Source organism: Aegilops tauschii, chromosome 1 (assembly GCF_002575655.3).
Source record: "Aegilops tauschii subsp. strangulata cultivar AL8/78 chromosome 1, Aet v6.0, whole genome shotgun sequence".
NCBI classification, from domain to species: domain Eukaryota; kingdom Viridiplantae; phylum Streptophyta; class Magnoliopsida; order Poales; family Poaceae; genus Aegilops; species Aegilops tauschii.
This window is the reverse complement of record NC_053035.3, coordinates 429,665,189-429,737,277: the sequence shown is the minus strand read 5'-3', so window position 1 is coordinate 429,737,277 and position 72,089 is coordinate 429,665,189. Positions and strand designations below refer to the sequence as shown.

General features: G+C 44.2%; 4 protein-coding genes across 4 annotated transcripts; 3 read left to right on the top strand and 1 right to left on the bottom strand.

Moving 5' to 3' along the window:
- Nucleotides 1-20,535: 20,535 nt before the first annotated feature.
- Nucleotides 20,536-24,147, top strand: LOC109785952 (uncharacterized). Its single transcript, XM_020344540.1, has 2 exons — nt 20,536-20,707; nt 24,035-24,147. The coding sequence occupies exons 1-2, from the start codon at nt 20,536-20,538 to the stop codon at nt 24,145-24,147; spliced, it is 285 nt and encodes a 94-aa protein (XP_020200129.1).
- Nucleotides 24,148-28,248: 4,101 nt separating this feature from the next.
- Nucleotides 28,249-32,512, top strand: LOC109785949 (sulfite reductase [ferredoxin], chloroplastic). The gene is made up of 8 exons (XM_020344537.4): nt 28,249-28,608; nt 29,090-29,872; nt 29,973-30,269; nt 30,483-30,680; nt 31,010-31,144; nt 31,256-31,372; nt 31,502-31,660; nt 32,120-32,512. The coding sequence occupies exons 1-8, from the start codon at nt 28,447-28,449 to the stop codon at nt 32,177-32,179; spliced, it is 1,911 nt and encodes a 636-aa protein (XP_020200126.1). The 5' UTR covers nt 28,249-28,446; the 3' UTR covers nt 32,180-32,512.
- Nucleotides 32,513-33,939: 1,427 nt separating this feature from the next.
- LOC109785944 (uncharacterized) lies at nt 33,940-35,379 on the bottom strand. Its single transcript, XM_020344533.4, has one exon. The coding sequence runs from the start codon at nt 35,091-35,093 to the stop codon at nt 34,254-34,256; it is 840 nt and encodes a 279-aa protein (XP_020200122.1). The 5' UTR covers nt 35,094-35,379; the 3' UTR covers nt 33,940-34,253.
- Nucleotides 35,380-38,623: 3,244 nt separating this feature from the next.
- LOC109785950 (secretory carrier-associated membrane protein 3) lies at nt 38,624-47,876 on the top strand. The gene is made up of 12 exons (XM_020344538.4): nt 38,624-38,901; nt 40,433-40,531; nt 41,090-41,152; nt 42,354-42,387; nt 42,863-42,985; nt 45,206-45,268; nt 45,365-45,458; nt 45,560-45,605; nt 45,715-45,782; nt 46,559-46,607; nt 47,050-47,115; nt 47,488-47,876. The coding sequence occupies exons 1-12, from the start codon at nt 38,854-38,856 to the stop codon at nt 47,572-47,574; spliced, it is 840 nt and encodes a 279-aa protein (XP_020200127.1). The 5' UTR covers nt 38,624-38,853; the 3' UTR covers nt 47,575-47,876.
- Nucleotides 47,877-72,089: the final 24,213 nt, after the last annotated feature.

Below are 72,089 nucleotides of genomic sequence, written 5' to 3'. Positions count from 1 at the left end.
GCTCCATATCATCCTTTGGGATGTGGACGGCGATGAGCTCGAGGTGCTTCAGTCGTGGTAGAAAAAGAGCGAGCGCGTCATTAAGGGGGGATGGCAGTTCATGAACTTGGCGAGGCGCAGCGTGGGCGCGAAGCAGAGCGCGGACGTTGGCAGCAAGCTCATATGCCCATCATTATAACTTAGCTTCTCGAGCTGATCTATGGCGCGGGATCGGAACCACTTGTCAAGCTTGCCTCGCTCCCTGCCATTGGAACAGAACTTGCCCGCGATAAGGGCTTTGATTAGGCCATGGTGACTGCCGAAGATCTGGGAGAACGCATCCAAGCTTTGGCGATAGCCATGGCAGAGCTTGTGGGCGTGGAGGAGGTCGACAGGGGTGCGGAGCCATAGGCTGCGCCACCACCGGGAAACGGCGGTTGTCCTCGCCCGATTTCTGATTGGGAGGAGGGATATGATGACTATCAACATATCATCGGGGAGGTTGTTGATGAAGTCTAGGCCTGCTGGAGTCGCTTGCGGTTTTTTCTCGACCCGCCTCCGCTTGTTGGCAGCGTTGTTCTCCACCTCGTCGGCGGGGACGGGAACCTCTGTCTCCATATTCACGCCGTGCTCCGGTGCTTCAGTAGCCCCGGCGTCGCCACTCCCTCCGATGGGGCGCTTCGGCGGCATCCTCGTACACTGATGGCTTTGAGGACTCAGAGCGGCGTCGATGATGTGGGCGGAGAGAGGAATTGCGTGTGTGGCGAGGATGGGGGGTGCGGCCGCTCGGCGGCGCCATTAATATAGACTAGTGGGAGCAAGGCGGGCGGCGGTCCAAGGCTGTCTCGCTTCCCGGTGAGAATGACTGCTTAATCTCTAGTATGAATGAAATATATGCTAAATTACTGAATTTTAGTTGCAAAAAATAGATGGTGATATTGATTTTTAGCTGCATATTTTGACAAATCGCAGTGTCTCTTGGCTTAGCGCCGAAGTCTGGCTTTAATTTGCATACCGTAATCTGAACTGTTTGCGTTGAAGAGATGCACAGATCCTGCGTTGAACAGCTTGTACGCTTCCCGGTGAGCCTGTGCACCGGACTGCGGTCGCATGCCTCCCATTCAGTCAAGCAGCTGTCCACACGGCACCTCCTATAGCCATTAAAACCAAGACACGTGGCGTCACGTGAATGGTTAACCGAGCGCACACGGTTTGAATTATACAAACTTTTGAGATATTAAAGTGGCAGCTATTTTTTTCAAAATGCCTTTGTTGTCTGTCATTATTCGAGTGCGCCCTTTTTCAAACTGGACACGAAAAATACCACAACATGTCGGGTGCCCTCCACGATAGCATGCCAAGTTTCATGAATTTCAGACGAGTTTTGGATTTACTAGAATTTAAAAACCTGGCATCTCACTGTTTTATCGACAATCAACGGTGCCATGGTGTTTGAAATTCAATCCCATTTCTTGCATGGGACCTAAGCATGCACCCAAGGACAAAGATTTGATTGTCAACGAATTTATATGCACTGGAGCATTCGCATGTAGTTCAAATTTGAATTATGCACATAAATGCATTGAAAACTCACTTAATGCATAAAAATATCCAAACGAACCCCGAAAAATCACAAAAAATCACACAACACTCCTGTTGTTCTATGTTGACACGAGAAAAAAACTTGAAAGCAATAAGAGGCAATGCATATCGTTTCGTCCCCAAAGATGGGACGTTCCCTACCGAAAACCATCATGCTTGTTGTGAGAAGCTCCGGTTTGTGAGAAGCATATACCCAAACCTGCGTCAAATGGGACAAAATTTGTACCATGGCATGTTGATGCTGCTCCATGATAGCATGCCAAGTTTCATTAATTTTAGACGAGTTTTGGATTTACTAGAATTTAAAAACCAGGCATCTCACTGTTTTGCCGGCAATCAACGATGTCATGGTGTTTGAAGTTCATTCCCATTTCTTGCATGAGACCTTAGCATGCACCCAATGACAAAGATTTGATTTTTCAACGAATTTATATGCACTGGAGCATGTGCATGTAGTTCAAATTTGAATTATGCACATAAAATACATTGAAAACTCACTTAATGCATAAAAATGTCCAAACGAACCCTGAAAAATCACAAAAATTCACACAACACTCCTGTTGTTCTATGTTGACATGAGAAAAAAACTTGAAAGCAATAAGAGGCAATGGATATCGTTTCGTCCCCAAAGGTGGGACGTTCCCTACCGAAAACCATCATGCTTGTTGTGAGAAGCTCCGGTTTGTGAGAAGCATATACCCAAACCTGCCCCAAATGGGACAAAATTTGTACCACGACATGTTGATGCCGCTCCATGGTAGCATGCCAAGTTTCATGAATTTCAGACGAGTTTTGGATTTACTAGAATTTAAAAACCAGGCATCTCACTGTTTTGCCGGCAATCAACGGTGCCGTGGTGTTTGAAATTCATTCTCATTTCTTGCATGGGACCTAAGCATGCACCCAACGACAAATATTTGATTTTTCAAGGAATTTATATGCACTGGAGCATGTGCATGTAGTTCAAATTTAAATTATGCACATAAATGCATTGAAAACTCACTTGATGCATAAAAATGTCCAAACGAAACCTGGATAATTCCAATTCTTTTATGATCACTTCAGATAAAAGGTCTAGCAATTCAAACACCGTCCATGGCTGTTGTGACCCCATTACGTCCAAGACCAAAAATCAAGTAGATCCCACATAGTTTATTATAACCAACCGTGTGAGATGCAGCACAAAATATCTTTGGACCGTGTCTGAATAAGGGACCGTGTCTGATGACACTTTGCGCGCCAGTTTTTTGGCTGAAGCTATTCCAAATTTTTGGCTTCCACGGAAATATCTACCTCCCCGCCCCCTCCCCCTTACCAAAAGCCACATTTCCCCTCTTTCCGCCTTCCTTTCCAAGTTGAAACCTTCACTCCTTGCTTACAGCGCTGCCGCCTCCTCGCCGGCGACCCTCCTTCACGCTGCTCGGCCTCACCTATCCAGGCAGGTAATCCACACCCGACCCCCATCCTCCTCCTCCTTCCACATCCCACATGGCCCGACCGCCGGCGCGAGCGCGACACCTTCGACCCAAATCACCGACCCCTCCACCAAATAAGCGCCGGCCTAAGCCATGGTGCACACAGTATAGCCAGGACCTCAAGGAGCATTTGGCAGCGGAGAAGCAAATCGTGGCCGCACGCGCGGATGAGGTCGCGATGGCTGCCATTCGTGCCGACCCCCAGATCTTGGAGGAGCATCTCGCCGTCGAGGCCACCGTTGACGCCTCGCGTGCCGACGCCACGACGCGGTTGGCTGCTTTAAACGACAGTTCGTGGCGTTTTCTCGAGGCCACCGTCGGTGCCTTCGATGAAGACTAAGAGGTGTTTTCTCAGCGTGCACGTGCTTACCTCATCTCGAGAGCCAGCAGGTTGGTGCCTGAAGCGGCTCAGGCAACTCACCACTACAACGAGGGCACCCACGATGCGGAGGCCTCGCCCGCTTCCATGTCCAAGGAGCCAATCGTCATCGATATCTCCGACAATGAGGAGTAGCTTGTCTTATTAGCTCACTATAAGGACCCATGTTCAGTTTGCTAGCTACTGCCTTTTCTTAACAAATTCTAGTGAATTGTGCTGTCTACTTTTACCATGCAATCTTCTACTATAGTGTATATGTTCTATATGTCGTGCAATGTGATGTTCAATTAACTGCTTGGTTCAATTCTGCAAATGTGATATTCAATTCTTCAGGGTGCAATATTTCCAAGTTGTTAAGCATGCTTGGTTTGGTTAACTGTCTGATCTTCCATTAGGAGTATGTTATATTGTTCAATTGGTGTTTACTTAACTGCTTGGTTCAATTCTGTAATGCGATGTTCAATTGTTGTGGCTGCATTCTGTTATTGTATACCATAATGTGAGGAATAAATCGAATTTGGCTGTACTAAATACATGAGAAACAAATACAATTTCTATATTTCCAAGTTGTTAAGCATGCTTGGTTTGGTTAACTGTCTGATCTTCTATTAGGAGTATGTTATATTATGCAATGTGGTGCTCAGTTAACATTTTGGTTCATTTGTTGTGGTGTTTAGTTAACCGCTTGGTTCAATTCTGCAATGCGATGTTCAATTGATGTGGCTGCATTCTGTTATTGTATACCATGTGAGGAATAAGTCGAATTTGGCTGCACTTAATACATGAGAAACATATACAAGTGCTATATTTCCTAGTTCTTAATCATGCTTGGTTTGGATAAATGGGTTTTCCATGTGGCTTGAATTAATCTGATGAATCTGCAATGTGCTTATTTATCATCAACATATTTTACTGATAGCATGCGAACCCTTACTTAACCTGATGACTAACTACCTTATATGTGTTGCAGGGAAACAATGGGAAGCACTGAGGTTTACAAGATGGTACTAACTATTATACCTTGCCTTTTTGTATTCCTTTGCCTCATTTCCAATATAGAGAAGATATTTATGCACATCCTTGTTTTCAGGCTTCACTGATGATTACCTCTCAAACCACCTCTGTGGTCATGAGGCGAGGAAAGTTTTCATGCAACACCCACGGTTCAATATTGAAGTGTTCCTGAAGAGGTCGAAGGATGGCGATCAATAATCCACAGGCACTGGCCTAAAGTTGCAAAGACCTTCAACATGAATGAAGGCTCAATATTCGCCTTCCGCTTCAGCAGTTTTCCAGATGAGATGCATCTCTCTATGTACCGTCTAAGATGCTAATTTCGAAAGGTTCTAGATGTTGCATGTGAAACTTGCTGCTGGTGCAGTTGTGTAATGGGGTAGCTGAGTGCTGAAGCTATATCATGTTGTACTCTGATGTATTTCAATTATGAAATCCTGCTTCCTTAATATGGAAATAGAATATATTATGTGCTTAATATGAATGTCAATTAGATTAGTAAATGGATTATTAATAATAGGGCAATTAGCCCGCTAATTGGCCAATTAGCTTGCTAATTGGGTTTTCCTATTGCAAACGGTTAATGAGAAACCACCGTGGGTGATGACCTCAGGCAACGCACACAGTTTCTAGGAATAAACCGTGTTGGATCAATGAACAATCACACACGACATTCTCTTCAAAACTGTTTGCGTTACGCCATCTTGCGCAAACGTTTTCCTTGGAGCGACTGTGTGGGATGTACATACGAACCGAAACGTTTAGCGGGGACTGACTGTGTGGGATGTACTTGCGACTGGAAACAATTTCGCCGTATAATTGTATTTTTTAGATATACTGTATGTATTTCCGTATTTGCGCGCTCGCCGGTCGCACACGACCTCATTTTGCCGAACGTGTGTGCGAGGAGGGCATATCCCCGACGGTTTCTGGGTCGTGTCGGAAGGACCCCCCCTATCGCCCACACTCACTTGGCGACGGTTCCAGATGCCGTCGCGGAAAGGGGTTAAAAACCGTTTGTTTAGAACCGACGCGCACCAGTGTTACTTCATAACAAAGATAGGAGGCTTATCCAACCAACTAAAAAAAGACTTATTACAACAACTATAGTTTGCTAGCACATGAGCCGTCTGATTAGCCGAACAAAAACTATTCTTAAATTTGACACCCAATCATTGTAGTGGCATCCATGCACTCTATGAAAATCGTCGATGCCGTATCCCACCATCTGGTTTGCCCAATGCAAAAATTAAGCACTTGAAGAGACTTAGATTCTGCTTCAATCTGGTTGAAGCCAAGATAGTTAGCAAGTTTCAGAACATCTCTTATAGCCATTGCTTCTGTGGTAATAACGTCGGCAACATACATGATAAATTTGCATTGAGCAGCCAAGAAATTACCTCTATCATCTCGTAAGGTAGCAGCTGTTGCACCCACTGCTTCATCCAAAAAGAATGCAGCATCCACATTTAGATTATTTATGAAATACTACCTCCATCTCAAAATAACGTCTTTTATTTGAGGCGGAGGTAGTATATGTTTGTACTATGTGTATTTTGTGTCTTACTATATTTTTTATAGAGTTGGTCAAACTGAAATAAGTTTACTTAGGACAACCCTAGAGCTTCAATATTTTGAAACGGAGGGAGCACTACATACACATCATACACAACCCTGGGAGTATTTGCAACCCTGGGCATGTACAAATGAAAGAATGTGATCTGTAAATTGCTAGAAGATCTTTTTTTTCAAACCATACAAGAGAGTTGCATGTACTATATTAAAGACAGGGGAAAGTTCATACTGTAGGGGAACGCAGCAGAAAACAAAAAAATTCCGACCTACGCACCAGCCCAGGACCACTATGGAGACTGCATACATGGTTTGATCTTTTTCGTTACCGACTCGTAGCGCAGCGGGAAGTAGAGTCGATGACGATCGGCGGTGCAGATCCCCGCAGCTAGGATTTACAACCTCCCAACCGCGAGGATGTATACCCTCATCTGCTCCTCAGACAGCCCTCCGGGAGGCGGTCGAACAGCCCCCCGGACGGTGTCGCGGACAGCCCTTCGGGAGGACCTTCGAAACTCGAACGGTCACTCGGACAGCCCTTCGGGAGGACCTTCGAAACTCGGACGGTCACACGGACAGCCCTTCGGGAGGCACTCACGAACTAAGACCGAAACTACGATCTCTCTACAGAGTTGCACACATACGGTGTCATCTATTCGGCAGGGCTTCGCCGTCCAGAACTAGTTCCTGCCGGAACCCAGACAGCCTTACGGCTCTACGAAACTCTTTTCGTGGGAGGGAGAGAAGAAGCCAGATAATGCATGGCATGTGTATGAGAGCAAGGGATGAGTGTGGAGGGCTGCCCCTCCACCTCTATTTATAAGAAATCCCAAGGGGGTAGGGTAGTTTCACAAAAAACCCAAAATGCACATGAATGAAGTCCTTCCACAAGGACCTAGGAGTGAAACCAAGGAACTAGAGGGTCCCCAAGGGGGGATACCCCATGTGGCCGGCCACACCCCCATGAGGGGCCCCAAAAATGGCTCCTATCCATCCATGTCATCCCCAAGATCTTTTGGAGCAAAGCCCCAAAAGGTGGCTTTCCATAAAGTAACCATAAAGCTGATTTTCACTATTCACGACGACATTTTTCAGCGTCTGATCGAACTGAAAATATTTATGTGGGCTAAGAACATTTCCAGTACCCACTAAAATGATTTTCAACGCGTTCCGAAACAATTCCGGTTTTAGTGATTTTCATCTGCGAAACGCATCTGAAGTGGCTCCGGCAGCTCCGGAACATTTCCGGTTTTTATCTCAGAAAATTCCAAAAAGCTTCCAGAATGATTCTGGCATCCTCCAAGAATTATCAGGCATGTGCCGAAACCAATTTGACTTAATGGTGTATCCTGAAACAACTTTTCGGTATCATCGAAACTTATCCGATGACCTCTCTGCGGTACGATTCCGCTGTCCGAAACTTTTCGGTGTCCGAAACTTTTTCGGTGATTTTCTCTCAGACTCCCTGTCTAGTATTCAGCAGATAGATGACCCTTAAGCGTGTGACCCTATAGGTTCGGTGAAGTATAGACATGACCCGGAACCCCTTCCGATCAATGATCAACATCGGAGCCGTGGACACCCATATTGACCCCTATACCCACACGAATAAATATTCGAGTGAACCTCCAGTTGCCGTGTGCTATTCCTATTGCTTCGCGATATGTTACAAATACCCGAGGTGAGACATGTTGGCATTCCCGTGGATCAACAACTTGTCCACTATGCTAGTTACCTCGTTACCGGTATTGTCCTCTTTTCTCGTTATCGTGTTCCGGCATCCCCGTGATCAAATCACAAAGTGTCTGGCAGACGATGATGGATACCGTAACACCGAGAGGGCCCAGAGATATCTCTCCATCGTCGGAGGAGCAAATCCCAATCTTGAGCTATCAAGTTACTTGACACACTTTTCCATGAACCCGTAAGCCGCCATAATAGCCACCCATTTACGGATGACGTTTAACAAACCCCAAAGTTCATGAAGCAAGCATGAAGAAACTCGATACTCTCATGGTCTAAGGAATCATGCAAACATTAACCATCTCTGTGTTATGTACCAATAAACTTGTGACGAATGAATCTCATAGCATAACATCAATCCGGGTCGATTCAACACAAATGTTCTCTTAACATTGTGCCCTCAAGGTTGCTGACATAGACATGCCCATGATCAGGAAAACATAACCATCATGCAACACTTGAGCTAGTCTTAGAGGCCAGACTAGGAATACATTTTACCGTTTATTATTCCACACGTGCATATGAGTCTTCCTCCGAGCCTCGTGGTTATTGCAGACTCGAGAACCATAGCAGTTATAGCATGGAACATAAACATAATTATGAACTCGGAGATAAATAATATCATTTATTATTGCCTCTAGGGCATATCTCCTACAGACTCCCACTTGCACTAGAGTCAATAATCTAGTTAATGCTAATGCACTTTACACCTGTGGCACACCGGTGTAAATATGCTTCGCTTGTGGTATAGCCTGATGTCCAACGGATCTGACGACTTCAGTTCCGTGTGTATCTTTGCATGTCCTCGCGTTTTCACGTTTTCACAAAATTCATATTTTGTGTGGACTTGGCTTTGTATGTATGTGAATCACAGGTCGAACCTGGATTCCTCAGACTGAGTTTTGGAGCAACTACCTGCAGTAGTGTCCCATTGTCAAAAGCCATCTTGGAACTATACTAAGTTCATGAATGGACTATATGATTCAACATCTTCTTTGTCGCTTCTAAAGCGTCAACATACTTAGCCCTTGTTATAGAATTTGCCACATTAACTAGTTTGAACAAATTCCAACTAACTGTGCCACCACAATGTGTGTTACACAAAACCCTTAACTTAAATCGAAAATCGCACGGTGAAAAGATGAAGACTATCGATGTAACATTTTACAACGAACTCTTCATGATCTCCGCTTGCAAGAAAACATATCATCAGTACTTACTCTAGTACTCAATGACATCTTTCACTGTTGTCCCACGATCAGTACTTTGATCACTTTAGTATCCATACTCGCAACACCATGGGAGTATCGGACATATCTGGTTGTTTTACATACCATGGAATACATGATTAATCCAAACACAAAAGTGTGTGGAATCTGCATCATGTATTTTACTCATCAGTGTTTTGGGACACCGAGTCTTGCAAAAACTCTTTCCATGTGACTTTGGCAAGAATCACTCCTTGGCGTTTTAAATGCTAAAAGGTTTTAGCATCTTGTCAATATGTATTCATTGCTTAGCCCCATTAGGTAAATCTATCTCCATAGATCATCATGCCTAATATTGAGGCTATTTAGCCTAAGCACTTCATCGAAAAACTATTTCAAATGAAGTCCTAATTTGTGTCAAGAAATTTATTTCCAATTACCAATGTGCCAAGCACATAAGGTTTTTAGAAATATAATTACGCTCCCACTTACTTTCTTGAATTACAAGCATCTTCGTTACCCATTGATGAAGTCAAAACCCCTTTGACCATTTCATCAAAACCCGAAGATTCCAACTCCATTTTGCTCTCTTCTGTCCATTGCTGGAACTCTGAAGTTTGCATACCTACTAGCATCCTCTGGATCGACAAATTACTTTGGACTGTATCATATACAAGTCCTAGCTTTCATTTCCATCAGATGGAAATCCTTTTATCATCCATGTTTCATATCTCATGATTGAAATATGTATTAATTGCTAGTTCAACCCGAACCGACTTTAAGCATCGCTACGATGAAAACAACCTCATCGTAGTCAACTCTTGAACTTGTTATTCCAACAAGTCGAGCTTTATGGATAAAACATTTTATCCGTATCAGTTTTAAGTTCCATAAATATTCTTTAGACTCTAAGTCTTCCGAAAGGTGTATCAAGGTTTTAATCTTGAATCACTTATATGGAAACTAACTCGGGTTGTATTGGCATTTAGCCAATTCTGGAGTCAGGGCCCATCAACGCTTCCTTGTGTATCGTAGGTATAATGTTGTCTAACAACAATATCTCGTTTGCGCACCTGAGAGGTTTGCACGAGCCTTGCCTACGTGGTTCAGTTGCAAGTTCGACCGAAGTTCATACATTTTATTGTAGAGACTTCCGTATCAGTCGCGGTAGGAAACTCTGGAATTACTTCCAAGGTCTCTTTCCTTTGATCTGATGACGTAGATACTGTTTATCTCGTCGAGTTGCACTATTCTCCCACTCACCTTTTTGAAAGAACCATTCTCTTTAAAAGCACACCGTTTCGCGGCAAAACTATTTGCCTCGGTATAGTGAGGGAGGAATACCCAACATTTTGGTATAACCTACAAAGTAGCACTTGTCTGATTTGGAATAGGTTTGTAACCTTTTACACAAGCCCCATATTCCAAATGTTAAGAAAACATATAATATGGTTGGGCGTACCATACCATGGCTTCATTTCAACAGACCCGATGTAGCTCTTTTCAGTGTAAAAGCCGCAGTCTCTAAAGCATCACTTTAAAAGGGATAATGGCAAATTTATTTATGTCATCTTTCACCTTACCATGTCATAAATGGTTTGATTACATCTCCACAGACTTTCCACTTGCAGTGGTGTTCCGTGAGGTGCAAGTTATGAAACCCCTTTCACAACTCATCAGACATTCGCTAAACATGTAACTCAAATATTCCTTTGTGCAATCAAATTGCAGAAACATAATTTTCTTGTTACAATAACTTCTACTTCATTTTTGAGAACCTTTTGAATGATTTCAAAAGATCCAGACTTACGTCTCATCAAGTAAATATCCATATATCTACTTGAGTCATTTCTGAAGATAAATAAATCCACCACTAACAACACTTATCGGACTACACACATCAAATGTATGATCACTAGTAAGTTTGTTGTTCGTTCCTTATGGCCTGTGAACGGTATTTTAGTCACTTCACTTTTCGGAGGAAAGTTGCAAGTGTCAGATGATTCAAAATCAAGAAGACTTCAAAATCCATCAGTGGAATTTTCCATGCGGTTTCTCCAATGTGACCAAATGTAGTGCCACACTTGTGTGGTATTCTTTTAGTCTTGCGACATTTAGCGTCAGTGTTATGGATGTATCATATTACCATCAATATTCATAACATACATGCCATCTTGGATGGAAGCATGGCCCTTCATGTTATTCATAATACTTAACAACAATTGTTGTTTTTATGAACAACCTTTTGCAACAAACATTGTGCAATGGGCTAGAGTGTATGAAACTCTAAAATGAATTATGAAAGTAAACCCAGAGGTATTGTATTATTATCAATATTCATAACATACATCTCATTCATAATGAAAGTATGGCCCTTGTGTTATTCATAACATCGAACATAAAAAGTTCTCTTATGAACAACCTTCTTGCAAGATACCTTATGCAATGGGATAGAGTTTGTAAAACTCTAAATGAATTATGAAAATAAATACAGACGGCAATACACCGATCGAAGGTATAGTAACATTTACTATGTTCCCTGTGTATACCTTAACCTCATTTCTAGCTAGTCTTTCAGGCCATAGTAGTTCTTACATCGAGTTGCAACAGAATGCAATCGAGCGGGCAATTTTGTGATGAACTCACAATACCCAAGAATTAGTGATTAACATGTTTAACCATAATTCGCAAGAACTATATCTTTGACCAGCCTTCTATACATCAAAAACTTGTATGACATTCATACATGAGCTGGATATTCCAGTCTTCTTTCCTTTTGCCTTTATACTTCTAACAGTTTAACTTTTAGTATTTCTCCTACTCTCAGAAGAAGCACCCAACTTAAGAGTGGCATTAGCCCCGGACTTCCTAGGCGTGTAAGTCATACTAACACCCTTTGGACACTTCCTTTCTCTTTAAGTTGTTGTTTTATTCACCTTTCATTATATGACAGGCGTTCTTCTGGATCCCTTTCCCAACAGTCAAATGCATAGTAAACACTTTTACTAATACTTGCAAACAAACATTTCTTTGTTTGTATCTGAAAATAATTTTCAGTTCCATGAATATCATATAACTATCCCAACTTTCGAAGTTTGGGTTTCATGGAAGCAAACATATTCCACTTGACTGTAACAGAATTCTAGCTTTTGGATCGAAGGACGAGAGTCACATGATCCATAGCATTAGCGGGAGGATACGGAAAGCATGCGATAGGACAATGTCCTTCTCGGCACTTTTGAGGACAATCCTCATATTACGTTACCAATCGTAAAGTTTTAACCAGATATTTAACAGCTATTCAATTTTAATAGGGAAGGTGGAAATGCGAGCCATTATTCTACAACTATTATGCAAGAAACACTTAGACAGTGTTCATAATTAATTGCACTGAGAATTAAACATGTTAATTCAACAGTGCGCTCCCACTCAAATCAATATCTCTCACAATTAATTTTGAGTGATACAAAATCCAGACTTCAATTCATCGCCATAGAATCATCATCTCATAACGGGAATTTTAATCGGTAGGCCAACTTGCCGATCACATCTCTATGTGACTCTTGCTCATCTTTCGATGCGTGTGTTCCGAGCTCAGGACGATCCTGCCATGAACGTCAAGACAACCAAGTGATCTTGCTGCGAGGTCTGACCTCACCCGCCTCACACTTCTCTAATCGTTCGTACCCATGCATCCATGGCGCACCCCGAAAAGATAGGTGCCGTGACGGTGCTACACTTGGGAGAACACTAACTACTTGATATTTTAAGTGAGAGATCACCCTAATAAAAGCGACTACCGCGCAATCAAGAAGGGTGCATCATAAGGGATAAACATCTCAGGCAATTCATAATAGCATGATATGGTATAGCCCTTTCTGACGGAGAAGTATTTCATTTCTTCGTCTTCGGCATTCGCGTCGGTGTTCACCTTCGCGAAGATTGCCACCACCTTGTCGATGCACCAGATAATATTGCTATCTCTATAGCTAACAAAATAATGCATTACAACAAGGTTGACACGCAGGTCATTAAAGTGCAATCATATGGCTCCAGCCATCATGCCGAATCATGACACGCAGGTCATGTTAATCAAATTACATCATATAGTCATCTCATACATAATCGAATTAGTATGAGCACTGCTATACCACATCACATGCACATCCTGCAAAACCAAGTTAGACGCCTCTAATAGGTTTATGCAAAATTTTATTTTACGTGGCTTCTAAGGTTTTGACTTAAACCGCAGCTACCAACGTTTTATCATCAAGTATGATTATTCAAGTTGCTAACATCTCGGGGTGTATGAAACACGGGATAATTAAATCTCGAGCCCCATACTAAACTTCATCATACGCATGACCCCCGTGCAGATCATATCTGCAATGCCCTTTCATCTGCGAATTTCATCTTTCTTTTGACTACGGCAGAACCCAAAGAACTGATAGCACTTCCATGATCAATCAGGATCACGGATTGCCAGAACTTTGTCAAATTCCACCATGCTGTCTCGAGATTGAGCAAACGCAAATTCTAGGGAAGCAACAAGAAGGTCGGGTAACAGATTTCATCTGTCACCCGCATAAATATTTTTCAGCAATAGATCTCATCTACTACCTAATTATATTATGCAATACCCATACATCTCCATGTATTCTAGATCAAAACCTGCATCTACGCATAGCACGGCTCTTGATGCCACTGTAGGGGAACGCAGCAGAAAACAAAAAATTTCCGACCTACGCACCAGCCCAGGACCACTATGGAGACTGCATACATGGTTTGATCTTTTTCGTTACCGACTCGTAGCGCAGCGGGAAGTAGAGTCGATGACGATCGGCGGTGCAGATCCCCGCAGCTAGGATTTACAACCTCCCAACCGCGAGGATGTATACCCTCATCTGCTCCTCAGACAGCCCTCCGGGAGGCGGTCGAACAGCCCCCCGGACGGTGTCGCGGACAGCCCTTCGGGAGGACCTTCGAAACTCGAACGGTCACTCGGACAGCCCTTCGGGAGGACCTTCGAAACTCGGACGGTCACACGGACAGCCCTTCGGGAGGCACTCACGAACTAAGACCGAAACTACGATCTCTCTACAGAGTTGCACACATACGGTGTCATCTATCCGGCAGGGCTTCGCCGTCCAGAACTAGTTCCTGCCGGAACCCAGACAGCCTTACGGCTCTACGAAACTCTTTTCGTGGGAGGGAGAGAAGAAGCCAGATAATGCATGGCATGTGTATGAGAGCAAGGGATGAGTGTGGAGGGCTGCCCCTCCACCTCTATTTATAGGAAATCCCAAGGGGGTAGGGTAGTTTCACAAAAAACCCAAAATGCACATGAATGAAGTCCTTCCACAAGGACCTAGGAGTGAAACCAAGGAACTAGAGGGTCCCCAAGGGGGGATACCCCATGTGGCCGGCCACACCCCCATGAGGGGCCCCAAAAATGGCTCCTATCCATCCATGTCATCCCCAAGATCTTTTGGAGCAAAGCCCCAAAAGGTGGCTTTCCATAAAGTAACCATAAAGCTGATTTTCACTATTCACGACGACATTTTTCAGCGTCTGATCGAACTGAAAATATTTATGTGGGCTAAGAACATTTCCAGTACCCACTAAAATGATTTTCAACGCGTTCCGAAACAATTCCGGTTTTAGTGATTTTCATCTGCGAAACGCATCTGAAGTGGCTCCGGCAGCTCCGGAACATTTCCGGTTTTTGTCTCAGAAAATTCCAAAAAACTTCCAGAATGATTCTGGCATCCTCCAAGAATTATCAGGCATGTGCCGAAACCAATTTGACTTAATGGTGTATCCCGAAACAACTTTTCGGTATCATCGAAACTTATCCGATGACCTCTCTCTGCGGTACGATTCCGCTGTCCGAAACTTTTCGGTGTCCGAAACTTTTTCGGTGATTTTCTCTCAGACTCCCTGTCTAGTATTCAGCAGATAGATGACCCTTAAGCGTGTGACCCTATAGGTTCGGTGAAGTATAGACATGACCCGGAACCCCTTCCGATCAATGATCAACATTGGAGCCGTGGACACCCATATTGACCCCTATACCCACACGAATAAATATTCGAGTGAACCTCCAGTTGCCGTGTGCTATTCCTGTTGCTTCGCGATATGTTACAAATACCCGAGGTGAGACATGTTGGCATTCCCGTGGATCAACAATTTGTCCACTATGCTAGTTACCTCGTTACCGGTATTGTCCTCTTTTCTCGTTATCGTGTTCCGGCATCCCCGTGATCAAATCACAAAGTGTCTGGCCAGACGATGATGGATACCATAACACCGAGAGGGCCCAGAGATATCTCTCCATCGTCGGAGGAGCAAATCCCAATCTTGAGCTATCAAGTTACTTGACACACTTTTCCATGAACCCGTAAGCCGCCGTAATAGCCACCCATTTACGGATGACGTTTAACAAACCCCAAAGTTCATGAAGCAAGCGTGAAGAAACTCGATACTCTCATGGTCTAAGGAATCATGCAAACGTTAACCATCTCTGTGTTATGTACCAATAAACTTGTGACGAATGAATCTCATAGCATAACATCAATCCGGGTCGATTCAACACAAATGTTCTCTTAACATTGTGCCCTCAAGGTTGCTGACATAGACATGCCCATGATCAGGAAAACATAACCATCATGCAACACTTGAGCTAGTCTTAGAGGCCAGACTAGGAATACATTTTACAGTTTATTATTCCACACGTGCATATGAGTCTTCCTCCGAGCCTCGTGGTTATTGCAGACTCGAGAACCATAGCAGTTATAGCATGGAACATAAACATAATTATGAACTCGGAGATAAATAATATCATTTATTATTGCCTCTAGGGCATATCTCCTACACATACGACCGATACAACCAAACAACACGATGATACAAGGACGAATCTCCACAAGAAGTACAACCCCAATTTAACTACACTTAAAGGGACCAAACTCGCTTCGGCCAACTGCCTTGCATCACATTTGACTTAATCTACAACTCAATGCAACTATGTGAAGGAATTGTCGAAGGTTCGGCCATTTTTTTTCCTCCAAATGATCCATATGATGAGAGGCAGAAGAGTGTTTAGGGTATTCTTATTAGCGGCCTAACATCATGCCATCAATTCTTGAGCGAAGAGAAGCATGGTGAACGACCTCGCTCAAGCCAACCCACCGGAGCACCGAACTTCATGAACTACAATCGATATTGTATAGACATATTTTGTCGAGAAAGTTCCTTTAGACTCCCAAAACTAGACCCATTTGTCCTCAACGTCTGGCATAACATGGATTTCAGGGATGATTTTCCGCAAGGTCAAAACCTGATAGAAAAAGTGCTAGAATATCTTTCTTCTAAGAGCATCTCTAACCGATCCTCTATAATTTAGAGGATGGTATGGCCAAGTATCTTTAGAGGAGGATAATTACCCTCCTCTAATGGTTGCCAGACCTAACAGATCACCTGTATTTAGAGGAGGATAAATTGTTTTCTCAATTCTTTTTGCGGAGCCACATACATTTCAAATAATTACACACTATATCATCATTCATTCAAATATTTCAAAATAAGCATTCACAACATATAAACCACGAACACACATATAGTTGCACGGATCGAGCAATTCAAATTAAAACATGCAAATAGTTCATCTAAAAGGCATCACATCGATCAAGTTTGATCGAAAATCACAACAACATAGCATGTATTATGTCACGGATCAATCCCAACAAAACGCATGCAACACAAACTCAAACACCATCCTCACCAAAGAAATCATGACCACCTGCATCATCACCACCACCAAGGCCACAACCATCTCCACTTCCACCGCCACCACCATCACCATCACCAACGTCCACACGGCCACCACCATCACCATTCCGAAGAGCGACCTCTGTGTGGGTCAAGATCTCTCCACGAGTGAGCTCACAAAACTTTTTTGTCGTGCCATCCATTGTGGTTGGGTTGATGAACATAATAGTATGTTCTTCAGCCTTCCTTTCATTCCCACACATTCATTTTCTTAGAGAAATGGCATACACCCGACTTTATAAATAAAGCCACCAGGCAGAGTAATAGCAGAACAAAAGTAGCAACACCCACAAAAGAACCAAGTTTAAGCGACATTACACTAGCCAACAGGCCAAGATAACCGGCACGCAGGCCAACAACCTAACAAGCCTAAAGCCAACTGCGAAAAGACAACAACAACGGAGCCTCATGAAATGTTGTGTTGTTGCACAAGAGAAGAAGCCAACGCATGCATCCTTGAGATCAGCTCCTCCAAAGCATCGTGATCAGCCTTCTTAGTCAATAATTTCCACTGCTACAAGAAAAGATCAACATTTTAAACAAGCAGTCAGCCGGCCTGTTATGGAGAATATGCTCAATAGTGAATTTGTTTATAGTGGTCCACAATGCCCAACAAAGCGTCGGGAACCCAACCCAGTAAATTCGTTTCCTTTGCCCCAATAGGCCAGAGGTCGAAGCTCAGCAAAAGAGGATGGGGCCCAAGACACCCCCATCCTCTCATGAATACAGGACCACACCAGCTTAGCCAGGACACAGCGAAACAAGATATGATCAGAGTTCTCCAGGTCATTACACAGGGTGCAACAATCGGACCCGAGACTATTCCACTTGCGGATCTTGTCAGCTGCCGGCAGTCGTCCTCTGATGGCTTGCCACATAAAGATTTTGATCTTAGGTGGCACCCTAGCTAGCCAAATAGCTTTGAACTTATTCGTGGGACCTCCAGAAATGAGACGGACATATAGCGACTTGACAGAGAATCTACCCGAAGAGGTGTGAGGCCAAACCATAGAATCATCCTCCTCCGAGAGAATAGGGAAACGAGCAGCAAGAAGCTGCCATTCTCCCAACTCTTTAGAGAAAGGGTTCTCCTGAAACCCAAAACCCAACCCACGCGAGAGAGCTCAAAGATTGAGATCTCTGGAGACGAGCGGTACGAAAAAAGAGTAGGGAGGGCAACAACTAAGGTCGAATCGCCACACCACCAGTCTAGCCAGAACCGAACTGAAGAGCCATTCCTACGCTTTCGTGGATGTGTTTTGTCTTTTAGGCTACCTTTTCTTGTGTGTCGCCAGTTAGTTTGAGAAAAAAAACTTGGTATTTAGTGTTTCTCTCGATGCGAATGCGGTGCATGTTTAATTATTATCTTTCTCATTGATCCCAAATTAATGTCTTAGTATCTCCTCATTCCCCTTGCGTCTTCCTTGCATAGTATGGCAGTTGTGAGCCATTTTTTTAGTGAACTTGTTTCAGTTTTGTAGCATGGGGGCTCTAGCAATTCTATCTCTAGATTCAGTTCATGACTTTAGACACCTTAAATGGACACATACAGGTAGTCAGTGCGTCCTCCGTCCACTGCTTCGTGCCCCATCGGCTCTCAGCAAACATGGTGCTGAAGAGCAAGGCAATTGCAGAATAATCTCGTATATATTTGTTTCCTTTGAAATTGCGAATCTCTGGAGCATGTTGTGTTGTGTTTATGAATCTTGACATTGTACCCCTGCGAGATTTATCTTCAACGAGTCTGTGTTATTTCCAGATGGAGGAAGTAGTATACTATTGTCCTTCCTAGAGTGTTGCAGTCATCAGGAGTAACCGGCGTGCGTTTCTCGTAGGGGCCTTCGCATGTTCTATCTAAAACCCTAACACACCCCTTCTCGGAGTAGAAGGCATCCTTCCGCGGGTTCCTTGATTTTTTTTATTGTTATACTTGGTGTATAAATACACGCGTAAGAACTAAGAACTATACAGAATAATAAATTTCTCTGATGCAGGCCCGAATGCTCCACACTAAACATTGATTTTTTTAGATACAATTATGTTGTATTTATACCCTGCCCCAGGAATATAGATATTAATCAATGACGTGTTCTTTTCTCTTGTTAAGTGGGACAAGGGTTCCAATTAACGTGTTACCATCCGTTTCTTAATTTTGGAATTTTTATGTTGTTATGCTGTTTTTGTTTTTTATGTGCAATGAAAGAACAAAGAGCATTTGAGCTCAATTAAACATCAAGGAGCGGGTTGGACGACCTACAAAGCATGTTTGCCCGTTGAACTCACAACAGGGGAGAGAGAGAGTTTTCTCCAAAAAAAAAGAGTAGCGAGAAAGAGGATAAGCCCGATAGTGAGTGAGCGATGTATGAGGAAGGTGGAGCCGGACCTTTTATGTTAGGTCCAACTATTACATAATTAATAATCCTCTCATTACTACTCCCTCCATCCAAAACTAGTGAAGTAGTGTTTTTTTTGTCTCCTGCTAACTACTCCTACAAGTCTATAAATGGAGATAGAGAGATGAGTTTTTTCTCCAAATTGACCTACTCGTAATAGCTTTCAGCTCGAACTTGCACTTTAGGCCCGTGCAAACTTCTCCGCTCCACCACCTTTGTGGTTTGTAAGTGCAAGTAGGAACACAAGGATGAGAAGTATTTGAGCAGCATCGACGTATGGATGGTGCTCGCACGGAGGAAAATACTTAAGAAATGGGATGTATAGGGAATTTAAGTTAATCGTCAAGATGGTCGCTACGTGGCATTGCGATGGTTTAAAAGAGATAGCCATTATGGCCAGTGCATGACTGTTGTCACTTGTAGAGTTTGATGTTGTCACTTGTAGAGTTCGATGTTGGTAAGACGTAGCCAGAGAAAGCAGGAATGGAGATACATGGAGAATGGATGTTTCTGCCTTGTGCATCCTCCTAATCTTCGTCGTCTTCTCCCTTAGCACCGAGCGTTGCCGCCCCCGCTGTGAACAACCACCGCCTCCTGCACCTGCCACTGGTACCCTTCCCCTCACCTCTTCTAGGGTTGCCGTCTCTCTCGGTGCTTATATCTAGGTCGCAGATTTTGTGTCATCCGGGAGGAACAGGTGATGCATGGGCGTGGACTATTTCAGTATGAATTAATTGAAATATGTTTAGATTTCAGGAATTAATTGTTTGAGGGTAAAAACACTTGATTAGAGATTCAATATATAAATTAACATTGTATCCATGATTAATTAGTAATCGTTCCAATGTCGAGGTTCATATTTTTGACAGCTTGCGTTTTTGTGCTTTCTCCAGAAAATAAAACAAACATCAGGTCAGCTTGTGTAGTTTATTATTAAATAAGCATCATGTAGCTAAGTCAAATGCTATGTTTTAATGGTACAGAAGTTCTTGACCCCAAGAAAACATTATGTTTTTTTCTTTACATAAGGCACTTTTGACGATTCATGGGTGATTGAAATTGCCTCTGTTCTTGTTAAGCCCAATGGTGAGTTTGAAGCTTAAACATGTAGTAGTTTACTTTGTGGCTAATTTTTTCTTGCTATAACTATGTTTGCATAGCCATTGGTGAATTATTAATTCTGATGTAGCATTTATGTGCCTAATTTACTTGCTCCAGATGAACAGATTGTGTACAGAAATTGTGATCTCATATATCATTTCTGAGTGTGCAAATTATTCCATTTACTAATACAAGAGGTTTTCATTGCTCGACGTGTCATCTTATTTCGGGTGTGACTGATGATGATGTTATGCATGCCTTTTAGACGCTACATGTGTGGTTCCCAAATTGGATCATATCTTTCGGCAAGAATCTTCAAGTATACTGCCTTTGGTCCGTGTGCTCATGTCTGCTATTTAGAGTTCCTTGACTTTCAGGAGGATCATAATATCTTCAAAGGTGCCAACAAGGGTTGGCCATAGAACTTTGTTGCCATGCCATGTTTTCTATTTGCATGCACTTGCATTTTCGAAATTATGAAGTTTGTAGTACTGTAGGATATTGGTCTTCAACCAAATGCTTCAAGTGCAGTTTTAGCCACGAAGGCATGTACAACATGTTCATGTACACTGTAACTATGCCAACAATAAGATAACATCTCCATAACTCTTATCTCGAAACAGGTTTTCGTCCCACTTTATATATAAAGCAACACCCTACAGGGCCGAACGACAGGGGCGGAGACAGCGGGAGGGGGGGGGGGGGGTACACCCAGCCCAAAAATAGCTCATTATGGTCTCGTGTAAGCCTAGAAAGCCCGTTCTGCGTAACCTAGACGCTAATTACCACTAACCTAGATGCTAAGGCTAGTCATAGTGGGAGTAACTTAGCTAGTAACATATCGCACTCCAAGAAAATTTTGCTTATGTGCTACGTAGTTAATAAGAAGTGGTAACATAATATGTTACTGTAACATAGTGCTTCCCAAGACAAGATGAGTCTACAAGCTAATAAATGAAGTCATCTATGACACTACTACTATGTTACTTTGCACTATGAAGGTAGTAACTTAGGCCCTGTTTGGTTCATAAGTCCTAGGACTTTTTCTAGTCCCAACTAAAAAGTCTCTAGTCTCTAAAAAGCCTCTCCCTGTTTGTTTCCAGAGACTAAAAAGTCCCTAGTCCCTTCCTAGAGGTTATTAAATGACCATGTTGCCCCTAGTATATAGAAAAATAACAATCAAACAACACCATGAGGTGGCGGGCCAATGGATGCATGGAGGGGCATTGTTGGAAAAGTCTCAAAAAGTCCCAAAAAAGACTCTCCTTGAGAGTCTTCTTCATTTAGTCTCAAATGTCTAGTTTAGTCCCTAAAAAGTCCCTCCCGTTTGGTAAAAAAGTCTCTAAGAGGGATTTTTTCTAGTCCCTACACAAAAAAGTCCCTCGAAACAAACACCCCCTTAGACTAGTGTCATATACATGACACTAGTATAAGTTACTCTCCACTATGACCAGCCTAATCGATCGATTGATTCCGCCGCTGCGCCTCTCCTTGCCGCCACGGCAGCCGCAAGCAGACCAGGATACTGCCGCGGTGCTATCCAGCTTTCCTGTTTTAATCTTGCCGAAGTATTGTCCATTGGAGTCCCCCGATGATCATATTTAATCAAATACTCTAACCCGCTTTTGGTCCTTGAGCACGCCAATCTAAAGGTAACTCCTATACATAGAAGTCTTATTTCATCTGGATATCAATCTACTAGTCTTGATTAATTGGAGCACTACATACAAGGTCTAATTAGTTAGTATACCATGGTGTATAATTTTCAAACTATTTGATATTTTTCTCATAGTTTTGTTTGATTTAGTTGGCAATTATAGAGGTAAAATTATTCTAAAGGTTTTTCATCCGACGTCCCGAATTATTTGATTTCGGTGGTATTTTCAAATTTTGTACCATGCTTTGCCGAGGCGGGCCGAATGCACGACATGCACTGCATGTGAGCCAAAGTGGCAACATGTTGTCTTCGGCATGCACACCTCAACAGCTAGGCCGATCGCACAGTAAAAATTGGGTCGCGCCAAGCGCCATATTAAGGTTTAGTGCCGCAACTATTTTCTGTTTTTTTAGATATGACTAATGTATTCTTCGCCCTTCTCATGCTCAAATCCTGGCTCCGCCCTTGCCGAACAATACAAGATGGTGAGGTAGCCCTTTTAGAAAGTTGATCCTAAGATAACCGGCACACGTAGAGCGCACACGACTACGCTACCAACAACAAAGCCCCACGCTATGACCTAGCACACCTAAGCTCCATGACAACGCCCCCCAAAAGGGAATACGGCGCAAAACGTCGTCGTTGCCGAGTCCACACCGGCGCAAAACATCGTCGTTGCCGGCGCATAACTCTTATCATCTTAGACTAATTTCTGTAATTAGATTATTGAATGCTTATGTTCTGGTAGTAAGTTATGTTCTTCACATACTTACGATTCAGAGCTGAATTTGGTGCCAGCCAATTCAGTGCCCACCTGTATCACCTGGGGTGTGCATGTGTGACATCTACATGCTGGCATCGGTAGCAAAAGCAGTAGAAAGAGCGCTCACCTACCTAGCACTGTAGAAGAACCGACTCAGACGGTGCACCAGGGGTGCGCCCCAACCACTAGTCAAACATCAAGGAGCGGGTTGTACGACCTACAAAGCATGTTTGCGAGTTGAACTCACAACAGGGGGGAGAGAGAGAGAGAGAGAGAGAGAGAGAGAGAGAGAGAGAGCTTTTGCCAAGAAGAAAGAGGAGCGAGAGAGATGATAAGCCCGATAGTGAGTGAGCGATGTTTACATTAGGTCCAACTATTACATAGTTACTGATCCTCTCAACACGTTGGTGAAACATCAATTACTACTCCCTCCATCCAAAACTAGTGAAGTACTTCCTCCGTAAAGAAATATAGTATTTTTTGTCTCCTGCTAACTACTCCTACAAGTCTATAAATGAAGATACAGAGATGAGTTTTCTCTCCAAATTGACCCACTCGTAGCATCTTTCAGCTCGAGCTTGCACTTTAGGCCCGTGCAAACTTGTCCACTCCGCCACCTTTTTAGTTTGGAAGTGGAAACAGGAACATGAGGATGAGAAGTACCTGAGCAGCATCGATGTATATGTATGGATCTTGCTTGCATTCTTAAAAAAATACTTAAGAAATGGGATGTATAGGGAATTTAAGTTAATCGTCAAGTTGATCGCTTCGTGGCACTGCGATGGTTCAAGAGAGATAGCCATGATGGCCGGTGCATGAGTATTGCCACTTGTAGAGTTCGATGTTGGCAAGATGTACCAGAAGCGGCGGAAGTGCAAGAATGGAGCTACGAGGAGAACGGTTGTTTCTGCCTCGTGGTGACTCCGATTTTTAGGGGACTGCTGGTTGATCTCTTGGGCTATCTCTGCTTTAGTACCACCAGATTTGTTTGAGAAACCAACTGTTTTTTAACATATACTACTACTAGAATTGTGTATGTTTTTGGACGCAAATGTAGTCCTGGTTTAATTTTGTTCACATTGATCCCAAACTCATGTGTATTTTGGGACGCAAATGCAGTGCAAGTTTGAGAGACCAACTCCTACATGCATGAGCGGCTCTATCCGAGACCAGGAGCTGCTCGCTTTCGCTGGCGCTAAAAACAGAGGCGGCCACACGGGACGGGCCACAGAGCGCAAGATCCTGCCCCGCGGAGAGGAAAATTGTTATCATGCCGTGTTTTCTATTTGCATGCACTTGCATTTTTGAAATTATGAAGTTTGTAGTACTGTAGGATATTGGTCTTCAACCAAATGCTTCGAGTGCAGTTTTAGCCACGAAGGTATGTACAAAATGTTCATGTGCACTGTAATTATGCCAACAATAAGTTAACAGCTCCATAACTCTTATCTCCAACGACTTTTGGTCCGCTTTATATACAAAGCAACACCCAAATTAAGAGCGCAAACCGTCGTCGTTGTCGGCACATAACTCTTATCATCCTAGACTAATTCTGTACTTAGATTATTGATTGCTTATGTTCTGGTAGTAGGTTATGTTCTTCATGTACTTACGATTCAGAGCTGAATTTGGTGCCAGCCAATTCAGCGTCCACCTGTATTACCTGGGTGTGTAAGTGTGACATCTACATGCTAGCATCGACAGCAAAAGCAATAGAAAGAGCGCTCCACCTGCCTCGCATCGCAGAAGAACCGACTCAAGCGACGCATCAGGGGTGCACCCCAACCACTAGTCAAACATCATGGAGTGGGTTTGTACGACCTGCAAAAGCATGTTTCCCCATTGAACTCACAACAGGAGAGAGAGAGAGAGAGCTAGCTTTCGCAAAAAAATAGGAGCGAGAGAGATGATAAGCCCGATAGTGAGTGAGCTATGTAAGAGGAAGTCGGAGAGTGGACCTTTTATGTTAGGTCCAACTATTACATAGTAGTTACTAATCCTCTCAACACGTTGGTGAAACATTAATTGCTACTCCCTCCATCCCAAACTAGTGAAGTAGTAATATTTCTTTTGTCTCCTGCTAACTACTACTCCTACAAGTTTATAAATAGAGATACAGAGATGAGTTTTTTTTTCTCCAAATCGACCCACTCGTAACATCTTTCAGCTCGAACTTGCACTTTAGGCCCGTGCAAACTTCTACACTCCACCACCTTTCTGGTTTGTAAAGGTGGAAGTAGGAACATGAGGATGAGAAGTAGTACTTGAGCAGCATCGATGTATGTATGGATGGTGCTTGCACGGAGAAAATACTTGAGAAATGGGATGCATCGGGAATTTAAGTTAATCCTCGGGATGGTCTCGTCGTGGCATCGCGATGGTTGAAGAGAGATGGCCATGATGGCCAGTGCATGAATGTTGCCACTTCTAGAGTTTGATCTTGGCAATACGTTTCTGCCTTATACCAGTGACTTAGATTTTTAGTGAAATGCTGGTTCATCTTTTCGGATATCTCTGCTTGAGCACCACCAGATTTGTATTGTATAAATGTAGCGCATGTTTAGTTTTTGGACGCTGCTACGGAGCGCCCGCACGCTATGCGGGCTGATCTCGCGGCCGACGGATATGGAAAGTGCCTCGTGTCAGATCCTCGCACATGTGCTAAAAAAGGTAGGTACACCTTCCCTTGTCGTTGCCACGTCCCGACACCCATACATCCACGATGTAAGAGGAAGGCAGAGAGTGGGCCTTTTATGTTATGTCTGTTTCTAAATATAAGTTCTTTTAAAGATTTTATAATAAGGACCACATACGGATGTATATAGACATATTTTAGAATTTAAATTTATTCATTTTACTACGTATGTAGTCCATATTAAAATATTTTAGAAAAGACTTTACTACTTAAGACTTTACTACTCCTAATTCCTACGTTTTTGTTTCCTCCAAATCGAATGAGCGCCTATACTTAGGAATGGAGGGAGTAATTACTAATCCTCTCAACACGTTGGTGAAACATTAATTACTACTCCCTCCATCCAAAACTAGTGAAGCAGTATTTTGTTTTTTGTCTCCTGCTACAAGTCCATAAATGGAGATATTCCCTCCGTTCCTAAATATAAGTCTTTTTAGATATTTCACTACGGACTACATACGGAGCATAATGAGTGAATCTACACTCTAAAATATGTCAATATACATGCGTATGTTGTTTGTAGTGGAATATCTAAAAAGACTTATATTTTGGAACGGAGGGAATACATAGATGAGTTTTCTCTCCAAATCGACCCACTCGTAACATCTTTCAGCTCGAACTTGCACTTTAGGCCCGTGCAAACTTGTCCACTCCACCACCTTTCTGGAAGTAGGGACATGAGGATGAGAAGTAGTACTTGAGCAGCATCGATGTATGGATGGATGGATTGTGCTTGCACGGAGAAAATACTTGAGAAATGGGATGCATTGGGAATTTAAATTAATCCTCAAGATGGTGTTGCCAGGACGTACTAGTAGGGGCAGAAGTGCAGGAATGGAGCTACAGGGAGAACCGATGTTTGTGCCTTGTAGTGACTCTGATTGGTTGATCTTTTCAGCTATCTCTGCTTGAGCACCACTAGATTTGTTTGAGGAACAAACTGTTTTTTAACATATACTAGTATTAGAATTGTGTATGTTTTTTGCCGCAAATGTAGTGCAAGTATAATTTTTTTTTGCACATTGACCCCAAATTCATTTGTATTTTTGGACGCAAATGTAGTGCAAGTTCGAGAAACCAACTACTCCTACATGCATGAGCGGCTCTATCCGAGACCAGGAGCCGCTCATTGTCGCTCGCGCTAAAAAGACTTATATTTAGGAACGGAGGTAGTAGAAGGCACCCTTTCTTGAAATTATTTAATGCTGTGCTCTTTGTATAAATACATGCGTAAGAATTATATAGATAAACTGTAAGAAATTTCTGTAAACATAAATCTCTTGTGCATGCTCGGATGCTCCACACTAAACATTGATTTTTTTTAGATGGAATTATGGTGTATTTATGCCCTGCAGGAATGTACCCCCTCCGTTCCAAAATAGATGACTCAACTTTATACTAAAGTTAGTACAAAGTTGGGTCATGTATTTTGGAACGGAGGGAGTAGATATTAATCAGGTGATGATGATCCAATGACGTGTTCTTTTCTCTTGTTAAGTGGGACAAGGGATCCATGATTAACGTGTTACCATCCGTTTCTTAATTTGGGAATTTTTTTTATTGTTGCTATTATGTTGTTTTTGTTTCTGATGTGCAATGAGAGAACAAAGACCATTTGAGCTCAGTTAAACATGAAGGAGTGGGTTGCATGACCTACAAAGCATGTTTGCCCGTTGAAGGAGAGAGAGAGAGAGAGCTTTTTTGTCTCGTGCTAACTCTCCTACAAGTCTATAAATGGAGATACAGAGATGAGTTTTCTCTCCAAATCGACCCACTTGTAACATCTTTCAGCTCGAACCTGCACTTTAGGCCCGTGCAAACTTGCCACTCCGCCACCTTTCTGGTTTGTAAGTGGAAGTAGGAACATGAGGATGAGAAATACTACCTGCGCAGCATGGATGTTGCTTCTTGCACGGAGAAAATACTTAAGAAATGAGATGCATAGGGAATCTAAGTTAATCCTCAAGCAAGCTTCTCCGTGGCATCGCGATGGTTCAAGAGAGATAGCCATTATGGCCGGTGCACGAATGTTGCCACTTGTAGAGTTCAAAGTTTGCGAGACGTACGCGAAGCTCGAGAAGTCCAGGAATGGAGCTACGCGAAGAACGGATGTTTGTGCCTAGTAGTAGTGACTCTGTTTTTTAGGGGACTGCTGTGCTGGTTGATTTTTTCGGCTATCTCTGCTTGAGCACCTGCAGGTTTATTATTATTTTTCACATTGATCCCAACTAGTACTCCTACATGCATGGGCGGCTCTATCCGAGACCAGGAGCCGCTCACTGTCGCCGGCGCTAAAAACAGAGGCGGCCACACGGGACGGGCCACAGAGCGCAAGATTCGGCCCGGGGAGACAAGATGGTCCCTGATCTCATCTCTGACCTCACATCGTGCGGTCCGGCTGCTACGAGCCTTCACGGCAGTGGTGGTGGGAGGAATTGGGGAATCGAACCGTGCTCTTCTCACCGAAAAAGACGTCCAGGTTCAACGTACCCACACGAACCGGGGTCAATCCAGCGCCCCCACCCGTCGCACCAACTCCGCATCTCGGCCGCCTCACCTCATGCGTTCGCCTCCGAGTAAAAAACCCCGGCGCTCGGCGGCCACGGGCGTGCGCCCCAGCGTCACCGCCAGGTGGGCCCAGCACTTACAAGACCCACTTGTCGGTCCGTGGCGCTCGACGTGTGGCCGCCGCAGTCGTCAGCTCTGATGCTCGCCGCCAGTGGCCGCAGCTGATCCCGTCTTCCCCTCCCGACCCGCCTGAGCCACGCGCATGCACCGGCAGCCCCTTCGGCCCACCTGTCAGTGCGTGCCTACTTTGCATAACTTGTCCGGTCTAGGGTGCACGGCGTGCACGGGAATACATTCCCATTGCTTATCCGGCGTGGGCCAGGGCGGGCGTGGCCTCCCCCCATAAAGCCCCCGCGGCCCGCCGTGTCGTCTCGGCCCCTCGACCCAGCCAAGCGCCCCGCAGCAACAAAAAATCCACTCTACATCACTCACGCTCGCCGCCCGCGTCTCTTTAGGCTCCTCCGGCGATGTCGGCGGCGGTGGGCGGCGCCGAGTTCCACGGCTTCGGCGGGGCGGCACAGCTCCCGCGGTCCCGGATGCTCGGCAGGCCCGTAAGGGTGGCGCCGCCAGGGGCGACGCCGGCCGGCGGCGGCGGGCCTTCGGCGGCCAGCATTCGCGCCGTGTCCACGGTGAGTTCTTCGGTGTGGTGAGATGCTGGGCGCGTTTGGGTTTAGGGTTTATTCGTTTCTGCGCGGTTGATTTTCCGGTTCGGGCGTAGGGAATGGAATCAGTTTTTTAAGGACAGTTTTAAGTCTAGTGAAATTGATGGGCCTTTAAAAAAAATGATGCGATTAGATGTCGGTATAATTAGTAATATGTTTAGCCTGCGGATTTGGGTGTGAGAGCAAATCAGTCCCCCTGCACAGTGTTGATTTCAATTCCCACCGCCCAGGAACACCGACTGACTGCCTCTGTCATTGATTGGAAATAAATCCATTTGAAATCAGTCTACATATAAAATTGTTTGTCCTGGTCATATACCCCTGGAATGTTTATTAGAACATAAGTTCATATTCTACAGATAGTTGTTCCGTAGAAAATACTATGTAACGATACACAACTACTGCTATCTGATGCTCTGAATTCTGAAACCTTTTGCCGTTCGTGCAGCCTCTGAAGAAGGATGCAAAGGAAGTTAAGCGAAGCAAGGTGGAGATAATCAAGGAGAAGAGCAATTTCCTTCGGTACCCGCTCAACGAGGAGCTGGTCTCAGAGGCTCCGAATGTCAACGAGACTGCTGTCCAGCTGATCAAGTTCCACGGGAGCTACCAGCAGAGCGACCGAGAAGTTCGTGGGCAGAAGAACTACTCCTTCATGCTCCGGACAAAGAATCCTTCCGGAAAAGTTCCAAACCAGACTTACTTGGCCATGGATACACTGGCTGATGAGTTCGGGATCGGAACGCTCCGTCTGACAACCAGGCAGACATTTCAGCTGCACGGCGTTCTTAAGAAGAACTTGAAGCATGTCATCAGCACTGTGATCAAGAATATGGGATCAACCTTAGGTGCCTGTGGAGACCTCAACAGGAATGTGCTTGCGCCTGCAGCGCCGTATGTGAGAAAGGATATCCTTTTTGCTCAAGAAACTGCAGAGAATATTGCAGCACTTCTTGCGCCACAGTCGGGGGCTTATTATGACCTGTGGGTGGATGGAGAGAAGATAATGTCAGCGGAAGAGCCTCCTGAGGTCACCAAAGCCCGGAATGACAACTCACATGGAACAAACTTCCCTGATTCCCCTGAACCAATCTACGGGACCCAGTATCTACCCAGGAAGTTCAAGATTGCGGTCACAGTTGCTGGTGATAACTCTGTTGATATCCTGACCAATGACATCGGTGTTGTTGTCGTTTCAGATAGTGCAGGGGAGCCTGTTGGCTTTAACCTCTATGTAAGTGCCCAGGAAAAATTCTGCTCCATCTTGTACTGCATTTGGCAATGCCTACCTTTTTGATTTATCCCTTTGACATCTGGCTATCCCTATTTTTCAGGTTGGAGGTGGCATGGGAAGGACACACAGAATAGAAACCACATTCCCTCGTCTGGCTGATCCACTTGGTTACGTTCCTAAGGAGGATATATTATATGCTATAAAGGCAATCGTTGTCACTCAGAGGGAGAATGGAAGAAGAGATGACCGCAGGTATAGCAGAATGAAGTATCTGATTGACAGCTGGGGTATTGACAAGTTCCGGGCTGAGGTTGAAAAATACTATGGAAAGAAGTTTGAAGATTTTCATCCATTGCCAGAATGGCAATTCAACAGCTACCTTGGCTGGCAGGAACAGGTAATTCCATCACAATGTATATTAGTCAGCAGTGCAAAGAAAATATGAAAGGGAATAGCATATCTTGTTTAGGGATGGTATGCTGATAGTTTTCTAAATGATTCCTGCTGTTCATAATTTGTACTTTACTTTATTTCTTGAATATTTATATATCAATTGGTTATTTCTCTAACTCAGAGTTTCATTTATTTTTCTCTTTATTGTCTATTGCAGGGTGATGGTAAATTATTCTATGGAGTACATGTCGATAATGGTCGTCTTGGGGGGCAAGCAAAGAAAACTCTGCGAGAGATAATTGAGAAGTATAGCTTGGATGTTAGTATTACTCCAAACCAAAACCTTATCTTATGTGGGGTTGATCAGGCATGGAGAGAACCCATAACTGCAGCTCTTGCTCAAGCTGGCCTGTTGGTAAGATTACTTTTGTCCATTGCATACCCCTTTCCCTGTAATGTGCAGTATACAATTTTTAGTTGATATTAGGCCCCTGTAAATTATTCTATCTTGAAATTCTCCTTGCTGCATCTGCTGTTCTAGTTGATAATGTTGATCTTACTGTTACTCTTCCCTATATACTGATTCTTTCTTCTCAGTTTGAAAATTTGAAAGAAACTGCATGATTGGTTACTAAAATAAGAAACAAAAATAAATATTACTAGGCTTCCCTATATATGTCTGCAGTGCAAGTAAGCAGCGAGCTCCTTTTCTCCCCACTAAAAGTTGTGTATTCATGTATGTAGGAACCAAAGGATGTTGATCTCCTGAACATAACCTCCATGGCATGCCCTGCCTTACCTCTGTGCCCTCTAGCACAAACAGAAGCTGAGCGAGGGATCCTACCGATACTTAAACGAATTAGAGCAGTTTTCAACAAGGTATTCATCTGTCAACCTGTCAAAAATCAACTGAACGCTTGAGAATATGCTGTGCATAGTTTGTACCTGTCCTGTCACTCGAGAATTGAGATAATGCCGCCCACTAAACAGGTTGGCATCAAGGATGAGGAGTCTGTAGTGGTGAGGATAACTGGCTGCCCCAATGGATGCGCCAGACCATATATGGCAGAGGTTGGCTTTGTTGGTGATGGCCCAAACAGTTACCAGGTAAAACAATGCTGAAATATCCTGTCATCATTTCTGCAACAAATCTTACTTCCTTTTCTGTGCGTATTTCTAACTGGGTTTCTATAATTTATTTAGTCTCAATCAACCTTTTCTTTATTGCGATTGTAGATTTGGCTTGGAGGAACACCAAACCAGACCACCTTGGCAGAAACGTTTATGAACAAAGTGAAGCTTCAAGATATCGAGAAGGTTTTGGAACCACTGTTTTCCTACTGGAATAGCACGCGCCAGGAAGGCGAATCTTTTGGGAGCTTCACAAACCGAATGGTGAGTGGATTATATGCTTTCATCCAATACTATTGCAGTTTAGTGATTTGGGAAGGAATCTTTTGGACCTACAGAGAGAAATGGCCATTTATTTTTGACGAAAAACACCGAGCGTTGATATCTGTTAATTAAGAGAAGAGCCGAGGCGGCTGAAGTACAGTGTACGGGGGCATGAATCTTAGTGAAATATGTACAGGTCACCTAAGTTGGCAAAATCTTTAGTCTGGTGGGAGCCACATTGCTCCTACCAAGCCGGCATCCTTCCATGGTCCCTGTTGTTCACCATGAGGTTGCTTAGTACTCTAGTTACTACAAAACGAGCAAGATTGCTAAATTGTTGCTTTTCATTCATCAGTATAAGGTACAATTGGAACAACAAAGAGAAACAGTTGCCGCGGTGCTTTGTTTATGCAAGAACTGGCATTTTACTCACTGTCATATCCATCTCTTGCATTTCAGGGATTTGAGCAACTGAAAGAGGTGGTGAACAAGTGGGAGGGGTCAGCGTCAGCCGCATGAGGGCTATCTTTGCTGGACAAGTCCCAGCACCATTTTTGCTGGGGTGAGAATCTGGTGGCGACCAAGTACTCTACGGATTATTTTTATATAAAAACTAGGAGAGGAGGGGGAAACCTGTCAATTCCGTTGACAGGCGGAGGACGAAGGAAGAGCCGGGTCTGAAAGAAGTTGCTCCTCTTGTGTTTGTTGTGAGGTTTTTTTTTTCGTGTGTACTTGTATGGATAACTCCGTTGGCCCCTTTGTTTAGCCTGAGAATAAATTCCTTGCAAAAAAAGAAATACTGCTTGATAATAAATTTGTCCAAGGCAGGGGTGCTTTTGGTATTGTTCGGCACATTGGAATTTTTTTTATATTTTTTATGAGGTTTCGGCACAATGGAAAGTTTTTTTTTTAGACTAGGCACAATGGAAAGGGGGATCATTGGGGGGCTTCATGAAACACCAGCCTGCTCGGTTTTTTTGCTTCGGACCCCACTTCCTCGGCTCTGTCGGGACAGTCGGACAGATGACGGTTAGAGCATGGCAGTTGCCGCTTGGCTTGCTGTATCCCAGCAGTGAGCGGTGCGCTCGAAAGCTGCGACGCGGGCGAAAAGGCCCAGCCTGGGGAGCTCACCGTGCATGCCACTGCGCGCATGTCGGCGTGCGAGCGTCGCCCTTTTTACCATGCCACTGCCACTGCGTGCATGTCGGCATAATGCGAGCGCCGCCCCTTTTACCCGACTACGTGCGGGGGTCGAGAAACCGCGAGCTTCCAGCGAGTCGGTCGGGCTCACCTGGTCTGCAAAGGCTCAAAAAAGCCGGCCCTGCCTCGGTGGCGGCAGAAAGCGCCGCGGCACGCCGGCCACGCACGCATCGGGGACGGGGTCGCCGTGCACGCCCCCACCCCACCGTTCCCGGCCACCGGCACCAGATCCGCCGCGATCTCCCCGTACAGGTGGTACACCGCAAAAGCGAGCCCGTTGGAGAAACGTCCCAGCGCAAAGGCCAGGCAGTATAGTACGTAGTAGTACCAGTACAACTGTAGTATACACCATCACACCGTGGCTGGCAGCGGCGTGTGCTCGTGTGGGCACCAGCGCGGCATGCGGCTCGCCGTGCTAAAATAATCCCGTGCGGGGGGACGCGGCCACCGGGGTGGCGACAACGGCGAGCGGCCGACAGGCGGCGGGGTGCGATGGTGGGCACGCACCCCAACGTCGCTGGACACCACAGTGGCCACTGGGCGCGCGCGCGCGCGCACGGCGGAGAAGGGAAGGGAGAGTGGCGCGAAAAAGGCAGCGGGCGGCCCCGGCGCGCGTGCTCTGCCGCTCCCGCCCCCGGCCACGGCCACGCCCCCACACGCGCCGCTGTCGACACGGTCTCCTCCCACGAATCTCAGACGACGGAGCAAGCAGAGCACACGTTCTGCCTGCCTGCAGCTCGGCGCATTTGCTCGAGTAGACAGACGTCGCTCGTGTGCATGCATACCATAGCAGTCGGTGCTCGCCGATCGCCACCACGCGCGGGCATTGAATACGCAGGCACGGATCGGCCCGTTGACGTACGCCGGACGTGCAACGCAAAGCGGTTGAGCCGAGTTATGGAACTGGGCGAATGCGGATGAGGAGCCATTGAATTGAATGCCCCGGCGAACTGATCGTGATGGACCATGCCATGCAACGAGGAAGAAACGGCCATGGTCCATCCATGGATGGGATCGGATCGGATCAACATAAGTGGCAACTCCAGCTTTGCACAAGAAAGATCAGAGCGCAGTCGATGTACTAGGAAGGCAAGAGGTATTAATGCAGTTCATTACAGAGATGCCCTGGCTAGCTTAGCTTGGATTAGCTACAGTCTACAGGAAAGATTACTGATTACAGAGTACACCAAAGAAAGTAGTGGTTGTACAGAGTACACCAAAGAGCTGGGACTGATTTCTTCCCCGGGATGCAAAATTCCAACCCGAGAAGAAGTTACCAGCGAGATTACATTCACCAAATCAGCACGGCTGCTAAATCTAGTTACTCCTAACTGTAGCAATGGAGCACTGATTACTTACTGGGAAGCGAGAGAAGGCAGGTCTAGTGCTACTGTCACAGGAAGATGAAGCATTCCATGGACACCAGGGGGTTCTCCAGGGACTCCTTCCCCTCGCCCTCGCCGCCACCGGCCGCAGCGTCGCCGTCGCTGCCCGGGGGAGTATCCGTATCCTCCTGCTCCGGTACCTGTGGCGTCGGTGGGGACGCACATTGCGTAGGAGGACCGTGCGGGAGTGGCTTCGCCGCCGCCGGTGGCGCCGGCGATGGCTGGGGAGGCACCTCCTGCCCACGGGGCGGCGTCGGCGTGCGGCCGCATGGCCTCGCGGGCACGGGCGGCTTTCTCTGCGCGCACGAGGCCGAGCCGGCGGTGTCGCGGCGCTGGTCCTGCGCCCGCTTCGCGGCCGGCGACGGCGACCTCCGCCCGGGGTCGCGCCGCGGAGGCGGGGGCGACTGGGACGCGCGCCCGCGCCCGCCGGGGGTGGCCGCGCCGTGGTCTCGGTCCCGCCTGGCGCGCCTGAGCTCGCCACCGGGCGCGGCCCTTCCCTGCCGGCACCTGGGCGGCTTGGACGGGGACCGCTCGGGCCCGGCCACCGTGGTCGCGGCCGACGACTCGGACGCCGCCTCCGACTTCTCCTCGACGGAGCGCGCGGGCCTGCTGACCCTGCCGCCGACGCCATGGCCGTCCTTGGCCCTGGCCTTCTCCGCCGACGGCGCCACCACCGTGCCGCCAGCGACGCGCCTGGCCCTGGACCGCGGCTTGACGCGCGGCGTCTCCGAGAGCACCTCCTTGACCTTCTCCTCCTCGGGCGGCGGCAGGTCGCGGGCCTCCACGGCCTTCCTCCCATCGGCCGCGCCCGGCGGCTCGCCGCACTTCTTGCTGACGCAGCAGCCCATGCCTACACGGCTACACCGTCCTTCGCGCTTCTACTGGGCTTGTAGCCGAGCTTAGCTTAGCTAGCTAGGCGGGCATGGCTGGTCTGATGGTGGTGAGCATGAGGAGGGACAGACAGGGGGGAGTGGGAGAGCGAGCGGAGAGGACAGTGCGTGGCTTTGGGTTTCCCTCCGTCGTGCTTTGATTTGTGCGAGCCGAGGACCCCCGTGGTAGTGTGGTGGGAGACCGGGAGTCAAAAGGGCTCAGCTACTGTGAGCTCTAATTAAGCTGTGTTTATCTGATAGTTGAGCTTAAAATACTGATCAGAGGTGATGTTCTTGCTCAGTGGAAAGTGGTGTTCACGACCTGTGCTTTGTTCTTTGCACGGCGAAGTTTTCCCGACCTATTTGACACCGTGTAAAGTGCACACCTTGTGCACATTGTAACATGGCTGTGTCTGCAGGGTCCTGAGGTCCTTTTCGAGTCAAATATTTTCAGACAAAATGAAGATTTGCATTCTGTCGCACGGATTTCGCGAGTACAAAGACATAAAAAAAACGGAGCCATCCCCGCAGCAAGGGCCAGGATCAATTTTGTGAGTTTTGCTGGGCTTGTGTCCTCCTCGGGGAGACGAGACGGCCGCGGCTCCCTCAAGATGGAATAACATTTTCCCCGTCTAGTCCCTGTCTAGGTGGTGTGTCTAGCATCGTCGATGGCGTGTGGAGGTGTGTCTCCGACGGATCTCGCATGATTCAATTGGCGGTTGTCTTTGGTAGATCTCCTCGGATCCGGTCTTCGTTCGTCTACGTGCGTGTGTCTTTAGACTGGATCCTTCCGATATACGCTTCTCTTCGTCGGTGGCAGTTGCTATTCTAGTGCGCCGGTCCTATCGGGCCTTAGCACGACGACTTCCCAACTGTCTACTACAGCAAGTTTTGCCCGGCTTCGGCAAGGGAGGGGCAATGATGGCGCTACGCTTTCGACTCGCTTCAGTGCTTGTAGTCGATAGGTGGTATATGGATTTGGATGTAGTTTTTATTATTTCTGGTGCTCATTGTACTGTCATGATTAAAGTTGAATAGATCGGCAGTTTCTCTTCATCGACGGCGGTGTTGTTCCAGTACGTTAGTCCTATGGAGTCTTAACACGATGACTTCCCGACTGTCTACTACAACAAGTTATGCCCAACTCCGACGAGGGAGGGGCGATGACGGCGGCGCATCTTCGGCTCCTTTCAATGCTTATAGTCGTCGCTAAGTGGTCTGCGAATCTGGATGTAATTTTTATTATTTCTGGTCATTACTGTACTGTCATGATTAAAGATGAATAGATTGAAAGTTTCATGCACAAAAAAAAAGGTCGGAAGTTTCACACAAAAAAAGAAGATATCTTAACTTATAGTGAGTTCAGCACCCTAGATTTTCAAAATACAATATAAAGAACTAAAGCCATGAATATGGTAATGCTATGGCCTATGGGTTGCCGCGATACAAAAGCATGAGCATTTCGTGACTTGAATCTCTCAATTTCTGGATCGGATCGTGCTTTTCGCATTCATTCTCAAGTTGCACAGAATGGAGTATTACATATTTATCTAGAAATATTTGAGCTAATTTAACTCATTGTATTGTGTATACACAAAAATCACAACTCAGAATTACACTTCTTCGGATATATTACGGTGTATTTTGCGCACCCTGCACTCTTTATTGCTTGTGGCTTCAACGTTATCACTTCTCATCTCCCTTGTCTAACATAACTTTCGAAAATCAACCATGGTTGCTCGGGTAGAATTTGCTTCACCAAATCACCCTTTTTAATAGATTATAACGTTCCCAGCCTCTCTCAACCCGAGCCACCGCCATCGGTGAAATTTCTTCCCCGCGCCTCCGCATAGGCCCCTTCCTCTCCCTTGTCCGGCGGCCTCATTGACGACAAGAGGATTGGGAACCCTTCCATTCGTTCCCTTTCTCTCCTTAGGTTTTGTTTCTTTCCCCCGACGACATCGACAATGTGGTAGCGACAATGGCGTGCTGGAATGAGGTCTCTCCGGCTTCTCACTATCTCGATGATGTCTAATCCGAAAGGGCTTGTGAGAGTTTGTGTCTCCAAATTTGTTGGCTCTCCTCATATCTTGGCAATTGATGTGTCCTCCAAGGAGAGCGGGCGATTGGTTGGCCATCGGTGCAATGACTTTGACATCTTCTTCTGTCTTGTTCTGCAGCATGGTCGAATTTCCCCAACACTCGGGACCGGGTGGCGATGGATTGCGAGCTTGTTTGCCTGGGGTGATTCTCCAACCGATACTTCTTCAACAACTTCTAGATCTCGTCTCAAGGGGTGAGTGGTTATTGTAGTCTTTAAAGCCCGATATGGCAAAGACGTTTGTAGATGCCCCCTTCTTTACTTTCAGTGCAATTTTCAATCTCCGGTTGGCGGGGTACAATCGAAGGAAGGAGGAGAGTAGTATATTTTGCAATGTGATTTTATCTTGTACTGGTCAGTCCACGTCTGATTGTCTCTCCAGTGTTATGGTTGTTGTTCCCTTTAATAAATATCAGATATAAGATGCCTTTAAGTATCTCTTTGAAATATTAAATAAATAGATGAAACTGTTGCACCAAACACCTCAGTCAAATAGATGGAATTGTTGTCTCTCACACGACACTGCAAGAAAGAGAAGGCTCACCCTCTTATAACCTTCATCTACCCGCGATATTACTCATGAGGCTCGAAGCATGAGATTGATGCTTGTAAGAGGGTTTGTCAAGTCATTGTATTGGACAAACTTGCTTATCATAATGGATCCAAGTTGTGACTCGACTATGGCTAGACACCCGAGTCTCGCTCGAGGCAAGTGATTGCTCACCACAGCAAGACTGCATATGTAGTAGGTTGGAGAATCATGACCAAAATGAGCCATGTGACCATCTTGCGGGTACGACCCAAGCATGTGCACCTATATTGGTGTTTATAAATCTTTCATGAAATCACGAAGAGAGTTACAAAAGGCAACCATCACACCCCTCCCCTGCATGCATGGTTTGAGTCTATCGCACACTCGGTCTGAGATCCGAATATCGTAAGCAGCACAAGGATATACGTTTGCATGTATTTGGGTTCTAACCAAAAGCCACTTTCAAATATTTTGGCCATGACCAAATTTTTTGTTCTTGTTTGGAACATGACCAATTTCCTGGCATGTCAATGCTCCTCTGTCCACTTTAGTTCATTTTTTGGTCAATATTGGTCAAATCATGGTATAGCAAAATCTTTGATAATTTTTTTAGCTAGGCTAAAACCAAACACACCCATATACATACATAGTCCCTAAAATAGCATATTTGACATCCGAACGTCTACTCTATTTGTATTCGAAACGCAACAGAACCAAACTTGACGAAAAATTGAACTTGATGGAGAACCCAATCGCGTAGGGGCAGGCAGAAGGTAACCCGAGATCTCAGTTTGCTCGCGGGCCGAAAGGGACGCCACACCGCACCGCACCGAAAAGCCGCCACCAGCACCAGCACAGCCCCGCACCGTACGGCCAGGTTGGCGTCTCGCATTCCGGGGCCCCGCCTGTCAGCCCCGCCGGACCCCACCCGCCAGCGACTACCTCGCGCGCAGCCACCGCGTCTCCCTTTCCCCGTACCAGACTAGACTAGAAAGCAACGCGACTAGAGAGAGAGAGGAGAGGGAGGCACGCCGCACGCACCTGGTCGGTCGCCACCACGCCGCCGCCCATCGCCGCCGCCCGTCGGAGAAGGGCCCCGGAGACCCATGGCGGGCCGCAACGGCTTCGAGGACGACGACGTCAATCCCTTCGCCGTGAGTGCTCGCTCGACCCCTCAAAGCTCTCCCTCCCGTCGGCGCGAGCGCTCGCGCTCGAGATGCAGTGCTTCCCCCGTCTGCGTAGATCTCGTGCTGCCTTTTTTTTAATTATTTTCCTTTCCTGGCCTGGTCCGCGTCGGCCGTACCCGCGTTCGAGATCGGCATTGCTTGTTTGGTTCCCCGCGCGCTGGATCTGGGCATGGGAGGGGGACGCGGATTTGTGCGCCTCGAGTTGGCGTGGCGATTGCGCTTTGTAGGCTGTGTCGGCTGATTGCTCAGGAAGCGGTTGGTTGGCTCTGGATCTGTGCTCGTGCGAGGAGCTAAGGCTGCGCGGTGGATGATTAGCTAGCTTGATGCGAAGTAATTGGAAGCTAGATGCATGGAACTAAAATGTACCCTTGTTGCTTGAACTTGGGATTTTGGTGTCGTGGCAAGCAAACTTACACAATGCGGTATGTTTGATAGTTTGATTGATGTGTGTGATACCGTCTTATATGACTTGGTTTGCTTGTTAATTAGTTACTGAGTACTAGTGTGAAGTTGCTCACTTGGTTTGCTTGTTAATTAGTTACTGAGTACTAGTGTGAAGTTGCTGGAGCTCGGTTACCACCATATGCTATGTTAAACATTAGGGACCTCGACATTATGTATGGTGGAATGCTGGTAGTGTTTGTCAGGTAGAGGATGAGCCACTTGCTGCCCTTGGGTTCATTTTGAGACATCACTAATTTCAGACCCACTGTTTTGGTGCTCAGTAATTCAAATGGTTTCTAGAAATTTTCCAATGTGCTATAAGCTACATATGTTGGAACATGGTTAATGTGTATATGGATAGGTATGTTCGTAAGACAAAAATGTATGGATAGGTCATGGATAAAAATCTTAGGTTCGAGATTCTTACATTCTAGCTAGGCTCTACGTGGGAGCCAAAGTTGAAGAACTACATGTCGCAAGTTCTTTTGTACCGCGAGATAGGTTTATTCATCGGCGATGTCATTGAGCTGACATAGACAAGGCAACGTTTGAGTGTAATCTACTTAAACACACCCCGCTGTGATCACATTAAAAACTATGTGCCTATGCATATGCCCTTGAAAACTTAATGTGCCTATGCACATGCCCGTGAAAGTATGCATTGGCAGGCCATGCTCAATAACATGCCAAAATATTTTAGTTTTTTCTCGTGCATATTTACTGATTACTGGGTATCTAAATCCAAAACCTGTGTCAAGTTCTAATAATCAAGTAACTGCGTATGCATGCAGGATGCAGCAATTCTTGCACCCACCACCCGTCATTTCTTTTGGGTATTTTTGAATTGTCAGATCTTTCATCTGATTTCCATTGTATGTTATGTTATGTTGATATTCCATACATATTCATTACATAGAAGTACATAAAATATTGATGTTGAGCAGAAGGCTAGTTGTTGGCAAAGGAAATATTATGCTATTATTAAGTTGCTCAGAGGCTTCTATTTTTGGAGCTGTCCGTTCCTAATATCTTCCAAATGCTTCATTTTCTACAGGGAGGGAGTGTCCCCCCTGCCTCCAATTCTCGGCTTTCACCTCTCTCCCACGAGCCTGCGGGTTTTTATAATGTGGACATTCCTATGGATTCAACTAAGGTACGTTTAGTTTTGAGAAGTTTTTCTTCACTCAAGAAAATTGTGTCAGCCAGCTTCTTACTCTAATTGGAATTGGATAGATGTTCTGTTCGTCATTATTTATCTATTCCTTATGTATCATCAAGTACTTCTTGTGAGAATTTCTATAAGTCTGATGGTCTGTTTTCCAATTTTGGTGAAAGTTATAAGACGTCCTAGCATAAATAATTTTGTTGTATTTTTGCCATTATTTGTTTCATTATCTTTTTAAGAATATATGCATGACCAACCACGTAAAATATTCTCTCGCATATTTCGAAAACAGTTAATGGAAGGGTACTTTAGTCATTCTGTTTGGTCACTTTCTCAATCGTAAGAGATCCATGTGCCAGCTCAAAGTTCGCCTTATAAAATTGACTGAATGGGGTAAAACTGTATACAAAACGTGACAGTTATTCCTTTATTTATACTGTTCATGTGTAAAGTTAGTTTTGATTAAGTTTCTAAAAAATGTTTGTATTGGTTATCCCTTGTAGTTTGTTTATATATTTATATCATGCATGTTATTATCTCATTTAGGATGTGAAGAAAAAGGAAAAAGAACTCCAAGCGATGGAAGCCGAGCTAAACAAAAGAGAAAAGGTATGCGTGTTACAATCGCTGAGTGATTGGACTGTTCTGCTGCTCTTAGCCAGTTACAGAAATATTGATATGCTACCAGCTTTCTCATAAGTGGTGTCACATCAGATGTAAATTCAGAATCTACAACGTCGCTGTGATTTGTGATTTAGATATGCTAACTGGGGCATTGCTTTATTTAGTGTTACAACCAGTGAATCAATAGAACCTTATTTATGTTGATTTGGGATTTTCAGACCATTAGTGCTGCATATAGTAGCTATCCTAGCCCTAAAATCCCTATAGATTATAGATGCTGTATATTAGTTATCTGCTGGTCTGGCAATGACAATATGGTAATTTTTTATGGTGTGCTGGCATGAGTCTACAGAATCTGCGTGTTCTCAACCTACCAAATACTAATTAAGCAGTTCGCTGTAATTGCCACCAGAGCATTGGAATTACTGAACAGGTAGTGTGCATTGACTTAAGAGTAGGAGGTCAAATGGCTACCAGAACTATCTATTTGGTAGTGATGCAATTTGAGGCCGAGTAATAGGGGCAGAAACATGCATCATCTTGCAGCATATAGTGGCTCTGCTGGAAAATAAAGGGTGCTTTTGCTGGTAGTTCAAACAGGCATGTGAATTTTAATGGGAAAAAAATGTTAGCACTGCAAAAACAATTCTGATTTCTCATCAATGTAAGATAAATTTGTGCTGTGAGGAAAACAATGCGGCGCTCTATGTCAGCATAAATTTATCTTAAATTGATGAAAAATTGCAAACATGTATAGGAAAACATGTGTAACAATCATTTGATTTCTTTCTTTCTTTCTGATTACCATTTGTCCCAAGAACAGGTGCAAGAACCATTTCATTTCGACCTGGTTTTGTCACTTGGTCTTGTTATCCAGATAGGGGAATCTATATCTCAACTTCTTTGTAAATTTGGTTGGTTATGGCGTCGTATATCCAGTGATGAATGGTCTATACAATTTTGTTTCCCAGTCAAAACGGTGGTTCATCTGGGAGGATCATGTTTCTTGAGCTTATTATTTAATATGTTGAATTTTGACAGTGAGATGTCATAGTATTTTAAATCACAGAAAGATTGTCTCTTTGTAGTGTATTCCATGTATGTGGATACATGTTTTATTTACCATATGAGATGTTCCTTCTCCAACTGCTGATCTGATTCCTCTTTGTTTGTCTCTCTGCCCTAGGAACTGAAAAGGAAGGAAGAGGCTGCGTCGCGAGGTACAACCCGCATTCTTTCCTTTTGCTGAATAGCTTTAATAGTTTTGTTTTGTCCACATTAAAAAATTGAAGATAGAAGCATGCTTGATGAAAGCAAGTTGTGCACCTGGAAGTGTGTACCAAGAAACTGTAGCCTGCCCACTCATTTTGAGAGGAGTTCACAGTGTTTCGGAATTGTTCATAAAAGGGCATCATAGACATTTAGAGTTTAGGACACGGGATGGGACATCAGGGTTATCAGTATGTCACACTGCAACCTGCATGGTTATTGGTAATATTTGCTGACAATGATCCTTTTCTTAGATTGATAATTTAGAATTGGTCATTTCAAGGCTCCAATTTTGGGATGTCCGAAAATAAACAATTGCCATTTCTTCTGGCAAGAGCAAATTTAGTTTTATACTTTGTATGGTTTCCCTAGCAGTGTGTTTGCACAATTATATTTCTCCTAATCACTTCTTTGTTTTATTTTCAGCTGGCATTGTCATAGAAGACAAAAACTGGCCACCCTTTTTCCCTCTCATTCATCACAATATTTCAAATGAGATACCCATCCATCTACAAAAAATGCAGTACCTTGCATTTTCATCATTTTTGGGTAAGCTCTGGTAATGTGGAAAATGTGCTGTTTGGTATGAATATGTTGTGCTGCCATTACCTTTTCTTTTGCTTGAGTACTTCAGATTATTTTGGGAAATAATTACGTGGTGTTCCACGGGACCTCCAATCCCTTTATTGTAAGGATTACAAGTTTACATCCAGAATCTAATATGGTCTCTCAATAGATTGCGAACCTGGGTTCTCTGGTACAAAGGTTCTGTTGGGTTGTGGCCCAAGTTTGCCTGCCAATAATCTGTCTAGCCAAAATTTTGGTCAAGTTTTTTGCTTGCCCATGAGTTGGCCAATATTGGCAAGAACATTGGGGGCATCGGCATGCCCAAAAGTTTTCCCACCATCCAAACAAAGACCAATCTTTTGGTCATGACCAGAAATTTGGTATGGTGCAGTTTGGGCAGTCTAAACATACCTTAATTCTCCCAACACTTCCTCACAAGATTGACATGAAATAACAACCTTGGCCATCTTTTATTTTCTAATACTCTCGACGAGACCTCTGCCTCCATGCCTTGACCGCACCACCAGTACCAGCCACCATACCCACCATGATTGAGTTTCTGCTGGCGTATCGAGGACTTACGAATACTGGATCGCCATATCAAACTGTGTGCTTCATATGATGCAGAAGCCTGGAGGGTGTTCTCTTCTATTATCACGTGAAGCACCTCCAACAACAGGATCATGTCTCCCACCTATACCAATGCAGTCCAAGTCCTGGCCTCCACTGCCCCTTCCTCAACCTCCAATCAGCCAGGCGTCTACCTCCTCTACTCACATGTCCCAAGCCTTGGCCTCCATCACCTCTCCATTCTCTTGGTCCTCTCTGTTTCGCTGCCTCCGGTTGTACCATCCCCAAGCCTCCACAGCAGGCATATCAACAAAGCCAAGTAGCCGGACAAGCATGGCCAACGACCAACTAAAAGTACCAGCATAGTTAACAGCACCACAAGTCCACACCATAGATCAGATCAGCCACAGTAGTGTCAGAAGAGCCGTTGTAACTAGTAAAGATCAGCCCAGCAACCTGAACTAGAGTCCAACAGCAACATGACGAAAGCAGAGACACACAATGCCTCTCGACTCCCGTTGCTCCAAAGACACAACAAGTTACTACTCCTTTCTCTCACTCCTTCCCTTCTTCTTGCATGACCACAGCCAGATCACATGAGCAGTGAGTAGCCAGTGGTCATATTCAGCGGCGATCTGCCAGTAATACTGATCCTCCTCTTCTTCCAGATCTAATCCGGCCTACCTCAAACACTAGTGATGCAGATAACATTCTCCAATTTCTCTGCAACGGGCAACATAATTGTAACATGTGTCAGTCTCTCTGCGTGGCCTGACAGGACCTGCACAGGTGGCCACTGGAGCCTGGTGGCACCTGCATGCCTGTTGGAATTGAATCACTCAACTCCCCCTCTTCCTGAGATATGCTTCAAGCACACACGCAAAACTACTACTAGCACTGAGGCTTTATTGACATCACACACACACACAGCACTAGCACTAGCACTGAAACCCTCCTCTCTCTCACTCTCACTCTCACTCTCACACTCTATCGATATCTTTTATTTCTCACAACTTGCACAAGCACACAAGCTGTTTAGGTGACTTGCTGCCTCACACACTAAAAGCCATTTTCTTTGTTGATACACTACAAGCTTGTGTTACACAAGTGCACCCTCCTATTTATAGGAGTTCTAGGCTGGTGCTAGTGCTCCTGGTGCTACAGTAAGGTGGCGCTACAGTACACAGGCAGACAAAACCATTTCCATCATCTTCTTCATGAAGCCAGTCCCTGCCGACCTGCTCTTACAGCTCATAGCTAGCTTATCCTGGAGTCTACAGCTAGCTATTACAGCTTCTAATCTTTCTTAATTATTAAGTCACCAACGAGAGAGGGGTTACAGGACACAAGGATTATCCTAACAATGCCGACTATCATTTTGGACATTTATTAGATCCTAACACAAATTCACTAACAAGTATTTATGTTGCAACTTCCTTTCATATTTTGCACGAATGATGTGATTATCAACATAAAATGAGAAGCAAATAAGTTTGAATTCCTCAAATATTGCAAAGGGATCTACCATCTTCATTTGATTAGTGGACCAAGAGCTAATCTGGTGGAAAAACAATTTGATATAGTTTTTTTAATGGATTTTGTGTAATTTTTGTAAATTTGGATCTCATGCAGGAATTGCTCTCTGCCTCTTCTTTAATATCATAGCGACTACAACTGCATGGATTAAGGGAGAAGGTATAGCTAAAGTGTATCTTATTGTGTACATCTGATATAGCAGTTGCTATCACTATATTAACTTCGTGAAACTAATACAAATCTCTGCTTTAACAGGTGTCATGGTTTGGCTGCTTGCCATTATCTACTTCATTTCTGGTGTCCCTGGGGCTTATGTGTTATGGTATCGCCCTCTTTATAACGCGATGAGGTAGGGTATATGCATTGAGAATTTATTGTCTATATGAAAGAAATTCACCTTACCAAATATGTCATGTGACCATATCTTGTTTATTATAATGCCTGTCGCAGAACTGAGAGTGCTTTGAAGTTTGGGTGGTTTTTCCTATTTTACATGGTAAGATACACTTTACTAGTGGTTTCATGCGGCCACATCTTAGCATTAAATAAAAGGTTCAACCTATCCTCAACTGCACACCCTACTGATCATCTTTGTCCATTTCCAGATTCACATAATCTTCTGCGTGTGGTCAGCTGTGTCTCCCCCATTCCCTTTCAAAGGAAATTCTTTGACGTAAGTCTCATATTCTTTTCTTGTGCACCTACTTTTGGTTTGCTGTGCGGGCTGTAAGGCAGTAAACGGGTATAGATGTGAGGGGTTATGCATTTCCATGGTCACAGTTTCTGTTTTGTCCATAAAAGATTATGTGATCTTTTCATAAAAAGTAAGTTGTTTCATTGAATGGTTTGTCTGAAGATGTTGTTAGAAGTTAGAATAAACAATTAACAAAGATAATCAATGAACTAGATATATAGATTTAATGTGGAACCCAAATATGGAAAGAAACAGGCACACACCAAATGTGGTGAACTACAAGCAGGGGAGTTTACACTGGCGTCAACACATCCATGCAGCTATAAAGGCTATACATGAGTGGCATGTGAGAAATACGGGAGCAAATCCGAAAATTATACACATGAGCGGCTGTTACATACTACTTGTTGTCAAGTAACAAGTTCCTGAACCGATTGTTTGTGTTTTTTCCTGAGTTGTGGTCAATGTTGACCTCTGCAAAGGATCATGGAAGAAGCATAATTTTTATCCTGGAACTTAACACAGGAGTAAAATTTTATACCAGGTACATGGTAAATTGCTAATGCAGACTGAAATTGTTGTGTTTCTTGTCATCCATGTCACTCGAAAGTTTTGCTTGGAATAAATTCTTACCCTCCATGTTATCATATTCAGATTTAGACCTTTCTACCATAACATTTACTCTTTGTTGAGTATGCATTAAAACTTTTATTTTGATCTTATTAACTAAATTACTTTGCTTTCTGATGCTGTAGTGGGATTTTGCCTGCCATTGATGTCATAACCAAGAGCCTTATTGTTGGGGTAAGTCTTCATTACAGGTTTATCCAATTAGCCTGGACTAATTTGTTTATGTAGCCATTTGCCTATATCTACGTCTTACCAAGCCCATGCTCTATAGTTTAAACCAATGATTGTGCTGCTTAATTTTGTTATGTAGCAATATGCCCATATCTTCCTCTTACCCAGCCCATGTTCTATGTTTTCCCCAAAGATTGTGCTGTTTCATGCTGCCTCAGTGTGAGGCCTGGCAGAGTCCACTGGCTAGACAAGAAAATCCTTTGCATTTTGAAACAGACATCATGCACTATACCTCACATGCATATGAGTATCAGGGGTTTACTTGGTAGATCGCATCTGGAAGTGGTTACTGGGTCTGCCAGTCCTAATTTTTTTTACGGGAGATCTGCCAGTCTTATTAACCACTTACTGACTTATATATTTTTGTGGAATTTTGATTTGGCAGATATTTTACTTTGTTGGATTTGGATTGTTCTGCCTTGAATCACTGCTGAGCATAGGTGTCATTCAGGTGGGTGTGGTCTCCCTCTTTTTTCTGGATGATTAAATTCTTGTTATTTGAAGATCTTAGTCTGCATGGCATATTATATGTGTGCTGTTTTCTCTATTCCAACCATGATCCCGGGTTGACCGCTTGACTAGTGAACAACCAAAAGCCAATTGAATGTTTTAGTTCTCATTTTTCTTTCATAAGTTTATGATTATGCAGTGTTAGCCGCATGCTCCTTACAGATGAGTAGCTTCACACACCCGAGCATTGGAACAATTTGGATGAAATGCTCAAATTTCATTAGACTGATCAGCATAGCCAATAGATCCTTACATCGCAACTGACGTTGTTCCTATCACTTGTGATAATCAAACTCTCTTACTCAACATGCAGCAAGTGTACATGTACTTCCGTGGAAGTGGAAAATCCCAAGAGTTGAAACAACAGGCAGCACGTGGTGCCCTGAGCTCTGCGTTCTGATGAAGAAAACCAGCAACCAGAGTTGTAGCCAGGGTAGTGAGTGGAAGGAGACAGGATGTGTGCCGATTGGAAATGGTAGTCTTGCGCATCGCTGCACCGTGCGGATATTGATCGCTGAAAGCATACAGCTATATCTTTTTGCTCTTCTGTTAATACAAATATAAGGAGCCTTCTCGTGTGGATACTTTAAGGTGGTGTTGTTTCCATTCGTTGACATGGTTTTAGATGTGGTTGATAGCGAGGATTGACTAATATTCTGGGTGGAATATATTTGCATATGTTTGTGCGGGAGTAAATTAAAATTACTTGTTCATTTCCTGGCAATGTTGATGCGACCTGCTGTGTTCGTCAGCTAAGGCGATTCACTTGCTTGATCACGCAAGCATTCCTGATTTCCTTTCACCTTTGATTGGTCAGTGGCTACCTGTTGATTTCAGAACAGTTGGATCTTTTGTCATTCTTCGTCAGACAGATCTAGCATGGTCGACCTAAGCTGCTGCATCCTTTGCCTTTTGTGGCATTAATCTTATGGTTTGAGTTTCGTTATGGAGAAAAAGGTTCTTTCCCAAGCAAACGAACTGTGAGCTTTACTCTAGCTGCGATCACCAAGTGGAACAAAAGGCACTGAAGTAATGAGAGCGTCTTGTAAATTAATGGGTGAGGCGATCAATAGATGCAAATAATCGTATCTTCTCATGCTTAAGTCACACGATTCCATTTAACCGAGTGACATGGATAGAGCGCGCACGTTTTCAGCATCTTCACGTGTTGGAGACCTGGCCATGCTTAGCTTGAGCAGCTCGATACCTGAGTGATGAAATCAACGGCTCAACAGTGGAGAGTAAACTGTGCCGAACTGGCAACATAGAGCCGCCATGTGATCTGCATCTGCTAGTTCCACCAGTGCGGCCCGCACTCTTTTGTTTACTCATCTCCAACTCTAAATTTCTGATACATCCCATTCCCTCCCAGAACACGCTATGTGACCATTGGTGTATCCACCATGCTTGTCAGGATCGCTCTCCTAGGCTCTTGCATTCTCCCCTAGCAACTAGACGCGATCTTGCTACATGGAGAAGCTAGATATGTATAGAAGAACAGGGAGTGAAACGTTGTGTGTGGCAGGGCATCATTTTTTCACCAGAAACCACATGCCATCAATCATTGTGGTCATTCAATTCTACCATAAATGGTATAGTTGTCAACATTTGTTGCGCTCATCACACATTATATGATCAAGCCTGAAGCGAAGACTGCTTCAAGCCATGACAAAGAAGCCACTATGAACTCAACCAACAACGGGGACGTGTCGATTGATTTCCAGCTCAGTATAACAAACGAAAGATACATCGCGACACCGAACCCTCTGTGTAACTCAACAAAAAAAATGAATACAAAAGATTATTGAATTTTTAATTGACTATTGATGGGCTCAAATGGTGATCATCGTAAGTGCAGAGAGACCATTTGATTCGATTCCGGATGATTTGTTAATTCAAAATTTCATGGCTTGGCTCTGCAACGATTACGTAGTGAGTCGTTCTACAGCTTAGACGAGAACTAATGATGTTCTTGCTTGCTTGCTAGGCACTCATGTTAATACCCCCTCTTAGATGTATCCACACGAGATTCGGACTTGATTTTATTGTACGTGAAGTAATTTCGTCCCCTCTATTAATCTTTACATGGCCTTTTAGGCTTATGCATAATAATCAAGGTTTAACATAAAATGACCATCCCATCCCTTTTGATTCCTCGAGATGATCCATATTTAAATGCAATCTCGGGATGCAATATTATAAACATGCCCATGCACAATAAAAGCAACCAATAGCCAGTTGTTGGTTTGCATACGGAATTAGTTACTTGAGTTTATAAGTGCGGTTTTGTTACTAAAATGTGGGTTATGTGGCCCAAAAAATTATGCCACTGAATTCATATTCGAAAGAAGTTTCCTCTATACAATTTCTATGGTAACAAATCATATATTAGAGCATCTCCAGCCGCACCCCCAATAGGCCACCCAGGGCGACTTTTTTCGCGCCGGCGCCGAGAAACCCCCCCTCCCCAGTCACGCCCCCAAGACGCCAAAATCCGCCGGCTTGGCCCGTTTTTGGGCCCGGCGATCCCAGGCCAAACCCAGCGCACTGGGGGGCACTTGGGGGCTCTGGCGGAAGGGAAAAGAGCGTCTGGGCCACCACTGTCAGGCGAAAACACATCTTTGCACGTCCAGATCCCCCCCATGCGCGCACGCCCTCCCGCCGCCTTGCCGATCCCGGCGCCGACCACCCCCCACCACCGCTAGATAGGCCATTCCCCCGCCGGAAAAGAGAGAGGGTTCCGCCGCGACATCCTCCACCCCGTTCCTGAGCGAGCTTTCCGGCGCTCCGACCGCGCAAGGCGGGATACCGGCGGCTGCACGCCTACCACGTCCGCCAGGTGTTCGGCGATTTGTCTGCTCGGCGATGGGCTCGGGCGACGAGAAGGCGCTCGCGACGCTGCTGGAGGAGGAAGCCGATGCCGACGCCCAGGACGAAGAGCATCTCATGGTCGTCGCCGCCCTGGCCAGCCTACTCGCGAGCAATGCAAAGCCGCGGCGAGGTGGCTCGGCGCCGGGCCGGCTGAAGGCGAAGCAGAGGCATCGACTGGAAGGCTATTGCTTGCTCTACTCCGACTACTTCGCCGACGCTCCATTGCACGACGACAATGTATTTCGTCGCCGTTATCGGATGAGCCGAAAGCTCTTCCTCAGGATTGTGAATTCCATCTGGGAGTTCGACAGCTACTTCAAGTGCAAGAAGGATTGCACCGGCACACTTGGATTCACCTCACTCCAGAAGTGCACGACATCTATGAGGATGCTTGCATACGGAGCTCCCGGTGATTTCACTCGAAGACTATGGGCGCATGGCCGGGTCCATGCCCATTGATTGTTTCTACAAGTTCTACAAGGCAGTGGTGGTAGTATTTGGACGGCAGTACTTGCGACCACCGAATGTTGAACACACTGCTCGGATCCTAGCACATAATGCAGCAAGAGGATTTCCTGAGATGCTTGGAAGCATCGACTGCATGCATTGGAAATGGAAAAACTGTCCATTTGCTTGGCAGGGGATGTACAAAGGCGCCAAAGGCGGTTGCAGTGTGGTATTTGAGGTAGTGGCCACACACGACCTCTGGATTTGGCACTCCTTCTTTGGTATGCCAGGAACTCACAATGACATCAACGTACTGCAGTGCTCCCCTGTCTTTGCCAAGCTTGTTGAAGGTCATTCTCCTCCGGTGGACTTCGAGGTCAATGGGCGGCACTACAACAAGGGATACTAACTAGCAGATGGCATCTATCCGAGATGGTCCACATTTGTGAAGACTATCTCAAACCCTGTGCCAGGAGGCAAGAACTCCCACTTTGCGAAGGTTCAGGAGGCTTGCAGGAAGGATGTCGAGCGGGCATTTGATGTGCTCCAATATCGATTTGATGTTGTCCGGTACCCCGCTCAGACCTGGTCAAAAGATCAAATGTGGGAGATCATGACTTGCTGCATCATCTTGCACAACATGATCATTGAGAGCGAGCAGGAAGAGCCAGTGTTTGACACTGAACCATATTACATGCAGGGTCTCTTGCCCAAGTTGATCACCACCTACCGGCAACGACCTTCCTCAATATGCGTCAGGAGATCCGAGACCCACTGGTGCATCAACAACTGCAGTAGGATCTGATGGAGGCTCAAGGGCAACGCCTAGCTCGACGTGTGATGAAATATGAGTTTTTATTTGTTGAACTATTTGATTTCTATTGATTTTCTGTGATGAACTATGTGATAAAAATAACTTATGTTGAATTTGCGCCGAAGCACGACGAATATGGGCCGACATTGGTCAATTTGCGCCGAAAGTGGCCTGAAAAGTGGGCAAATTTGTGCCAAAAGTGGGCCGAAATCGGCGCCTGGGAGCGACCTGGGGGCGGCGGCTGGGAACCCGATCGCCCCCACGCCGATTTTAGCGCTGGTTCGCCCCCAGGCGGCGATATTTCAAGCCGGGGGGGGGGGGGGGGACGACTGGAGATGCTCTTATTGGCCTAACCGATGATACAAAAATGAACCTTAGGAAGAAGGGAGTAGTGAAAAAATCGCTCAAGGAGGACAAGCGTATGACATGAGATGATGTGATCTTTTTTTCCTATGAAAAGTGTAAGACATGAGATGATGTGATTTTTTCTCTCTAAAAAGCGTAAGCCATCTTTTATTATTGATGGTAAGTAGATGCTTTGTTTTTGAAATGCGGAGGTTGCAATGTAAAACATGCTTCTTCTTACTTATTTCAATTTACAAGTTACATGGTATTGCTTCGTACGGTTGGAGTGCAATGATGTACAAACCTAGATGAAAGTTTGGTTAATAACACATAAGGTTTATTTTATTTTCTGAGGAATGAAGGACAAAGACGATTAACAAATGGAGCATGGCATTTAAGAGTCATAAACAACCAAATTAAGAGACGATTGATTGCATTTACGACATCTTTTGCAACACTTTGCAGCTATGTCCGGCTATTGAGATAGAATTGCTACATACCCAATTCATAGATACAATAATTTAACTAATTATTCCATGTGTGCTTGAAAAGAAGGTGTATAAATTTTGTGTTAAGTCAAACGATGCAAAGTTTCACCAAGTTTATCAGAACCTACAAACAACTACCATTCCAATTTAGTGTCATTAAATGCACTACACTATATATTTTCATGCTATATCTACCTAGTATTGTCGTTGTTGATACTTTTTTCAATAAACTTGGTCAAACCTTACTTTGTTTGACTTCATATAAAAAATTATACTAATTCTTTTCAAGCACAAAGGGAGTAAGTCAAGGTCTCCTACTAAGAAGGTAGCGTGGCATATTTCCTCACGACACCAACCAACACAAAATCCACACATGTATCGAAGAGTAGCAAAGATAAGAGTTCTTGTGTGTACACTTGCACTTGGTCTTGAACTCGAAATCTCCGTGCATCCTATTCCTAGTGAGTGATGCTTATGGTCCGGTGCCAGTTATAGTTTATCACCACCGCTTTCTCGATCATCCAGTTCTCTATACATGTCCTTACATCAACATTCTATGATTCCATATTGTGTTGGTTCACATAGAGAAAAGCTAATAACTTGTAGACAAGTCATTGGTCCATGAACAAATACATATATAGAGATATGAAACTCAACCACTCGAGGCTCTTGGACTTTAACCTCATATGATGTACCTAAATTCTTTGTCACCACCACTTTCACCTCTTGATCCGACTGCTCCATAACACGCAGCGCTTCCCAGGCGGGGGAAGGGGCCAATGTCCATCCACTAGTGGAAAAAGGGCCTAATGTTCAGCTCATTAGTCTCGGTTTGTATTTGAGCCGGCACTAATGTGACCATTAGTGCCGGTTCCAACGGCTAGGCGGGCCGCTCTCATTAGTACCGGTTCGTGGCGAACCTTTAGCACCGGTTCGTGCCACGAACCGGTACTAAATAGAGTGGTGGCAGGATGTTGTCAGTCTGGGGCCCCTCCAGCACCTTTAGTACCGGTTCGTGCCACGAACCGGTACTAAAGGTCGTCCTATATAAACCCTTCGTCCACCCGCGATCGAGCTCGCTCTGTTTTTCCCCTTTCCCCTCTCCTCTCTGTTTTCCCCTCTTCCTCGAGCTCATCACACATTTTGCCCAAATTTTGTCAAGATTTGAAGGCCCCCATCCATTCAAGTGATCACAAAGGTAAGCAACTTTGTCCTTTCATCTCTCATTGCTAGATTAGCTCTTGCAATGCTTTATATAGTGATTAATTTGTGGGTTTTTAGTAATTTGGGAGGAATTATATGTGGTAGTTTATTTGATTTATATGCAATTTGAGCTCAAAATAACTCTTAGTTTGCATATGTAGGTGTGGTTTACTTAGTGCCTTCCCGTCTCCATCCTAACCACCGTCGATCGTCCGCACCGTCCTGTCGCCGGCACCACCTTGTGGGGTGAGCCTCTTGTTCTTATCCTTTTTATAAAAAAATCATGTTTGTGTGATTTAGACATATAGTTGCTTGTATAATTATCTTACCCATACGTTGTTTGTTATTCATAGTGCCATGGTTTTGATATCCGTCCCCGTCGGCCCTCGTCTGGGTTATGATTCGGATGTGGTATATTTTCTTTTATAACTATTTGTTGCATTTCGTGTTTATGACAAATTATGCCCATCAAGTTGACATAGATATTTTTATCTAGGAGGTATGTGAACCGAAAATTCCAACCGACCCTATTGTCGAGAGGTTAAATTTAGATGAAAGAGAAAACGAGTATTTGAAAGAAAAATTGAAAAGAATTGAGGGGGAGAAGATGGAATTGGAGTTGCATGTTGCCGATGTCGTCGATGATCACAAGATCAAGATGGAGAAAATGCGCTTGAAGATTAGAAAGATGAGAAAATATGCCATTGATAGTGAGGCTTGGTATCATTATGCTGTTGGATCAATTGTTACCTTAGTTGTGATCTTGATCGCATTTGTTGTTGCATTTAAATGCTTTAGCTAGAGAGTTATTTATATGTTTGTTTTATGAGAATAAGTGTTGTATGAACTTTATGTATGAACTTGTATTAATTTGGTCTATTCGGTGCTGTGTAATGAAGATGAGCCGGCAATGGATGTACGATGACCGATGCTCTCCCTAGTTCAGGCAATGGCGGATGGTTTTATGCCTTGTCCATGTGCTAGCTGTAAGAATGGTCACAATTACTCTAACTCAAGAACCATTCACGTCCACCTGTTTGAGTCTGGTTTCATGCCCCACTATAATGTTTGGACCAAGCACGGAGAAAGAGGGGTTATGATGGAAGACAATGAAGAAGAATAGGACGACGATAGCTATCCTGGCCATGGGTTCCCTGAATACGATGATACAACAATGGGGGAAGAAGCTAAGCCGGCAATGCAGGAAGAAGTTGAGCCGGCAATGCGGGAAGAAGCTGAAGAAGAGGCATCAGATGAGCCCTCTGATGATCTAGGTCGAGCCATTGCCGATGCAGAGAGAAACTGCGCAAGTGAAAAGGAGAAGAAGAAGTTGCAGCGCATGTTAGAGGATCACAAGAAATTTTTGTACCCGAATTGCGAAGCTGACAAGAAAAAGCTTGGCACCACACTGGAATTGCTGCAATGGAAGGCAGAGAATGGTGTATCTGACAAGGGATTTGGAAAGTTGCTAGTAATGTTAAAGAAGATGCTTCCAAAGGACAACGAATTGCCCGAGAGTACGTACGAAGCAAAGAAGGCTGTCTGCCCTCTAGGGTTAGAGGTGCAGAAGATACATGCATGCCCTAATGACTGCATCCTCTACCGCGGTGAGTACGAGGATTTGAACGCGTGCCCGGTATGTGGTGCATTGCGCTATAAGATCAGCCGCGATGACCCTGGTGATGTCTAGGGCGAGCGCCCCAGGAATAAGATTCCTGCCAAGGTGATGTGGTATGCTCCCATAATACCACGATTGAAACGTTTGTTCCAAAACAAAGAGCATGCCAAGGTGATGCGATGGAACAGAGAAGACCGTAAGAAAGACGGGAAGTTGAGAGTACCCGCTGACGGGTCGCAGTGGAGAAAAATCAAGAGAAAGTACAGGTAGGACTTTGCAGGTGACACAAGGAGCGTATGGTTTGGTCTAAGCGCAGATGGCATTAATCCTTTTGGGGAGCAGAGCAGCAACCATAGCACCTGACCTGTGACTCTATGTATGTATAACCTTCCTCCTTGGTTGTGCATGAAGCAGAAGTTCATTATGATGCCAGTGCTCATCCAAGGCCCTAAGCAACCCGGCAACTACATTGATGTGTACCTAAGGCCATTAGTTGAAGAACTCTTACAGCTGTGGAATGGAAAAGGTGTACGTGCATGGGATGAGCACGGACAGGAAGAATTTGACCTAAAGGTGTTGTTGTTCGTCACCATCAATGATTGGCCTGCTCTCAGTAACCTTTCAGGACAGACAAACAAGGGATAACGCGCATGCACACACTGTTTGGATGATACCGATAGTATATATTTGGATAATTGTAGGAAGAATGTGTACCTGGGACATCGTCGATTTCTTCTGAGCAGGCATCCCGTAAGAAAGAAAGGCAAACATTTCAAAGGTGAGGCGGATCACCGGATGAAGCCTCGCCACCGTACTGGTGCTGATGTACATGATATGGTCAAGGATTTGAAGGTAATCTTTGGAAAGGGTCCTGGCGGACAACCTGTTCCGAATGACGCTGACGGACGTGCACGCATGTGGAAGAAGAAATTTATATTTTGGGACCTGCCCTATTGGAAAGACCTAGAGGTCCGCTCGGCAATCGACGTGATGCACGTGACGAAGAATCTTTGCGTGACCCTGCTTGGCTTCTTGGGCGTGTATGGGAAGACAAAAGATACACCGGAGGCATGGGAGGACCAGCAACGTATGCACGGAAAAGACAGCATACATCAGGGTCATGCCAGCTACGCTCTTACCAAAGAAGAGAAGGAAATCTTCTTTGAATGCCTGCTCAGTATGAAGGTACCGTCTGGTTTCTCGTCGAATATAAAGGAAATAATAAATATGGCAGAGAAAAAGTTCCATAACCTAAAGTCTCATGACTGCCACGTGATTATGACGCAACTGCTTCCGGTTGCATTGAGGGGGCTTCTACCCAAAAACGTTCGATTAGCCATTGTGAAGCTATGTGCATTCCTCAATGCAATCTCTCAGAAGGTAATCGATCCAGAAATCATACCAAGGTTATAGAATGATTTGGTGTAATGTCTTGTCAATTTCGAGTTGGTGTTCCCACCATCCTTCTTCAACATCATGACGCATGTCCTAGTTCACCTATGCGAAGAGATTAACGTTTTGGGTCCTGTATTTCTACACAATATGTTCCCCTTTGAGAGGTTCATGGGAGTCTTAAAGAAATATGTTCATAACCGTGCTAGACTAGAAGGAAGCATCTCCAAGGGCCATGAAAATGAGGAGGTTATTGAGTTTTGTATTGACTTTATTCCTGACCTTAAGCCGATTGGTGTTCCTGAATCACGGCATAAGGGCAGACTAGATGGAAAAGGCACGCTAGGAGCGGATCAAATAATATGTATGGACGGGCATTCTCTCACTCAAGCACACTACACAGTTCTACAGAATTCCGCCTTGGTGGCTCCGTATATGGAGGAACACAAGAATTTTCTACGCTCCAAACACCCGGAGCAGTCTGACGACTGGATTACACGTGAACAAACGGGGACTTTCGCCAGTTGGTTGCAGACACGTGCCATGCATGACGCCGCTATTGAAGATGACCTGTACTTGCTGTCCCAGTTACCATCTTCGAATATAATTACTTTCAAAGGGTATGAGATAAATGGGAATACATTTTACACGATCGCCCAAGATAAGAAGAGCACCAACCAAAACAGTGGTGTCCGTTTTGATGCAGCAACCAAGACGGGAAATGACACATATTATGGTTACATAGAGGACATATGGGAACTTGACTATGGACGTGGTTTGAAGGTCCCTTTGTTTTGGTGCAAATGGGTCAATATGACACGAGGCGGGGTAACGGAAGACCCGCAGTACAGAATGACAACAGTGGATCTCAACAATCTTGCGTATGCAGATGAACCATTCATCCTAGCCAATGATGTGGCGCATGTTTTCTATGTGAAGGACATGTCTACCAAGCCGAGAAAAAGAAAAGATAAGGAAGCGAATACATCATACGATGAGCCAAAGTGCCACATAGTTCTTTCAGGGAAAAGAAACATCGTGGGAGTGGATGACAAGACAGACATGTCAGAAGATTATAAAAAGTTTGATGAAATTGCTCCATTCACAGTGAATATTGACCCGAGCATCCAGTTAAATGATGAAGATTGTCCATGGTTACGGCGCAAAGGGACACAGGGAAGAAAAAGTTTCACACCCAAAGATCCCACTCTGGGATGTGATCGGCTTCACTGTCATCACTTTCTTCTCTAGCGAGTTTCAGGACTTATATATCTGGAATGTCCCGCTTCGAACAAACCGAAGGGAATCTTTGTAATAGTTAGGGTACTTATGTGTTTTGGCATTTGAAACGCGAAGAAATATTATGTTTTGGCATTTGGTACTTATGTGTTTTGTGTACAAAATGGACAATCTCTTTCGAAGTATCAGAGTTTCGGACGAAAACTCATCTGTTACAAAGGCATTTCATTTTTTTAACTTATTACAACTCCAGACTTTTGTGCGTTCAGTATGCCCCATTCAAAGCCACGTCATCAATTTTCAACCCTTTGTGACTTCATTTGCTATTTTTCATGTATTTACTGATTTTTCAGCTAAATGACCCTGAAATTGATAAACACTTCAAATGAACTCTGAAAAGGTTGAAAGTTGGCATGGTATCATAATTTCACCCACATAGCATGTGCAAAAATGTTGAGAGGGTTACGGCAAAAACTGGATGCACTTCGTGTACAAAATGGACAATCTCTTTTGAAGTATCAGGGTTTCGGACGAAAACTCATCTGTTACAAAGGCATTTCATTTTTTAAATAACCTAAGTATTACCAAATTGAATATAATGATAAAACACACTAATATTAAACAAAAGAAAAAAGAATCACTGAAAAATCTATTTTTAAAGTTAAGTTATTCACAAACTAGTGATTTAAACAAATTTCAAATAATTCCGATTTAAACTATTCAAATTTGAAAACTACTGGCACTAACAGAAACTTTGGTATTTTTTGTACCTAAAGCAAAATATTCACAAAGAAACTCTAAATACAACAAAAGACAACTCAGAACTAAATAAAAGAAAATAAATAAAGCATAAAAGAAAAAAACTAAATAAAAAAATTTGCGTGCTGCCCTGTGGGCCTGCCCGGCCTTGGCCCAGGATGCAGGCCCGCAGGGCCGGGCAGGCTCATAGGGCAGCGCGGCAAAGTTAGGCCCAGAAGCCTGCTATAGAGAGGAGCTCGAGAGAGCTACCGCACTAGGCTTATAAACCAGTGCGGACGCCCCTCGGCTAGCGAGGTGGGACTAAACTTGCCGCACCGCACCTGCGCCAGCGCATCCCTTTAGTACCGGGTCGTGGCTGCAACCGGTACTAAAGGGGGGGGGGGTCTTTAGTACCGGTTGCAGCCATGACCCGGTACTAAAGGGGTCGCTTCCCGCCGCTTGGGCTGTCCAAATTTGACCTTTAGTACCGGTTGGTGGCTCCAACCGGTACTAAAGGCCCCTCCTATATAAACAACACTTACGAATTTCGTCAGTTTTCATCTCTTCCTCTGCTTCTTCTCCTCTGCCCCGTCGCCGCCACCCCTCGTCGCCGCCCTTGTCGCTGCCCCCGTCGCCGCCCCCGTCGATGCCCCCGTCGCCGCCCCGTCCCCATCGCCGCTCGTAGCCGCGCCATCCCCGTCGCCGCCCGTCGCCATCCCCGTCGTCGCCGTCCCTGTCGCCGCCCGTCGTCGTCCCCGTCGCTGCCCCCAATCGCCGCCCCCGTCGCCTCGCCTCGCCGGTGAGCTCCTGCCCCGCCATGGCCACACACACACACGTTGTTAGTTATAAAAATGTTAGTAATTTTTATGTTTTTTAGTTATGGAAATGTTTATAGAAATGTTAGAATTTTTTTTCTGTTTTTTAGTTATAGAAATGTTAGAAATTTTACAAATGTTAGTTTTAGCTAGATGAATTAGTTTAATGTCAAATTGTTAGACGATGGTCGATGTTTTTTTAGTTTCTTGTAATTTTAGTTATAAAAATTTAGAATTTGCATATAGAATTTTGACATATGCAACGATATCATTTTTAAAATTTGTATATAAGAAATCACAATCCAATCATTTAAAAAATGTTACATTTGCATATAGTATTTGTTCTCGACGATGCCTGGCCCGCATCCTCGCCGTCGACCCGTTCGCGACGACGTCCTGCTTCAGAGGACCCATGTCCGGGACTGGGCTCCGCCGGGCCGGCACTGGGAGGTGCTACCTTCATGGGCGTGCCGCTTGGTGAGGAACCCGGCCCCGGGTCCCGTCGTCGACCCTGAGCTCCTTTGGTGGCGTTTGCGTGGGCCACTTTCGGTGCGGAGGGAGCCGGCCCCGCCGGAGGTGGTACGTCACCGTGTCAGGGAGGAGGACGAGCACGTCCGTTGCTACATGGCTGCTATGGACGTCAGGTTCTCCAATACCTGGCAGGTTCTTTGGGGAGATGACCCGAGCTATGATCCTGTGATGGTTCCTTCTCTTTCGGTGTCCACCGCCCGCGCCTCAGGAACCGCGAGTGGCCTAGAGTATTCTGTAGTATTCAATCTTTATTAGCTAGGTAGCTAGTGATGTATTCGATACATAATATTCGAGGCGATGTATTCGAGATTATATATATTATTCGAGACAATGTATTCGAGATTATATATATTATTCGATAATATTCGAGACGATGTATTCGAGATTATATTCGACGATGCATATTATGTACTATGATTCAGTTTTTCCTTATTGATTGCATGCATGCATAGTAATTTGAATACTAAACTATTTTATATTTCTTCTGGATTAGTTAAATAAAAGCTATGGCGGACAATACCGGCAGAGAAGGAGAAGAGGCCCTGTTCGAGATCATACGCTCCCCTCGCGGGCCAGATGATCAGAATGAAGAAGATGACGGCTCCCAATATCTGAACAATACTGGGGAGGGTGATATGATATTCGATCACGATGACCGAATTGATGAAGTCATGAACTATGATTATGATGACGAAGAAAATGTTGATCTTGAAATAACAGAGACCGGCGAGGTATATTTATATAAGCGGGCATCTGGTGATCATCACATGTTTTAAATGATTTGAAGATATATTAACGAACTTTCTTCTTTCAGCCCTCTGGATCGAGAAAATCTTCTACAGGCAGCAGGACAGTGCGAGGCCTAGCCAAAAAGTTGAAGGAGGGCGTAAAGTACAAAATTGTTGCCATCAAAACTAATGGCGAACCAATCGCGCCTAAGAACATTGTGAACAAGTTCGTTCGTTAGTGCGGAGTTCTTGTGAAGGACCAACTCCCGATCTCCCTTCAAGAATGGAAAGAGCCAGCAAAGAAACGTCCAGATCTTACTTTTGTCGATGACAGAGCAAAATCTCTGCTTTGGGAATCTCTCATGGAACATTTCACCCTACCAGATCATTTCACAGATGCAGATGTGCAGAAAGTCAAGGACGCTGCTCTTAGGAAGATGACTATTCCATTCAACAACCACAAGAAAACTATATGGACCAACTACATCGCAGGAGGAAGGAAGACTCTAGAATTCAAGGGAACACTGGAGAAGCAAAGAGATCACTGGCCCGCTTTCGTGAAATTCAAGGAATCAGAATTATCTAAGGAATGGTCGAGAAAAAACAAGGCCAATGCCGCAAAAAGGAGCAGTTCCATAGGTTGGGGCCAGGTGGCTACGCTGTGGCAATGCCTAAGTGGGATAAGTCTGAGCAAGAGATGTTGTCTGCAGAGGTCACTGCAGTTACATTGAGCTGCCCCCAGGTGCAGGACTTGGTTCTATGCGCATGGGGGGCGTTGGACCCGAAGACAAGCCAGGTTTCGAAGAAGGCATGTCTTAAAGGAGCCGAAGATAAGTTACTTGATGCAATAGAAGATGCTCGAACGGGGGTGTTCACGCCCAACAAAGAGAACGACAAGTTTATGCGCGCCCTGGGAAATCCTGAACACTAGAGAAGAACACGAGGCAAAGGCGTTGTTCCATGGTATGAGGGGTTTGCGGACTGGAACGCCGACTACAGAAGCCGTGCGAGAAGGAAGATGGAGGAGGAGAAGAAGAGGAAGCCGGAGGAGGAGCAGAGGAAGCAGGAAGCAGAATGCCTTAAAGGTCTAGAATCAGCGCACGCGGAGTTGGCACTCAAATTCCAGCGGCAGCAGCAGCAGATCGACTCACTTAGCCAAGAAAGGGGGTCTCAACAGCGGCAACAGCTAGCGGATGATCCAGTATTGGATAGCACCGTCCCATCCATGCCGAGAAGCAATGTGGGTTCTGCCTCGGGCGACGCATTGCTGGATAGATACCCTGTGGATGACATCATGGAGAACACTAATTGTGAGCTATACTTCAAAATGAAGAACATATCCATGAAGGTGGCGGATGCCGTTGCTTATACAAATCCCCCCCGAAGCAACCTTCCATTGCAACCCGATCCCAGCCGGCTATGCTCGTGTCGTGGTTGATGAAATGGTGGACCAATATTCGGGGCTAGAACTTGACATTCCTGGAGGTGACGAGGAGCACACACCGGGAGAGGCCATACATCGTATCATCCTATGGAGAAAGGATTGCATCATCTTTCCAAGGCCACCGACACCGCGTCAGCCGACTCCTTCTCGAAGTCCGCCACCGCGTCAGTAGACTCCCGCTCCTCCAAGTCATCAGCCACCGCCTCAGCAGAGTCCTGCTCCTTCAAGTCTGCCAACGCGTCAGGCCACTCCTCCTCCTCCAAGTCCGGCACCGCGTCAGGCCACTCCTCCTGCTCCAAGTCCGGCACCGCATCATCCCACTCCTCCTCCTCCAAGCCAGCCACGTCAGCCGTCTCCGCCGCCTCAGCAACAACGGAAGAGAGCCGACTGATAACCCACAAGTATAGGGGATCGCAACAGTTTTCGAGGGTAGAGTATTCAACCCAAATTTATTGATTCGACACAAGGGGAGCCAAAGAATATTTTCAAGTATTAGCAGTTGAGTTGTCAATTCAACCACACCTGGATAACTTAATATCTGCAGCAAAGTATTTAGTAGCAAAGTAGTATGGAAGTAACTGTAACGGTGGCAAAAGTAACAGTGATAGTTTTGTAGTGATTGTAACAGTAGCAACGGAAAAGTAAATAAGCGAAGAACAATATGTGAAAAGCTCGTAGGCATTGGATCGGTGATGGAGAATTATGCCGGATGCGATTATTCATGCAACAGTTATAACATAGGGTGACACAGAACTAGCTCCAATTCATCAATGTAATGTAGGCATGTATTCCGAATATAGTCATACGTGCTTATGGAAAAGAACTTGCATGACATCTTTTGTCCTACCCTCCCGTGGCAGCGGGGTCCTATTGGAAACTAAGGGATATTAAGGCCTCCTTTTAATAGAGTACCGGACCAAAGCATTAACACATAGTGAATACATGAACTCCTCAAACTACGGTCATCACCGGGAGTGGTCCCGATTATTGTCACTTCGGGGTTGCCGGATCATAACACATAGTAGGTGACTAATGACTTGCAAGATAGGATCAAGAACTCACATATATTCATGAAAACATAATAGGTTCAGATCTGTAATCATGGCACTCGGGCCTTAGTGACAAGCATTAAGCATAGCAAAGTCATAGCAACATCAATCTCAGAACATAGTGGATACTAGGGATCAAACCCTAACAAAACTAACTCGATTACATGATAAATCTCATCCAACCCATCACCGTCCAGCAAGCCTACGATGGAATTACTCACGCACGGCGGTGAGCATCATGAAATTGGTGATGAAGGATGGTTGATGATGACGATGGCAATGGATTCCCCTCTCCGAAGCCCCGAACGGACTCCAGATCAGCCCTCCCGAGAGAGATTAGGGCTTGGCGGTGGCTCCGTATCGTAAAACGCGATGAATCCCTCTCTCTAATTTTTTTCTCCCCGAACGTGAATATATAGAGTTGGAGTTGAGGTCGCTGGAGCACCAGGGGGCCCATGAGGCAGGGGGGCGCGCCTAGGGGGGCAGGCGCGCCTCCCACCCTCGTGGACAGGGTGTGGGCCCGCTGGCCTTGATTCTTTCGCCAGTATTTTTTATATATTCCAAAATAATTCTCCGTTGATTTTCAGGTCATTCCGAGAACTTTTATTTATGCACAAAAATAACACCATGGCAATTCTGCTGAAAACAGCGTTAGTCCAGGTTAGTTCCATTCAAATCATGCAAGTTAGAGTCCAAAACAAGGGCAAAAGTGTTTGGAAAAGTAGATACGACGGAGACGTGTCAACTCCCCCAAGCTTAAACCTTTGCTTGTCCTCAAGCAATTCAGTTGATAAACTGAAAGTGATAAAGAATTTTTTTTACAAACTCTGTTTGCTCTTGTTGTAAATATGTAAAGCCAGCATTCAAGTTTTCAGCAAAGATTATGAACTAACCATATTCACAATAACACTTAGGTCTCATGTTTACTCATGTCAATGACATAATCAACTGCGAGCAATAATAATAAATCTCGGATGACAACACTTTCTCAAAACAATCATGATATGATATAACAAGATGGTATCTCGCTAGCCCTTTCTGAGACCGCAAAACATAAATGCAGAGCACCCTTAAAGATCAAGGACTGACTAAACATTGTAATTCATGGTAAAAGAGATCCAGTCATAGTCATACCCAATATAAATTAATAGTAATGGATGCAAATGACAGCGGTGCTCTCCAGCTAGTGCTTTTTAATAAGAGGGTGATGACTCAACATAAAAGTAAATAGATAGGCCCTTCGCAGAGGGAAGCAGGGATTTGTAGAGGTGCCAAAGCTGGATATTTGAAATAGAGATAAATAATATTTTGAGCGGTATACATTCATTGTCAACATAACAACCGAGAGATGGCGATATCTTCCATGCTACACACATTATAGGCGGTTCCCAAATAGAATGGTAAAGTTTATACTCCCCCTCCACCAACAAGCATCAATCCATGACTTGCTCGAAACAACGAGTGCCTCCAACTAACAAGAGTCCTAGGGGAGTTTTGTTTGCAATTATTTCGATTTGATTTGCATAAAGCATGGGACTGGGCATCCCGGTGACCAGCCATTTTCTCGTGAGTGAGGAGCAGAGTCCACTCCTCTTGAGAATAACCCGCCTAGCATGGAAGATACAAACAGCCCTAGTTGATACATGAGCTATTCGAGCATACAAAACAGAATTTCATTTGAAGGTTTAGAGTTTGGCACATACAAATTTACTTGGAACAGTAGGTAGATACCGCATATAGGAAGGTATAGTGGACTCATATGGAATAACTTTGGGGTTTATGGAAGTGGATGCACAAGCAGTATTCCCGCTTAGTACAAGTGAAGGCTAGAAAAAGACTGGGAAGTGACCAACTAGAGAGCGACAACAGTCATGAACATGCATTAAAATTAATAAACCTTGGGTGCAAGCATGAGTAGGATATAATCCACCATGAACATAAATATCGTGAAGGCTATGTTGATTTTGTTTCAACTACATGTGTGAACATGTGCCAAGTCCAGTCACTTGAATCATTCAAAGCAGGATACCACCCTATCATACCGCATCACAACCATTTTAATAGCATGTTGGCACGCAAGGTAAACCATTATAAACTCCTAGCTAATTAAGCATGGCATAAGTAACTATAATCTCTAATTGTCATTGCAAAAATGTTTATTCATAATAGGCTGAATCAGGAACGATGAACTAATCATATTTACAAAAACAAGAGAGGTCGAGTTCATACCAGCTTCTCTCATCTCAATCAGTCCATCATATATCGTCATAATTGCCTTTCACTTGCACGACCGAACGATGTGGAAAATAATAATAGTGCACGTGCATTGGACTAAGCTGGAATCTGCGAGCATTCAATAAACAGGAGAAGACAAGGCAATATGGGCTCTTGGTTAAATCTACAATAATGCATATAAGAGCCAATTCAACAATTTCATCATGGTCTTCTCCTATCGACCCCCAAAGAAAAGAAAAGAAGTAAAACTATTTACACGGGAAAGTTCCCAACAAGCAAAAGAAGAACAGGAAATATTTTTGGGTTTTCTTTTAATTAATACTACTACAGCAAGAAAAGTAAGCTAGCTAAAAGCTACAACTAATTTTTTTTGTTTTCTTAAGGTTTTTCAAACACACAAGAAGAAAGCACAAAAAGGAAAATAAAATAGCATGGATAGTACAATGAAAAAGTATGAGCACCGACAACTAGCATGAGTGTGTGAACATAAATGTAATGTTGGTGAGAAATACATACTCCCCCAAGCTTAGGATTTTGGCCTGAGTTGGTCTATTGCCATGGCTGGCCTGGCGGATATCCAAAGTTGTAGTTGGGGTCGTACTGAGAAGAAGCCTCGGTTTGCCACTGGTTGGCCATCCCCTCCGGATCCCACTGGTAAACAGACTGGCGTGAAGGAACAAATTGTGGTTCCGGATCTGGCTCTGTAGCTGAGGTGGGGTTCCGGTAGGCGTGAATGGCCTCCAGCGGAACAAGGTACTTGCCTGCAGATAAGTCAAACAAGGAAGGAGCAGGCAAAGTAAGAGTCTCAGGGTGATTTTTATCAAATAACAATTTATAGTTAATCTCCTTTTTCTTGTTCTTAACAATGAAATCATGTGCACCCATACTCTTGTAATCTAGAAAAACAGGAGACAACAACTTTTCTTCTTTCTCATAATGTCTAATAGGTATGTTAAAATATGCAGCGAGGCGCGAGGCGAAGATACCTCCCAAGATGGGCCCTTAGTACGGTTAAGATTTAACCGCTTTGCAACAATAGCGCCCATACTAAATGTGTCATCACGGAACAAGGCATGGCACAAAATAACAATATCAGGGGCACTAAGGTTGCCACAGTTTCCGCGACCAATTAAGCATCTACTATCAAATATTGCAAAGTAACGTAAAACAGGAAAATGTATGCTCGTAATGAAGGAAATATGCACTAGAGGAAATAATAAAGTTATTATTTATTTCCTTATATCATGATCAATGTTTATTATTCATGCTAGAATTGTATTAACCAGAAACATGATACATGTGTGAATACATAGACAAACAAAGTGTCACTAGTATGCCTCTACTTGACTAGCTCGTTGATCAAAGATGGTTATGTTTCCTAGCCATTGACATGAGTTGTCATTTGATTAACGGGATCACATCATTAGAAGAATGATGTGATTGACTTGACCCATTCCGTTAGCTTAGTGATACGTCCATTTTGCATCATGCTTTTATATCGATATTTATTGCAATATGGGCTGTTATTACACATTATGTCACAATACTTATGCCTATTCTCTCTTATTTTACAAGGTTTACATAAGGAGGGAGAATGCCGGCAGCTGGAATTCTGGGCTGGAAAAGGAGCAAATATTAGAGACCTATTCTGCACAACTCCAAAAGTCCTGAAACTCCACAAAAGTCATTTTTGGAAATAATAAAAAATACTGAACAGAAGAAATACGTCAGGGGGGCCACCACCTGCCCACGAGGGTGGGGGGCACGCCCTACCCCCCCAGGGCGCGCCCCTGCCTCGTGGGCCCCCTGTTGGCTCTCTGGTGGCCATCTTCTGCTATATGAAGTCTTTCATCGAGGAAAAAATCATAAGCAACCTTTCGGGACGAGACTCCGCCGCCACGAGGCAGAACCAATCTAGGGCTCCGGCAGAGCTGTTCTGCCGGGGACACTTCCCTCCGGGAGGGGGAAATCATCGCCATCGTCATCACCAACGCTCCTCTCATCGGGAGAGGGCAATCTCCATCAACATCTTCACCAGCACCATCTCCTCTCAAATCCTAGTTCATCTCTTGTATCCAATTCTTGTCTCTAAGTCCGGGATTGGTACTTGTAGGTTGCTAGAAGTGTTGATTACTCCTTGTAGTTGATGCTAGTTGGTTTATTTGGTGGAAGATCATATGTTCAGATCCTATATGCATATTAATACCTCTCTGATTATGAACATGAATATGCTTTGTGAGTAGTTACGTTTGTTCCTGAGGACATGGGAGAAGTCTTGCTATTAGTAGTCATGTGAATTTGGTATTCGTTCGATATTTTGATGAGATGTATGTTGTCTATCCTCTAGTGGTGTTATGTGAACATCGACTACATAACGCTTCACCATTATTTGGGCCTAGAGGAAGGCATTGGGAAGTAATAAGTAGATGATGGGTTGCTAGAGTGACAGAAGCTTAAACCCTAGTTTATGCGTTGCTTCGTAAGGGGCTGATTTGGATCCATATATTTCATGCTATGGTTAGGTTTACCTTAATACTTTTGTTGTAGTTGCGGATGCTTGCAATAGAGGTTAATCATAAGTGGGATGCTTGTCCAAGTAAGGGCAGCACCCAAGCACCGGTCCACCCACATATCAAATTATCAAAGTACCGAACGCGAATCATATGAACGTGATGAAAACTAGCTTGACGATAATTCCCATGTGTCCTGGGGAGCGCTTTTCTTTATATAAGAGTTTGTCCAGGCTTGTCCTTTGCTACAAAAAGGATTGGGCCATCTTGCTGCACTTTATTTACTTTTGTTACTTGTTGCTCGTTACCAATTATCTTATCACAAAACTATCTGTTACCTATTATTTCAGTGCTTGCAGAGAATACCTTGCTGAAAACCGCTTATCGTTTCCTTCTGCTCCTCGTTGGGTTCGACACTCTTACTTATCGAAAGGACTATGATAGATCCCCTATACTTGTGGGTCATCAAGACTCTTTTCTGGCGCCGTTGCCGGGGAGTGAAGCGCCTTTGGTAGGTGGAATTTGGTAAGGAAAAATTTATATAGTGTGCTGAAATTTACTGTCACTTGTTACTATGGAAAGTAATCCTCTGAGGGGCTTGTTCAGGGTATCTTCACCCCAACCAGTAGAGCAAAGATTTTCTCCTCAACCTACTGAACCTACTGAAAATGAAAATGAAAATGTCCACTTTGAGATTCCTTCGGGTATGTTAGAAAAACTACTAGCTAATCCTTTTGTAGGAGATGGAACAAAGCATCCTGATGAGCACCTAATATATGTGGATGAAGTTTGTGGATTATTTAAGCTTCCAGGTATACCCGGTGATGTTGTTAAGAGGAAGGTCTTACCTTTATCTTTGAAGGGAGATGCATCGACATGGTATAGGCTATGTGATGATATGGGGTCATGGAACTATAAACGATTGAAATTGGAATTTCATCAGAAATTTTATCCTATGCATATTGTTCATCATGATCGCAATTATATATATAATTTTTGGCCTCGCGAAGGAGAAAGCATCGCTCAAGCTTGGGGGAGGCTTAAATCAATGTTATATTCATGCCCCAATCATGAGCTCTCAAGAGAAATAATTATTCAAAGTTTTTATGCTCGGCTTTCTGATAACAATTGCACCATGCTCGATACTTCTTGTGCTGGCTCTTTTATGATGAAGACTATTGAATTCAAATGGAATTTATTGGATAGAATTAAACGCAACTCTGAAGCTTGGGATCTCGACGAAGGTAAGGAGTCAGGTATGACACCTAAGTTTGATTGTGTTAAATCTTTTATGGATACCGATGTTTTCCGTAAATTTAGCTCTAAATATGGACTTGACTCTGAGATAGTAGCTTCTTTCTGTGAATCTTTTGCAACTTATGTTGATCTCCCCAAGGAGAAGTGGTTTAAATATCATCCTCCCATAGAAGTAAAAGTAGCTGCACCTATTAAAGTTGAAGAAAAGAATATCACTTATAATGATCCTGTTGTTCATACTTCTTATGTTGAGAAACCACCTTTCCCTATTAGGATAAAGGATCATGCTAAAGCTTCAACTGTGGTTCGTAAAAGCAATATTAGAACTTATACACCTCCTGAGCAAATTAAAGTTGAACCTGCTATTGTTAAAGATCTCTTGTTTGATAATATTGATGGGCATGTTATTCATTTCCGTGATGAAACTGCTAGAATTGCCAAACCTTGTGCTAAAGATAAACATAGACCTGTGGTAGGCATGCCTGTTATTTCTGTTAAAATAGGAGATCATTGTTATCATGGCTTATGTGATATGGGTGCTAGTGCTAGTGCCATACCTATTGACTTATACAAAGAAATTAAGCATGATATTGCACCTGCTGAGTTAGAAGATATTGATGTTACAATTAAACTTGCCAATAGAGATACTATTTCACCAATGGGAATTGTTAGAGATGTTGAAGTCTTGTGCGGGAAAACTAAATATCCTGCTGATTTTCTTGTTCTTGGTCCCCACAAGATAGCTTTTGTCCCATTATATTTGGTAGACCCTTCTTGAACACCGTTAATGCTAAGATAGACTGCGAAAAGGATGTTGTTACTATTGGTTTGGGTGATATGTCTCATGAGTTTAATTTCTCCAAATTTTATAGACAACAACGTGAAGAAGAATTACCTAGTAAGGATGAAATTATTGGTCTTGCTTCTATTGCCGTACCTCCTAGTGATCCTTTAGAACAATATTTGCTAGACCATGAAAATGATATGTTTATGAATGAAAGAAGGGAAATAGATGAAGTGTTCTTTAAACAGGAACCTATCCTGAAACACAATTTGCCTGTTGAAATCCTAGGGGATCCTCCTCCACCCAAGGGTGATCCCGTGTTTGAGCTCAAACCTTTACTTGATACTCTTAAATATGCTTATCTCGATGAGAAAAAGATATATCCTGTTATTATTAGTGCTAACGTTTCAGAGCATGAAGAAGAAAGACTATTGAAAACTCCGAAGAAGCACTGTGTTGCTATTGGATATACTCTTGATGATCTTAAGGGCATTAGTCCCACTCTATGTCAACATAAAATAAATTTGGAAGAAGATGCCAAACCAGTTCGTGATCATCAACGAAGGCTGAATCCTAAGATGAAAGAAGTGGTAAGAAAAGAAATACTAAAGCTCCTTGAGGCAGGTATAATTTATCCCGTTGCTGATAGTCAGTGGGTAAGTCCTGTCCATTGTGTCCCTAAGAAGGGAGGTATTACTATCGTTCCTAATGATAAAGATGAATTGATTCCGCAAAGAATTATTACAGGTTATAGGATGGTAATTGATTTCCACAAATTAAATAAAGCTACTAAGAAAGATCATTACCCCTTACCTTTTATCGATCAAATGCTAGAAAGATTATCCAAACATACACATTTTTGCTTTCTAGATGGTTATTCTGGTTTCTCTCAAATATCTGTGTCAGCCAACGATCAATCTAAAACTACTTTTACTTGCCCTTTTGGTACTTTTGCTTATAAACGTATGCCTTTTGGTTTATGTAGTGCACCTGCTACCTTTCAAAGATGCATGATGGCTATATTCTCTGACTTTTGTGAAAAGATTTGTGAGGTTTTCATGGACGACTTCTCCGTCTATGGATCCTCTTTTGATGATTGCTTGAGCAACCTTGATCGAGTTTTGCAGAGATGTGAAGAAACTAATCTTGTCTTGAATTGGGAAAAGTGCCACTTTATGGTTAATGAAGGTATTGTCTTGGGGCATAAAGTTTCTGAAAGAGGTATTGAGGTTGATAAAGCCAAGGTTGATGCTATTGAAAAGATGCCATGTCCCAAGGACATCAAAGGTATAATAAGTTTCCTTGGTCACGCCGGATTTTATAGGAGGTTCATTAAGGACTTCTCAAAAATTTCTCGGCCTCTGACTAACTTATTACAAAAAGATATACCATTTGTCTTTGATGATGATTGTGTAGAAGCATTTGAAATACTTAAGAAAGCATTGATCTCTGCACCTATTGTTCAGCCACCTGATTGGAATTTACCCTTTGAAATTATGTGTGATGCTAGTGATTATGCTGTAGGTGCTGTTCTAGGGCAAAGAGTTGATAAGAAATTAAATGTTATTCAATATGCTAGTAAGACTCTAGACAATGCTCAAAGAAATTATGCTAGTACTGAAAAAGAATTCTTAGCAGTCGTATTTGCTTGTGATAAGTTCAGACCTTATATTGTCGATTCTAAAGTAACTATTCACACTGATCATGCTGCTATTAAATATCTTATGGAAAAGAAAGATGCTAAACCTAGACTTATTAGATGGGTTCTCTTGCTACAAGAATTTGATTTGCATATTGTTGATAGAAAGGGAGCTGAGAACCCCGTTGCGGACAACTTGTCTAGGTTAGAAAATGTTCTTGATGACCCACTACCTATTGATGATAGCTTTCCTGATGAACAACTAAATGTCATAAATACTTCTCGTACTGCTCCATGGTATGCTGATTATGCTAATTACATTGTTGCTTAATTTATACCACCTAGTTTCACATACCAGCAAAAGAAAAAGTTTTTCTATGATTTGAGACATTACTTTTGGGATGACCCACATCTTTATAAAGAAGGAGTAGATGGTGTTATTAGACGTTGTGTACCTGAGCATGAACAGGAACAGATCCTATGCAAGTGTCACTCCGAGGCTTATGGAGGACACCACGTTGGAGATAGAATTGCACATAAGGTATTGCAATCTGGTTCTTATTGGCCTACTCTCTTCAAGGATGCCCGTAAGTGTGTCTTATCTTGTGATGAATGCCAAAGAATTGGTAATATTAGTAGACGTCAAGAAATGCCTATGAACTATTCACTTGTTATTGAACCATTTGATGTTTGGGGCTTTGATTATATGGGACCTTTTCCTGCCTCTAATGGATATACACATATTTTAGTTGCTGTTGATTATGTTAC

Coding starts and splice junctions, on each gene's coding strand:
- LOC109785952 (XM_020344540.1), top strand. CDS start 20,536: ATGATGATGTTATGCATGCCTTTTAGACGCTACATGTGTGGTTCCCAA. Junction 20,708..24,034: donor CTTCAAAGGTGCCAACAAGG/GTTGGCCATAGA, acceptor GAAATTATGAAG/TTTGTAGTACTGTAGGATAT.
- LOC109785949 (XM_020344537.4), top strand. CDS start 28,447: ATGTCGGCGGCGGTGGGCGGCGCCGAGTTCCACGGCTTCGGCGGGGCG. Junction 28,609..29,089: donor GCATTCGCGCCGTGTCCACG/GTGAGTTCTTCG, acceptor CCGTTCGTGCAG/CCTCTGAAGAAGGATGCAAA. Junction 30,270..30,482: donor ACCTTGGCTGGCAGGAACAG/GTAATTCCATCA, acceptor TGTCTATTGCAG/GGTGATGGTAAATTATTCTA.
- LOC109785944 (XM_020344533.4), bottom strand. CDS start 35,093: ATGGGCTGCTGCGTCAGCAAGAAGTGCGGCGAGCCGCCGGGCGCGGCC.
- LOC109785950 (XM_020344538.4), top strand. CDS start 38,854: ATGGCGGGCCGCAACGGCTTCGAGGACGACGACGTCAATCCCTTCGCC. Junction 42,388..42,862: donor GGAAGAGGCTGCGTCGCGAG/GTACAACCCGCA, acceptor TTTTATTTTCAG/CTGGCATTGTCATAGAAGAC. Junction 45,269..45,364: donor TGCATGGATTAAGGGAGAAG/GTATAGCTAAAG, acceptor CTGCTTTAACAG/GTGTCATGGTTTGGCTGCTT.